Source organism: Carassius auratus, chromosome 10 (genome assembly GCF_003368295.1).
Source record: "Carassius auratus strain Wakin chromosome 10, ASM336829v1, whole genome shotgun sequence".
In the NCBI taxonomy this organism is placed as follows: domain Eukaryota; kingdom Metazoa; phylum Chordata; class Actinopteri; order Cypriniformes; family Cyprinidae; genus Carassius; species Carassius auratus.
In genome coordinates, this window is record NC_039252.1 from 1,401,548 (window position 1) to 1,473,636 (window position 72,089).

Here is a 72,089-nt window from a genome sequence, read left to right on the forward strand (position 1 = left end):
TTTCCCAGGGCCAAGCTACAGTTGAACATGGATTCTCTATCAACAAAGAGGTGGAGTCAGACAATATTCAAGAGGACACTGTGGTCACACGGAGGCTGGTGTGTGATTTATATCACACAACACGGAGGTGTTACCCAGGTAAGAATGGGTAACTATTACAATGCTTTTGACTTAAAAGTTGACAGAATCAACATATTAGGCTTCTTGAGTTTGTCACTGACTCTAGTTCTCTTTTCCCAATCCTATACCTAAGTTCCACTTAGTAAAGTGCTACTTGAGAGTGTAGCAAGAGCTAGGACCAGATATCGTGCCCATCTTTGAGGCAGAGAGAAAGAAAAGGGAGGCAAAATCCCAGGCTCTTAAGAGGAAGAGGTTATGTCTTGGCTGTCCTTGATCAAGAGATGGATGCCCTGAGTGAAGAGCTAAGCAGTTGACTGTGTTTCTTAATTAAATTAATTGTTGAGTTCTGATTTTCGATGTTAATTATGGTTGGGCAATGTCCCTTAAATTGGCAGTTGACTATGTTTACAGTAAAACATCGGGATGGACGATGATAACGTCCGGGGGGGGGGTTATTATATGATTATTATTCTTTATTTTACTTTATTACTTCATTAATTTTATTTCCCAACTAATGACCACGATTTCCAATAGGTTGCACGTAAGGGGCAAAAAAGTAACGTCCTTACACTTAAGAAGAGTTGTGCACTTTTTTATATATTTTTAATATATATTTTTACATAAATATTTTTTTTTCTTCTTAAAAACTATAATTTCGTCATCCGGGTTTTCCAATAGGTTGCACGTGAGGGAAAAAAAAGTAGCATCCTTTCACTTAAAGAGTTGATACAATGGCGTTGGTATTGGTTGCTAAAACGGGTACTACTTCGCCTATATGGCAATTTTTTTAGACCTGATGAGAGTGGGCAGCCAATGGACCTGACTGAAGCTGTGTGCAAGATCTGCTCATGTGTGATCCGCGCAAAAGATGGGCAGACGACCAATCTTCATGACCACTTGCATATTCGCCATCCAGCAGAATATGCCACCTTGCCTGCATGGGCTGGACCTAGCAAAAAAGCTAGCCAGGGTCAGCAGACGATAACTGGGACTTTTGCAAAAGGCACTAAATATAAAACCGACAGTGACAGATGGAGGCAGTTGACAGATGTGGTAACTCACTTCCTGGCCAAAGAAATGGTTTCGTTCAATACAGTGGAGAAGCCGTCGTTCAAGGCCATGCTGCATACCTTTGATAAACAGTATGAGCTGCCAGGTCGGAAATATTTCTCAAAGACGGCTATCCCAAACCTTTTCAATGAGGTTAGAAGTAACATCATGAAAGAGCTGGGTGATGCAGAATATTTGGCAATGACAACGGACATGTGGTCCAGCTGCAATACGATGCCCTACATGTCAGTGACAGTGCATTATGTAAATAAAGAGTGGACACTGCAGTCCAAATGCTTACAAACTTGTTTCATGCCCGAAAGCCATACAGCAGATAATTTGGAAGAAGCACTGTGCAAGGCATTTAATGACTGGAAACTACCGGAGAAACAAATTGCCTGTATAACTACCGACAATGGGGCGAATATTGTTGCAGCCATCCGGCAGTTGAAATGGCCATGGTTAAGTTGCTTTGGGCACAACTTGAACCTGGCCATAAACAACTTGCTTGCGCAACAGAGGGCCAGCACAGACCGAGCTTTCGGGGTTTGCCGGGCAGTCAACACTGCATTTTCGCACAGCTGGCTAAGGTGACGTGAACTGCAGAAAGCACAAGCACTCCCTGAGCACTCACTGATCACGGTAATTTTTTAAACAGTTTTCTAACAACGAATAAATTATTTAAAAACTATTTAATTTTTTTTTTTTTTAGGACTTTATTGTTTAAATTATTTAATATGTATTTTATTATTTACTGCGTATATACTGACAGGACTGTGCAACAAGATGGGGCTCAAAACAGCAAATGGTGGAGAGAATGCTGGAGCAGGAGCAAGCCATCAAACGTGTGTTTGCCCAAGACAAAAGTCACCCCCACTCCCCCAGCTGACATGGCATGACATAAGTGTTCTGGAATCTGTGAACAATGTGCTGAAGTCAGTAGCGGACTTCACAGACATTCTCTCTGGAGAAAATTATGTAACGGTGTCCTCACTGCTGCCCATGTTGGCCCATTTAGAAGGTGTTCTGGAGGAGTCAGGTGATAATTCCAAACTGACAGCCGACCTGAAGCGTGTCATCCTGGAGCAGATGGAAGGCAGATATGGTGATGACACCATCCAGAGGATGATCCGTAAAGCAACACTGCTTGACCCAAGGTACCGAGGGGACCATATGAAACCTCCCGAACTTCATTCTACAAAATCTGAAATAATGGAAGAGATTGTGAGAGATATTGATCTGTCGCTGCCAAAGCCAACACAAGGTCCCTCACATGCTGGAGAAGATGGAGAGGAACCAGATGCCGGCGTCACCACCGTGCCTAAGAAAAAAAAGTGGTCTTTAGACAGCCTTCTTGCGAAGAGAGCAGCCACAGCAGCTGCAGCCACGCTCACTGATGAGCAAAAGGTCGAGTCAGAAATGACCATTTACCTGCAGGAAATGGCCATCAATGGGGAATAAGACCCACTGACTTGGTGGAAAACAAACGAAAAAAGGCCAGATTAGCACGGAAATATCTGTGCATATGTGCTACCAATACTCCATCAGAGCGGGTCTTCAGCACAGCAGGGAGTGTAGTTACTCCAATTCGCAGCTTATTTAAACCAGACAAAGTGAACATGTTGGTATCTCTGGCCAGAAACATCGAAATTTAAACATGGTCTATGTATGTAAATCCCGCATTTCGGTCTGAGTGTTGTTCCCGTTTTGTTGTTCTTCTGTGTTTTAATAAATGTGTGTTATCTGAATTACCTTCATTCTTTCATTTGATTTGACATCATGGCCAAGGAAAATTGTCTTTTAAAGGTATTTATTAACCAGACAAAAGTGAATTGACGTTTCGCTGAATTCTGGGTTTAAACTGCCGCTTCAGTGCAGTAAAGCAACACATCTATGTAACAATGAGCACGATCTCCCGAGACACTACAATAGGATACTAATAATTCATTAATAAGGCCTGTTTTCTTGTACAAAATTTAAAATTTAAAATAAATGTACAGTGTTTAACATGTAAAAAAAGACAAGATTCTAACAATATCAAGATCAAATGCCTCACACGGTATTTTCACATACTAACACGTCACGTCTCTGGCATAGACTACAGTGAGTATTTAGAATAGCATATATGTATTAGTAATATTCTCAATTTAATTTACAGCGCAATTCCTGCAAAGATTTTAGATTAAATAAATTCTATAGAAGAGACTAGGATTAGTGTGTGTATTTTTTACAGTCTATGGTGTCGACTCGCAGCAGTGTCTCTCCATCGTGATGTCAGTCAGCCATCACGGTGGACGATGATATCCCTAATGTTTATTGTTCAGGGGTCTCTCAGTTCCCCATATTCCCAGCATGGAATAAGTAGCTAGCAAATGTTAAATGAAAGTTTGCATTGTTTGGCTAACTTTCTTGTGGCCTACTGAAATGTTTTTATTTTTCACACCTGCTTGGCTTATCTTTTACCCATTCCACATTTGAAAAATTAATTAACACAAGTTAAAGGATTTTGTTTTTCTTTGCTGGTAGGGACATGAAATAGATATAATTTTTAATATAAATGGTCTCCAAAAGGTCTTAAAAAGACTTGAATTTAACTTGAAGAAACCTGCATGAACCCTGGACGAGACACAAGACTGGGTTCACGAGACGAGATGTAACATTTTTTTTTTAAAGAAATCCTCAATGATAAAATATATATGGAAAATGTGTCTTTTATTCAATTGAAAAACACAAAATGCAAAACATGTGGGTACATTTTGAAATCAAATTCTACTTTATTAAATTAAACATCTATTTTAATAAATTTTATGCAGGTATAAACAACATAAATATTGCAAATGTTTTTGCCACAAACTCATCTGACATGGAAGTAAAAAACTATATATTATGCATACAAATAAACAACACAAATAATATCCCTTTAAAGTAGCAGTCAGTCAAGTTTTATTTTATTTACTAAACTGGTTTCCACTTTAAAAAAAAAAAAAAATCCCCATTTACATTTTCTCAACTCCTTTTAAATAGTATATACATTTTCACATCAATGTATTAAAAGTTTAAGAAAATAAAAGAAAAAATATATGTATAGGGCCCTGAATTTGTGATGGCAGTGTGAACTGGCCATAATGCTGTATGATAGTTGTGAGATTCATTAAACTTGATTTGCTATAATACAACTGTTCATAATACTTTGCATATGATTTTCAATTAATTATTTGGAGTGGTTTGGTTAAGGGTGTGATTAGCTGATGTATTATTGTGGGAGCATGTGATTAGTTGATGAATTGTTTGCATGGTTAAAGACGGCTCTTAAATATTTAAATGCAATGTACTGAGTGCCTATAAGAATTGCATATTTGTGCATAATGTTTTGACCCTGGATGCTTACAGAATGATATAGATATTTAAATATATGGAAATGTATTTATTATTAATATATTTCAATCTATGTGCTTCTGTATGGGATGAATGCTTTCATTTGCTATGTTTCATTTTATATTTCGCTATGTCCTATGTTTTGATTAATAATTTGGGTGTATTACTGTTCATATTTGTTTGTTAATTAATTAACTGAATTCATTTTGAGTCTTTATTCATCATTCACAGCTGCTGAAACAGCCTTTAAATTAGTTTGGGCATATGAGGACATAAATTAGGTTTAACTACTGCATGTCCGCTCATAAAATAATAAATAATAAAAAAAAAAAAAAACTTACTTACTGTTACTTACTGGCAACGTCACAAAGTATACGCACCATAGACAGTAAAAGAAATGGACACAGCGACCCCATTGGAACTCAATTGAGACAAGTGAAGCCCATTTTTAGCTATTTTTAGCACTTCTGTTTCTGACGCGCAGACTCAAACTAAGCTTGATGACGTCAGCAACCTGTCTGACAGATGTAAATCTTCTAGTAGCTGTGCGTGCAAACTGCCATCGTTAATCTTGCGGAGACAGCGAGCTTGAGCGGGGATTCTTTGGCGTGAGTGAGCAAGAATAAGTATTCTGATTAATTATTTTGTATAGTATTTTAAAATGTAACGCCAGTACGCCATATTAAGTTAATTGCCTTCGAGCTTCTCCTCCTGTCTGTATGGTAATTTCTCTACTGTGCGACAGAGAGTCAAGTGGTTATGATTCAATCGTTAGCCTATTTTTACAAAAACTGTTTCTACGGGGCCATAATGTAACATAGAAGGTAATGGAGCCCTTTATACATTGTCGTGTGTCCTTAGAAATAAATAATGGACAAATGGAGTCTTTAAACGCCTCAGATGTAAAGTTATTCGCTGTCAAAGTGACACCAGAATGAATGGGAGTCAGTGGGAATGGTAACGCAAGTGAAGTTCTGCTACAAGATGGCGGCATGCAGCCGACTTCAACTTCCGGTCGACTTTCCTTCCCGCCTGATACGCACCTTTCACTTTTCCGGTTGCCTCCATAGATTGCCACGACAAAATTTTGGTCACCAGATTACGTAGCAGTTACGTAACAGTTACGCAATGTTGTTAGCGGGGGCAGCTCTCCAATTATTCCAAAACTTTGAGAAGCTCCGCTTGCCGGAGTCATTGGACACCATCATGCAAGGATAGATGTGCAACCTAATTTCGACCGTTGGAAAAATCTGAGAAAGATTCAGTGATTACAAAAGCTCTACAAGCGCCGATTCTCACACACACACACACACATATATATATATATATATATATATATATATATATATATATATATATATATATATATATATGTGTGTGTGTGTGTGTGTGTGTGTTAGTGATGTGTCGTTCGTGAACGAATCGTTCTTTTTGAACGAATCTTTTAGGTGAACGAATCGTTCTCGTTCACGTAATCAACTGACTCATATTTCTCGTTCAGTGAAGTTCCTCCCTCCACAGCAGCGCGGCGCTATAAGCAGCGCATGCGCAGCTCGGTGAACCGGGTCACAACCATTTCATCCTGTCAAAGAGTTACTCAACCTCGAGCCGATAGCCTTAGACTATGATATGTGACAGAGTATGTGATTTGTTGAATGTAGTGAACGAATACGCCCTTCAATGAACGAGTTTCATATGAGTCTGAACTAGATCTAAAGATCGTTCGTGAATGAAATGACTGAACTGGTACACATGTCGTTCGTGAATGAACATAGCTTATCTCGTTAGTGAACTAAATGAATGAGAATAAACCGGGTTAGTCTGCCATTTAAGCATGTCAATCTCGCAAAATGCAAAGCAGTGCTCATACGCTTGTTTTGATATTTAGCAACTCCACGTTTAATCCCCGATTTATGAAAGTGAATATATAATATACAAACTGTCTGACCAAACAATTAAAATGCTAATTAGGCAAGAAAACCTCGTGCTTTGTTCATCTGAACAACTTTTAGACTTTATATATTGAATGCGATTATACACACATTTTAATAAAGCCAGATCAGTTTTTGTAACAAGTGAATACGTTCATTGACTTAAGACATAACACATAATACATTCTTGTTTGCCACCTGTTGGCTTATTTTGTGTAATACGAAGAAATGGTCACTGAACGAATCAGTGAACGATTCTGAACGAATCATTTTGGTGAACGAACTGAAAATGAACGAATCTCTAGAAAGAATCATAATTTCCACCACTAGTGTGTGTGTATAGAGAGAGAGAGAGAGAGAGAAAGAGAAACTTGTCTAAGTTTTTTAGAGAAAAAAAATTATTTAATTAAGAAAAACACTAGACTATTTTTCTATCGCGAATACGGAAACTTAGATTTTGTGTCAAATGAGAGACCCAGTGTTGGTTTCAGTTTCGTTTTAGCCTAAATTAATTAGGTTTATTGCTTCTTATGTTTTTAATTCTTGTTCTTTTCTAAATACAATGTTAATTGAAAATTATTTTGTTGTGGAGTGAGAGGAGCTAAAACAGCCTAGTGGAGCTTCTCAAATTTACCGGAAGCTAAACAGTTTTCATTTGCTATATAACCTCAAAAGAATTCTTAGAATGAAACTTGGGAGTCCGATTTTTTGACGCATATACAGCGTTACTTATTATACATTTACTATTATTCTATATTCTTAATATAAAATAACATTTTAGCATCCACATACATCGGGAACATAAAAACATTTGGATTTGTGCCGAATGAGAGCGGTAGGAATCAGCTTCAGCTTAAATTAATTTGTTTTGGAGAGAAACGAATAACTGTTTTTATAATGTTAGCATTTTGCTGTAGACTACAGGCATTTTAGTCTTCGTTATTTCGGAAGTAACACGGCTAATAAAATGCAATGTGAGCTGCGCCCTAAGTTTTTTTTTTTTTTTTTTTTAACAATGCACCAAACATTTTTTGATATCTTAAAAATACTTTGCCTTTAAAGCGTTGATAGATTCATTTATTTTTTAATTGGCTTACGTTTGCCCAAAATCTAGAGAAGATGATGCTGTATTCGCTGTGACTAACCGTTAGATCTCTATTTGTTCCTTTTCTTTTTGAGTAAAGAAAAGAGTTTTTTTTTTTTTTTTTTTTTTAAATGACGTTATTAACCGGTATTTCTTCCACCCCAAACAGTTTCGGAATGGTAATAATATCAGGGGAACGCAGGAAAAGGAAACGTTAAAATATCGATTCTGCTCTGAGTGAACCGATTTATTTATTTTATTTTATTTTTTCGTTTTCAAGCCCTGGTGGCACTTTAGGTAATTTTTATTGTCATCTTTATTACTATTATAACCACTGCAGTGTGAACTTGTGATATGTTCACATGTGACAGAATATGCTCCTAAGTGTATGAGAAGAAAGCAAGATGGAAAACAAAGCTCAGAATAAGCTCATAGCATACATTCCAAAGTGACTTCTTTTTAGACCTGTTCAATAAATACCCTTCTGAAGATACTGCAACATACTGAGAAGGCATAAAAAAACATTTCAAGGTTACACTAAAGGATCTGAAAAGTGCTTATTTGATAGGATGTACATACATCCAGATACCAGTATCACACATACGGTGAATGAATTGCTTTGCACTTTTGCAATCTGAGGTAAACTCCAGGGATTGCTGGGTATTGTTTGCAACATCAGGAGGAAGTCCTGTTATAATCAATGCCTAAATGTTTGGACAACCACAATTCTGCCAGCTGCATTGTGGATGCATAAGTGCTCACTTTAGACCCGACACACATTTTGTATTGCTTAGGGTCTAAATGTGTGTCACACAAGACAGGATGATAAATATGTACAATACCTGCTTCTTGAGAGCGAAACACTTTCAACCCAGAATTAATGACTTTTGTGAACAAATCAACATCTTCTAAACCCCAGCCTTGTATTGAGGTGTCAAAACCCCCAGCTTTAAGCAAGTCACTTTTGTATATGCAGGTGATACCAAATCCATAGTCTCGCCAAAATCCACTCTTCTTTGTGAAAACAAAGGTGCTCTCTTCAGAAAGGCCCCCAGCATAGACAATTTTTGGATCATACTGACTGAAGACTATAGGGAAATATACCTGCCTTCCTTCCACAGTGTTGTCTCGACACCTTTGGATAAAGTCAATGTTGAAGACCAGGTCCACATCACAGAAAAACAGCAGTGAGTTGTTAGCCAGCTGAGAAGAGCCCATCTCAAGGGCCAGGCCTCGAGAAAAGTTTCCCATCATGGGTATGATAGATAGGTCTGCTTTAGGATATCTGTCATGATATTCCTTAATCAGCTCTAGGTGTCTCTCCTTATCCTGGTTTGTATCACTGTCAACCAGGATCATGGTCAGTTTCATGTTCTGGTTCGGGATCAGGCAGATTCTCTCAAAGCTTTTCATGAAACGTACTAAAACTTCATAGCGGCCCATGAGCGGTACAAGGAAGTGGATTTTTGTTTGAATTGGCTTTTGCACCTCTTTTGTGGATTCTGAGATCTGGAAGGAAGAGAAGATCTTAAGCGAGCTGGAGAGGAATGAGAGCAAATGAGAGTCACCGTTGATGGCGTTTACCATGTCGCCAACATTCAGTTCCTCTGCTTCACTGAAGAATGGTTTACTGAAGGACTGCTGAAGGTAAGCATGTCTCCGGACTGGCACCATCACTTTCCTACCCTTGTGCTTCTTGTAAAGCAGCATAAGGTCCAAGATGTATTCGGCACCATGAAGTGGATCCACCCTTCTATAGCCATACTGGATCTTTTTGAAGTCTATGATGCGGCCTCGAGTTTTGGAGTTCTCATTGATCATCTCCATCACTTGAAGCACTGTATCTTCAAGCGCTGAGCGGTACATGTTTCCAAGGCCTTGATAGGGCATCTGCCTCTCGCTGGTGGAGTACAGGTGCCTGCTTGTCAGAAAATCCCACTCTATGACGCCTCCCCGCTCTGTGGGGCTATAGCGGGTATAGGACAGTGGTGCCCCCAATAGCTGGTCCTCCCACTGGACTGCAGCATTGCCGAGTCGGCTCATGGTGACACCTTCACGGTGCAGCAGAATCGTGCGATACCGGAGCTGAGAGATCTTGCGGCTGAGCAGGTAGCTGTGCAGCCTGTATTGATAAGTTTGACGCTTGTTGGGGTGTAGCGTGATGGCATTTTGGATCTTGCTACTGTGAAGGTCCTGGATAAAACCTTTCTTGTTGTGCTCATAGTTTTCATAGAACAACTGCTGCATCTGCAGAAAGAAAGATGACAACAACAAACAATTTGAGTAACAGTTCAGTTTTTCAACTAGTGGTGTAATGGCACACGTATTCGTATTTAAACTTTTTTGGGAAAAGGAAATTCTGACAATAAATGCTGTTTTGATGCTCTTTGATGTGGCGTGACAAGCTTGCAGTGTAAATGCCTCAGTTCTGACAGCAGCGTGAATGAGTGCAATCATCCATTAATTTTTACTACTAATTTTAATGTGAAACAAACATAAATTGACATCACATGCCTCATGTAATCGCTACTTGCAGAAAGACATGTTTAAAATGTCATGTAGCATTTCACTTATCTCAGGCAAATCATCAGTATCTACAGCTCATTTTTTGCTAGATAAATTAAGCCTAGAGAAGAGCATCTCACAAAATATTAGACTATAGAGTCGGCAGCCATATCACCCTGGAGCCCAAGACCTGATGCCCACCGAAGCTAAGCAGGGCTGAGCCTGGTCAGTACCTGGATGGGAGACCTTCTGTGAAAACTAAGTTGCTGCTGGAAGAAATGCTAGTGAGGTCAGCAGGGGGTGCTCACCCTGTGGTCTGTGTGGATCCTAGTGCCCCAGTGTAGTGATGGGGGCACTATACTGTCAACAAGCACCGTTAAATCGAGGTCCTGACTCTCTGTGGTCAGTAAAAATCCCAGGATGTCTTTCGAAAAGAGTAGAGGTGTGATCTCGGCATCCTGGCTAAATTTGCCCATTGGCCTCTGACCATCATGGCCTCCTAATAATTCCCATATCCGTTGATTGCTTTATCACTCTGTCTCCTCTCCACCAGTAAGCTGGTGTGTGGTGGGCATTCTGGCGCAATTTGGCTGCCATTGCATCATCCAAGTGGATGTTGCACACTGGTGGTGGATGAGGAGATACCCCCTGACTATGTAAAGCGCTTTGAGTGCCTAGAAAAGCGCTATATAAATGTAAGGAATTATTATATACTTATATATACTATATAGTTTAAAGCAGAGGGAGACGTTTATAGATTTTTAAAAATTCTTTTTTGAGGTAGATTTAAAGAAAGTAAACCAAACTGTCATATCTGTGTACAATCACACCCCTAGTTTCAAAACATCCGGTCAATATGGAATTTAAATATCTGGTTGAAAAGAGCATGGAAACCCATCCACCAGCACCTGTAAGTGCTTATTGACTAGAAATACTGTTTTAAGTTGTGTTTTTTTTTACTGTATTAATGTAATTACTATATTATTTTTATTACAGCTACTATAAAATCACAGACAATTATTAGTTACACTAATACAGTTACACCGAATGCAAATCTGAATGAAGGGTAAAATCACAATCACCTGTTGCCGAGATCTGAGCAATACTGTCTGAAAGTTTTTAGGATGTGTCTCTTTCAAGGGATACCCAAACTGCATCCTCTAGGGGTTGCTATGGGGAACGCCTCATCATGACCCATGTCTGAAGCATACATTCAAAAAACACCAACAACTTGTCGACTGGTGACAGCCCAACTTCTCGTCTTCATTAACTGTTTTGTTTGAAGCGTGCATTCCATGGTAAGAGCAATATTTTCTTCCTTCATTATGGTGAGCGCTAGCAAGACGTTTAGAAGGTGTGTGCATCCGTGTTGACATGTTTTGACACCTGATGATACACGAGATCTGTGCGTCTTTTGTTTAAGTGAAGAGCAGGTACACAGTGTCCTCAAGGGGGCAATCTGTGTCAACTGTGATCCAAAAGAGGGGCAGCCGTCTGCTGGGTTCGGAGACCAGGAAGAGCAGGAGATGTCTGAGGATGATCTCGATGAGCGTTATATTTCTGACCATAATCCTCCAGCTCAAGTGAGCCTTCCTTTGCCTTCTCTAGGCACTCAAAGGAACGTAGGTCGCGACTCACATCGCATTTTATTAGCCGTATTACTTCAGAGATAATGAAGGCTAAAATGCCTGTAGTTTAAAGCAAAATGTTTACAAACATTATAAAAACAGTTATTAGTTTCTCTCCAAAACAAATCCTTTTTGACTTTTGGTTTAGGCTATAAAAACGTCAATCCAAAAACAAATGGAACTATAAAATCATGTTATTAAATGGTTAATGGCCATTTCAAATTTTGAATTCTGTTAAGAACTATAAAATTAGATTTTGTATCTGTTTCTGTTCCTTTCACAATTTCTTTCGTTTCCGGTTTTCGTTTTCATTCCTTGAACCAGTTCAGAGCCATGCTTTTTGGTACCTCTGTTGAGTGGTTGAGAAGTTCAGAGAGGAAAAGGCGTGCACATCAGCCTTCAAATCCTTCATTCCATGAAGGTTCATGTTCAGGATCAGGTTAATACTTGAGTATATACTCATTTTGCACTGGGGGTTTAAAATCTGCCCCTTATCTTCCCCTTCCTAATTCCCTTTTAAACCACCATCTTTTCACCTGGATAGGAACCTAGGTAGGAACTTCCTGCATTAAAGTCTCCTATGCTGGACCTACAGTGTTTTTGTTGGTTCTATGGCTTCATAGTAACCACCTTACTGATGGTCTGGACTAGAAGCTTCTTTGGTTCGCTTCGTGAATGGGGCTCCTGCATGGGAATCCATTGTGGGTGAGTACGATACATAAAAAAAAATAAAAAAATTATATATATAACAGACCAAAAGTTTGGACACACCTTCTCATTCAAAGAGATTTCTTTGTTTTCATGACTATGAAAATTGTAGATTCACACTGAAGGCATCAAAACTATGAATTAACACATGTGTAATTATCTATGGAATTATATACATAACAAAAAAGTGTGAAACAACTGAAAATATGTCATATTCTGGGTTCTTCAAAGTAGCCACCTTGTGCTTTGATTACTGCTTTGCACACTCTTGGCTTTCTCTTGATGAGCTTCATGAGGTAGTCTCCTGAAATGGTCTTCCAACAGTCTTGAAGGAGTTCCCCGAGAGATGCTTAGCACTTGTTGGCCCTTTTGCCTTCTGTCTGCTGTCCAGCTCACCCCTAAACCATCTCGATTGGGTTCAGGTCCGGTGACTGTGGAGGCCAGGTCATTAGCAGCACCCCATCACTCTCCTTCTTGATCAAATAGCCCTTGATGCCTTAAGTGTGACTCTACAATTTTCATAGTCATGAAAATAAAGAAAACTCTTTGAATGAGATGATGTGTCCAAACTTTTTATATATGATATTATATAATGATTACATATATAGCAGGCAGCCTTGCTTGGCCTAATACATTTTTCACACTTCATCTACAGGCTCATACACAGGCAGGAGGCTTCCAGAATGGAGCTACGTTTTTGCACTATAGGCCTACGTTTTATAATAGGCTTTACAAATATTTATTTTGTTTAAAAAATATTATATGTTCTAAAACATTGTTTAATTATATTAGTAGTACTAGGCCTATAGTCTTAGGCCATCATTTTCTGTGTTCATCATTGTTGACGGTTTATTTTTTTATTGTTTTACGTTTCTTCATTCTGAATTTCAGATCCATTTAGGATCCATTCAATTATTTCTGAATAAAAAAACAACGCAGTTAACATGCTTCTTTCTTGTCGTATTATTCATTAAGATAATAATTAATAAATGCACACAATTCTAAACTTGATAAAAGTTACAGATATGTTTAACTATGCACAAACAAATGCCTTTCAACTTACATGTGCACAATTCAGAATTAAATGAATGTGCTGCAATTTGTACAAAAGAAAGTCTGTAGTAGCCTGTGTGTTTTAGCCATTAAATAAGCACATTTAGTTTCAAGTTTGTTAATTTTCGTTTTGAAGAAAGATTTTCCTTAAAGTGAATTTCGTTTATTATAAATTGAATCTTAATTTTAATACATTTTTCATCAACCAATTGCCTGGGTTTAATACATAAAAAGCAATATAACAGACAATATAATAATGACCATGGAGGCGCCAGCGCGCCGCGGTCACACTTGAACCATTTGAAACTCATAACACACGCTGTCACCGAATTTACAAATGCACATCTTGCTTGTTGCTCACACACCACACACATATTATGCTGAATGTTGTGCTTGTTCAATTTAATAAAATTAAAACTTTAATTATGATAATTAAAATAATAGAATATTTAATATTGAGTGGCCAATTTTTGCTCTTTTATTAATAGGATTTATATAATATCTGAGCAGCTCCCCCGTAGCCTAAATGATCTAGTACAGCAGCACCTGTGGTAAAAATCTGGTGCCACCCCCGGTTATAACGGCCCACATATTAAAAATGGTCGGGTTTAAATCGGGCTCAGGCTCATAATTACAGTGAACGCGTCAGGCCGGGCTCAAACTCAATGTGCTTGTGCTTGGGTAGGGTCGGGCTTGATTTGTTGGGCCCGATCTAAGCTCTAGACCCCGGTACCTTGGGCTCCTCTCAAACAATGTGTCTCGGTTGACAAACTTAGAAGCATTGTGCTCCTCACCAATGAAGGTTATTGTGAGCAAGGTGCTTCCATGGAGTTGTATTCCTCACCCTGTGGGCTTTTCTTGTGGTAGTATTTAGCAGTGTTCCCTCTTATCAAAGGGTTGCCTATGAGCATGCTACTCATTTTCTTAATTCTGAGTTCTCCTTTCACATGAGAATTGAGTTCTCTGTTTTCCCAGAGCACCTGGAACCGGCAGCATCAGGTGAACTAGGCTCGTCTTCTGCGTCCCTGATGTGTTTTTGACTAAGCTTGTCATATGCTTACCTTATGATTTCTACAATCATACTGTTCATCGAGCCCCCCTCTCCCAAGCTCATGTAGAGCAAGTGTTAGCCCCATGTGTGACAGACCAAGACTTAGACTTAGTCTACTAGGTTTTTCTGCCATGCTTCAGACGCAAGCATCAGAAGTGGATGTTGTGTTCTCCCAGTGCCTATTTATACTATTGTCGCACTGGTAGTGATGTCATGGGCTGTCACAGGCCAACAAGTTGTTGGTGTTTTTTTTAATGTATGCTTCAGATACGGGTTATGACGAGGCATTCCCCATAGCAAGCCCTAGAGGATACAGCATCTTGTTCCCTATTCAGGGAGCCATGGTTACATAAGTAACCTGAGATGTTCTGTTGTCTTCCAAGAGTTGTCTTTGCAATAGTGAGCAAACTCCTGATTACAAAAAAATAGATAGATCTGAAAAACGGATGAAGCCATAATCCCTCAAGATGTATTCCATCTTGTGCAATTATTAGAAATTATTCTTATCCCCGTTGGATTATTAGTTTTAACCCATGTGTTAGACTTAATGACTCAAATTGTATGACACCTTGAACAGCACCAGCACTGTAATTGCAAGTGTGCTGCTTTGATGTTGTGCTTTGATGTGCTTTCTGACATTCAAGACAAACATTTACACTTTTATTCTGACCTGCACTGTACTCATCAAATGTAACACTGGACATATTTCTTGGCTGAGGTGTTTTTTCACAGTTTTCACACCAGAACTCCAGACATGACCAGTCACAATTCTTGTCAGTCTTCCAATTAAATGAGGCAAGTTATCTGGAGCCATTAGAACTGTCCAGACACATCTACTTCCATGGAAAATCAGAATGCCGCGTAACAACCTTTAAGCTTTTTTTTAACCTGAGTGAATTACAAAAAAAAAAAAAAAAAAACACTCCAATTGTGACTTTAATAATGAAGTAAAACTAAACATGCTCTCTAATGACTCATTTAGTTATTAACGGCAGTTTCCTAATGTGATAAATGCTGATGTCTGCAACTTAACCCTGATCATTTGTCTCCTGTCTACTACAGGATGTAAATGGAAAGTTGGCACTTGGCTCTAGCACTCAGTTTATAAATGCTGCAGTCATGCAGTCGTCAGTGTTCAGGAGGTCCAGGATGTTTTGCATTAAGCATAAAGCAGCTAGTGTCTCCAGAGCAAAACTGTGATTCATACTCCACTCTGAAAAGCATGACTTTACACTATACATTGTATTTTGTGTAAATGTAAATATGTGAACACATAACAAGCAAATGTGACCCTAGATCAGATATGCTACAAGGAGTGAAATTATTTCCTTATGCAATGTTTTCCTCATGAATCCAAAATTTCAGGCTCTCGCACAAAACAGATGCCATGCAGCAAAATAGTAAAACTAATCTGGAGAAGACATCTCCAATGAGAGCAAACACCATCACCCCCCTTGCTCTTTTATGACCCCCATCCTCCCATTTTCTCTGACATTTTCTCTTTCTCTTTTAAACCAAAAGTTTTATACCACATATAATTTATCTTGTGAACCTTTTTCGCCAGCACTTGATCAGCTTATACTAGCACACACCTTTTATTGTGTATTCTATTCTGTTCTTGAGAAAAAAAAAAGAAGAAAAAAAAAAGAATATATATATCTATGAGTTCTGTGCTAGACTAACTGAGACTTGTCAAGTCAAGTCACCTTTATTTATATAGCGCTTTAAGGCGAGACACAGCAGGTGAATAGGGCAAAAAAAAAAAAAAACTAATAGTTATCACCTAACCCAGTTGATTGTTTACATTGATTATTGCAAACATTTTTTGTATTACGAGTTTTCAAAAATGTAATGTTTAAATATGCAAATGATGCATTATTTAATGAAATATGCGCTAATTTGCATAAAGGTCTAGTACAAAAATCTGAACACTAGATGAAGTCAGTTTCAAACATTTTTTTAATTATTTTTTTGACATATTAGAGTCAAATGTTTTTACAGAGGGAATTCTGGTTATCTTTTTTTGTCACTCCATAATTCAGAAAATACTTTGACCAGCCTGAAAACAATATATTTTCACAATTTTGGGGGGAATTAAATGTTGTATATAATCAAGGAAAATATGTATGAACAAATCCCTCTGTAAAAACCTTCAGAATATAGACAGGAATAAAAATGTCAAGTTTGGTGCAAGTGCTACTGAAGTGGAGATTTATGGGTCAGTGTTAAAGAAAAAACTCATTTTGAGAAAACGGCCTTTAAAAATATGTATTGTAATTGAAATCTATTGACAAAATGCTATAAAGATAAAGATAAAGTGCTATAAAAGAAACACTAACAGTGTCTTTTGGATGTTTTCCTTCCACTAGTTTGAAAAAGCACTTTATGAAAAACCAAAAAGCCCAAAATCTCAAAATTGACAGGTGCTTGAAAAAATAGTGTTTTTGCCTGCAGTGTCTCACCTTATACAAAATACACTGCGTCAAAGCAACTGAACAACATTCATTAGGAAAACAGTGTGTCAATAATGCAAAATGACAGTTAAAGGCAGTTCATCACTGAATTCAGTGATGTCATCTCTGTTCAGTTTAAATAGTGTCTGTGCATTTATTTGCAATCAAGTCAATGATATCGCTGTAAATTAAGTGACCCCAACTAAGCAAGCCAGAGGCGACAGCGGCAAGGAACCAAAACTCCATCGGTGACAGAATGGAAAAAAAACCTTCGGCGAAACCAGGCCCAGTTGGGGGGCCAGTTCTCCTCTGACCAGACAAAACCAGCAGTTAAATTCCAGACTGCAGCAAAGTCAGATTGTGCAGAAGAATCATCTGTTTCCTGTGGTCTTATCCCGATCTGTGTTCGTCTGAGACAATGTCTTTACAGGGGATCTGTATCTGGGGCTCTAGTTGTCCTGGTCTCAGTTGTCTTTCAGGGCTGTAGGGGGCCTTTCTAGGTGACAATCCACCATCTGGTCTGGATGCGTACTGGACCTGGGTGACTGCAGTGACCCTCTGATCTGGATACAGACTGGATCTGGTGGCTACGTTGACCCCGGAATAAGAGAAAAACAGACCAATATTAGCGTAGATGCTATTCTTCTAATGAAGCAAGTACACTGGGTGTTATGGGAAGTTATCCCAGTTCCGGTTGACCTAATTAATGCAGCCTAAAAATACTTTAACAGATTTGGATATTAAAAACATATTAGTATGTTATGTGAAATCTAGATTTAAACTGCAAAAGTGTTTCTGCCTCCCAAACAATGTTAGGTAGGTTATTCCAGAGTTTAGGCGCCAAAAAGGAAAAGGATCTGCTGCCCGCAGTTGATTTTGATATTATTTGATATTATCAAATTGCCTGAGTTTTGAGAATGCAGCGAATGTGGAGGAATATAATGTAACAAGAGCTCATTAAAATACTGAGGTGCTAAACCATTGAGGGCTTAATAAGTAATAAGCAATATTTTAAAATCTATACGATGTTTGATAGGGAGCAAGTGCAGTGTGGAAAGGACCGGGCTAATATGGTCATACTTCCTGGTTCTAGTAAGAACTCTTGCTGCTGCATTTTGGACTAGCTGTAGTTTGTTTACTAAGCGTGCAGAACAACCACCCAATAAAGCATTACAACAAATTATGTTTTTATTAACAAGATTCGGGAGGAGCGCGTCAGATACTTAGCCTAATCGACACAGGTGGACCATAATCAAGTAATCAATCCCATAGTTTAAACATCGCTGACTTACCTCTATCCATTGACGGTTTATCAGCATCCCTCCTCCACCCCATCTCCACACTTTCAGTTCACTTTATAAATAGACGGAGAAGGGGGGGGCACTCTAGATTTGGGCCATTCCCGAGCTCAGAGCCCTTCCCCGGACAGCACGCCAAATACGCATACCATACCTGAGCTAATTATATGTAAGCGTGAACTAGTGAATCAACCTTGAGGTCATAAATGCATGGATTAACATTTCTCCATTTGACATTGAGACCATAGGCCGTAATTGAGATATATTTTTGAGATGGAAAAATGCAGTTTTACAAATGCTAGAAACGTGGCTTTCTAAGGAAAGATTGCTATAATTATTATTATTTTTTTTTTATTAATATATTTTTTACATAACACAACATAACATAAAGCAGTACAATGAAAATGCATTAACTAATTCCATATCTACTGTGACAATATATATATATATATATATATATATATATATATATATATATATATATATAAATAATAATAAAAAAACAGCCCTAGTGGATGTTAGAAAAAATATGGAAACATGTTTTGCATAGGTGTGGATACTGTATGCCTATGTGTATGTATGAAGTGATAGCTGCAAGGGCAAAAGCAAAAGTGAAAAGAAAGAATATATAAACTTACATAACGAAAGTAGTGAGGTATATATCTGCTAATGTACATTTGGCTTGTAATTATGTTTGTGTGGTATTAAGAAATGTATTAAGAAATGTCAAAAATGGGGACCAGGTTTCTTCAAAGGCTGATGATTGCTTCCTTCTGTGTGCATTGTGTTTTTCCATTGAAATGTATTCTGAGATTAAATTTGTCCAGTGTTTGATGTGGCAAGATTTTTTTGATTTCCAGTTTTGGAGAACTACTTTCTTAGCGACAGCTAGAGAGATGAGCAATGGATTCCTGTATTTTTGTGGGATATGGATTTCGGAAAAGTCGCATATGAGACAAAGTGTTGGTGATGATGGGATTCTGTGGCTCAGGATAGTGGACAGTGTCATCCAAAAAGAGTGAACTGGTTGGCAATGCCACATGGCGTGCAAATAGCCGTCTGTGCTACCTAAAGTGCATTGTGAACAGATATCGGTGTTGTGTAGGCCCATTTTGTACATTTTACTTTGGGTGATGTGAGTTCTATGAATAACTTTATATTGTATAAGCTGCAGGTTTGTGTTATCGGTCATGGAAAATGTATTCTTACAGATTTGTTCCCAGTACTCAGGGTTGGAAGAGATGGCCAGGTCAGTTTCCCACTTGGTTATTGGGAGTGTTATTGTTGTGTTTTGGTTGGAAAGCAATGTATATAGTTGGGAGATTAATTTTTTGAAATTATTAATTTTCAAAATTTCTTCTAAAGGCTGGGAAGGTTGTAATGTATTGTTGGTAGTGTGGTTTTATCTTTAATTTGAAGTCTAAGTTGTTGATATTGAAGGAATTGTTCTCTTCCAACCCCATATTTCTGTGTGAGTGTGTTAAATGACATGAAATGTTGGTTCTCAAATAAGTGGTGAAGATGTGTGATTCCTTTTTGTGCCCATGTGGGGAAATAAAGAGGTTTATTCTGTATCATGAATTATGGGTTGTGCCAGAGTGTAGTGAACCTGTTTAATTCTAGTGATGATTTTGTGATTTGGTTCGTTTTCCACCAGGCTGTCAGAGTTGAATGGATGGTAATGTGTTGGCAGAGTTTGGATTTCTTTATTGATTGTGAGAGGAAGGGGAGGTCTGCAACTGAGATATTTGTGCATTGGTTTTGTTCCAGTTCTAGCCAAGGGTAATTATGCTTGTATATTTTGGTCCATTTAACTATGTACTTTAATTGATTTGCCAGAAAGTAGTGATGGAAGTTTGGTGCCTCAAGCCCCCCATGTGATTTTTTATTTTGTAGTGTTGAGAGTGATATCCTGGGTTTTTTGTTTTTCCAATAAAATTGTGTTTTTAATGAATTAAGAGTTTTGAACCATTTATCTGTAGGAGTGATGGGGATCATAGAAAAAATGTAGTTTATTTGGGGTAGGGTTTTCATTTTGACATTAGTTATTCTTCCGATGAGTGTGAGTGGGTGTTTAGACCAGCGTTTATATTCATCTTCAATTTTCTTTAGGAGTGGAATATAGTTAAAGGGTGAAAAGCTCTGACAGCCTGGGGGAAATCTGAATCCCTAGGTACTTGATGTTACCTGTGTGGAGGTGGAGGGATGTGTCCTGAGCTCCAGAATCCCATGCATCATCTGAAAATGGCAATAAAATTGACTTCCTGTTCCTGTTGATAGTGTAATGTGAAACAAGGGAGAATCTGCTGATAATGTTGAAAGTTTCTTGAATTGATACTCGTGGGTTCTGTAAATAAAGTAAAAGATCATCTGCATATAAACTGATTTTGTGCTGTGCGTTGTCTGCCTGAATTCCTTTGATTATGTTGTGTTGTCTTATTGCTGCTGCGAGTGGTTCAATGAAAATTGCGAAGAGAGAAGGCGAGAGTGGGCATCCCTGTCTGGTGCCCTGATGAAGTGTGAAACTCTGTGAAGTGATTCGGTTAGTGGTGATGGTGGCCCTGGGTGATGTGTACAGTATTTTAATCCAGTGTATGAACGACTCTCCAAAACCAAACTTGTGAAGTGTATTGAATAAAAAAGACTAGTTTACCTTATCAAAAGCTTTTTCTGCATCAAGTGAAGTGATAATGGTTTTCTGTTTTCTTTCTTGTGATATATTAAATAGATTAAAAAGTCTGCGGACATTGTCTGTGGCATATCTATTTTTTATGAAGCCTGTCTGATCTGGATGAATGAGTGTGGGGGTGACTGTTTCTATTCGGGTTGCTAGTGCTTTGGTGATAATTTTCAAGTCAGTATTCAATAGTGAGAGAGGTCGGTAGCTAGAAGGGTGAGATGGATCTTTGTTGGGTTTTGGCAGTAATGTCATGGCTGCTGTATTCATGTGTATGGGTATGGTAGATGACGTTTTAATTTCTATAATTACTCTGTTGAATAGTGGTGATAATATGTCCCAGGAGTGTCTGTAAAATTCAGCTGGTAATCCATCTGGCCCGGGAGATTTATTACTAGGAATTTTATTGAGTGCTTTAGTAAGTTCATTAAGGGTAAGAGGTGCGTCTAAGATGCTGGTTTGTTCTGCAGTTAATTTTGGCAATGTCAGACTGTTCAAGAAGGTGTCGATTTCTGATTGAGTAGGTTGGTGAGTGGGGGAATAGAGGTTACTGTAGAAATTCCGAAATATATTATTTATATCCTGTGGGTTTTGATTAATGTTTCCTGCATAGTCTAGGATGGCTGGGATGATTGATTTCTCTTTCTTGTATTGGAGTAGATTTGCTAAATATTTACTGTTTGCTTTATTACTATACTGAAGAACATTTTGCTGATTTTGAAATTGTGTTTTTTTTCTGTATGATGTTATCAATTTGTGTTTTAAGTTCCTTTAATTCCTTCTGTTTTGGTTCACTGGGATGGCGAGATATTTCATTTGTGAGGAATTTGATTTTTGTTGCTGTTTTTTCCTATATGAAGAGTATGATATAATTTTTCCTCTGATTACGCCCAGTTTCCCATAGCAGTGAAGGTCAGGGTGTCTGGAGAGTCGTTCATCTCCAAAAAGAATGCCCACTCTTGCCTTATAAGGGTTGTAAAGTTGGAGTCTTCTAATAGTGAGTTATTGAAGCGCTATGTAGTTGAAGTTTTAGCATATGTTTGAGTATTTATAGACAGAGAAATAGGGGCATGATCACTGATTACAATTGGGTGAATTGTGTTATCTGATATCTTGCTTATTAGTGAGTTGCTGATGATAAATAAGTCAATTCTAGATGAACATTGGTGGACTGTGGAAAAATATGAATATTCTCTTAAAAAAGGTTCCTCATTTCTGTGTCTGTTAAGTGTGTTTCTTGAAGGAAGCAAACATCAGCCCCCAATTTATTAGATGATTAATTACTCTGAGTCTTTTGATTTGGTTATGGAAGCCGAATGTAATATGGTGTGAGTGTTTTTATCATCAGCATTGGGTGAATGTGTGTCATGTCTCGTATAACATGTTTTCCAACATCTTTGTTTATGGTTGAGCTGAGAGGGAGTAGTGGTGTTGGACATGAATACAAAACTAACAAACAGATACTGGACCAGATAACTTTACACATGTAGACAAAGACAAACAGAAAGTCAAGACATAAATACTCAATATACAAGCAAAGGCACATGTATGCTTTATCAGAGATTGAAAGAAAGGGAGAGACAGTGTGAGAGAGAGATTGCTAAACAAGACAAACACAAAAAAGGAAAAAAGGGAGAGACTACTAAACAAGAAAAATAGCAAAGAAAACAAACAAACAAATCAAAAATAAATCGAAGATAATCAAAAATAAGAGAAAAAAAATGTAGAAAGAGCAGATATGCAAATAAGTAGAGAGAGTGTGAGCACAGAATTAAATGCTGGGCTAACAGATTTTGTAGATTTACAGAGGTGTAGGAGAGAAAAAAAAAAAAGTAATACTAATAATAATCATACATATTGCATATTTGTATATTTATTCAGAAAAGCCATGGTGTTTTTTTGTGGCTTTGGAATAATTGTCCATTTATATACAGTTTATCAACGGCTAGTACTGCACGTATGTCGTTTCTTCGGTTTTCTTTTAATATGGGATAGATAACTTTTCTTTGTTCGTTTATTTCTCGTGGGTATTGATCATTCATTCCAAAGTGATTGTCCTTGAGTAGTTTCCCTTTGCTTTTAACCAGTTCCTTTTGTTGATAGTGTTCAAACTTTGCAATGATGGGACAAGTTTTGTCCTGCTGTTGTTTGCCGAGACGATGAACTCGGTGGAAGGTAATATTTTGAATGACGTCAGCGGTTAATTTGAGTTGAGATTGCATGAAGTTTTGAATCTGTAGCTCTGAATTATCGGGTGATATTTCTGGGATGCCTGAGAAGATGAGATTATTGTGCATCAACCGTGTTTGGATGTTTAGAATTGTTTCTTTCATCTGTTTGTTTTCTGCGGACTTTTTGCATTTGCTGGGTGAGTGTTGTTATTGAGGTTTAAAGCGCTTGATTTGATTGTTGTAGTGTTTCGATTTGATTGTGAGGAAATTCAAGGCTTTCCCGCATATCCTTTAACTCCTTGTAACTTGTGACCAGTATATCAAGTTTTTTATTGATGCTAGCCAGCACACTAACCTCAACTTCGGTGGTGTGCAAGTCATCTGTGTCCGTTGCGGAATCTCTCTTTCTTCTTTTGAAATCTGGTTTGAGTGCATCGGTATGTGCGTCGGTATTATCCATGGTTGAATGAAGGTGGTGATAGTAGTCATCAATAAAGATCTCAAGGTCCGTTAAATCCTCCAGTGTACAGTTGAATTGTAGAATGTGTAGAGTATATGGTAATCGATTCAATGTTAATTTGTTTTAGTCCGAAGAAAAGTTTTAAATCTCAAAGTGTTAAACTCATCCTGTTGAGTTTGTCAACAACTGTGCGTCGATCTCACCTCTCCCCTCTCTGCTCAAGTCACGCGATACTCACACCGCCATCCAGTGTCAGAGATCAGCTGTTTGAGTTGATGAAAGATTGATGAAAGATTGCTATCAAATAGCACACCTAGGTTCTTAACTGATGACAAAGAATTGACAGAGCAGCCATCAAGTCTTAGACAGTGTTCTATGTTAATACATGCATACATGAGTTTTTAGAGTAGCGGTCCTAATACTGACCCTTGAGGTACTCCATACTGCACTTGTGATCGATATGATACCTCTTCATTCACTGCTACGAATTGATGTCAGTCATATAAGTATGATTTAAACCATACTAATGCACTTCCATTAATGCCAACAAAGTGTTCAAGTCTATGCAAAAGACTGTTGTGATCAATAGTGTCAAAGAGAGATACAACCATGATCAGATGATAAGAGCAGGTCATTTGTAACTCTAAAGAAAGCAGTCTCAGTACTACGATACAGTCTAAAACCTGACTGGAAATCCTCACAGATACCATTTTTCTCTAAGAAGGAATATAATTTTGAGGATACTACATTTTCTAATATCTTGGACAGAAAAGGGAGATTTGAGATCAGTCTATAATTAACTAGTTCTTTGGGGTCAAGTTGTGGTTTTTTGATGAGAGGCTTAATAACAGCCAGTTTGAAGGTTTTGGGGACATATCCTAATGACAATGAGGAATCAATAATAGTCAGAAGAGGATCTATGACTTCTGGAAGCACCTCTTTTAGGAGCTTAGATGGTATAGGGTCTAACATACATGTTGTTGGTTTAGATGATTTAACAAGTTTATGCAATTCTTCCACTCCTATAGTAGAGAATGAGTGGAACTGTTCCTCAAGGGGTCTATAGTACACTGTCTGATGCGATACTGTAGCTGACGGCTGAATGGTTAAAATGTTATCTCTAATAGTATCGATTTTAGAAGTAAAGTATTTCATAAAGTCATTACTGCTGTGATGTTGGGAAATGTCAACACTTGTTGAGGCTTTATTTTTCTTTAATTTAGCCACTGCATTGAATAAATACCTGGGGTAATGATTGTTTTCTTCTAAAAGAGAAGAAAAGTAATTGGATCTAGCCGTTTTTTATGCTTTTCTGTAGGATAGGTTACTTTCCCACCAAGCAATAGGAAATTCCTCCAGTTTTGTTTTCCTCCAGCTGCACTCCATTTTTTGGGCTGCTCTCTTTAGGGTGCGAGTATGCTCATTATACCATTGTGTCAGACTGGTTTCCTTAACCTTCCTTAAGCATAAAGGAGCAACTGTATTTAAAATGCTAGAAAAGAGATAGTCCATAGAGATAGAGTCCATAGTTTTTGTTACATCATCAAGTTGTTCTGAGGTTTTGGATATGCTAAGGAATTTGGATACATCAGGAAGATAACTTACAAAGCAGTCTTTTGTGGTAGAAGAGATGGTTCTACCATACTAGTAACAAGAAGTAGAATTTACAATTTTGGCTATATGAAGTGTAGGAGCCTATTTTGATTAGATTCAGTTTTTGAATATTTTTGTTTGAATTTGCTTTATTTGTAATCTTACTTTATTTATGTTACCATTTAGATAAATATTCTGTAAAAATATGTAATATGTTAAAATTGTTTACTGGCTCTTTAAGAATCACGACTGTGAAGTTTTGCGGCAGTGCGCTCTTTGGAAGACAGTGGAGTTGCACAATTTTCTTTATCGCATCCGTGATATTGAAGATTTAAGATCACATTTTGCTTTTTTATTTATTTTTATTTATTTATTGGTTTTATTGAACTGACAGTCAAGATTAAAGGAAGATATTGTAATCAGAAAACGGAGTATGTGGATTGTTTTATTGGACACGGAGCGAGTGAAACCAAAACTGAAACTAAATGCGCACTCATCATTAGTAAAGAAAACTTACTCCTGAAGGATAAGGAGGTGTTTAACACAAAGATATGTGGATGTTTTACGGATCAGTGGATCGTGCAGTACATGTTATGTGGAGTTTCGTTGGAAAAGGACGTTCTAGGATTACCCCGTAAGTGCGGCCTTATCTACCTGCAATCTAATGGCGCAGTTTCTGCGGAGAAGATTTCTGAGGTAAAAAAAAAAATTTAAACGTGATACTGAACAGTTCGGCAAATGATATAAGAACAATTAATAATTCGTTTTGATGCTTTAAACTAAGAATGGATGAAAATACGAAGATTAATGAGGATGGCATTAGCGTTAAAAGGCCAATAAAAATGACGGAGAAAGCAAAGGAAGAAAGATTGCAAAGGCTTTTGCAGTCAAGGAAAGCTAAACTTGCTCAGCTCACAAGTAAATCTAAGGAAATTGAACAACTTATGGATGATTCTGCACATATTGACATTGTTCGAACTAAACTGGAAACTGAGTACAAACATCTGTATAAAGACTTCTGTCAGCTGAATCACGCTGTTGAGGAGTACATATCTGATGAAGATTATGCAAAGGACCAGCATACATGGTTTGAACCAAGAGTCAGCTCATGTGAAAGATTTATTAATGCAGTCAACAAGTGGATGAAACAGGTTGCAGAAAATGCTGAGCAAGCAATACAGTGTGATCTAGAAGTGAATCCTGATGATAGCATTTCCTCTGTGTCAGTGACTTCCAGTAAGAAACATAAAAAACATAGGTCAGTAGATGGCAGATCTACAGCTTCTTCAACTTCTTCTGCACGGATATCTGCTGAAGCAGAAAGAGCTGCACTGCTTGTTAAACATGCTGCATTGAAGAAGAAACAAGCTATTGAAAGACAAGAGGCTGAACTCAAAGCTAAAAGGGAAGAATTTGAGCTAGAAGTCGCTCTTGCAGTGTCAGATGCTAAGATTAAAGTTATTAAGCAGTATGAAAGTTGTCGGTCTTCAGCAGTAAGTCACAAGGGAATGGATCTGGAAACAGGTAGCATAACACCTCGTGAAGATGTACTGAAACAGGAAAGTCTGCTTGATAATGTTTTTCAACCTCTTAGGCCACAGTCAACTAATAACTCCATCCCAAATGAGCCTTCTACAGGTAGAGAGGGAAACGTAGTTGGTACATTATGTAATGCTATGGAGCGACAAGCCAGCATCACTGAGTGCTTAGTGAAGCATCAAAAAATGTCCATGCTTCCTTCAGTTGACATACCTATTTTCAAAGGAGATCCTCTCGATTATAAGCTGTTCATACGGGCCTTCGAACATGGCGTTGAAGATCGTACCGATAATGATAAAGACCATTTGTACTTCATGGAACAGTACACGACAGGAAAGCCTAAGGAACTGGTTCGTAGCTGTCTACATATGAATCCAGCAGAAGGCTATCTTAAGGCGAAGCAGCTTCTGAGAGAGCATTTTGGAAATGAGTATCAGATTGCAGACGCATACATGAGCAAAGCTCTACACTGGCCTTCCATCAAACCTGAAGATGGAGAAGCACTTCACTCCTTTTCATCGTTTCTGTCAGGATGCTGCAATGCAATGTCAGATATAAGTTACATGGAAGAGATGGATAATGCAGCAAATCTGAGAGCCATCGTGGTGAAACTTCCATTCAAATTAAGAGAAAAATGGCGATCGGTGGCATGTGATATTCAAGAGAAGCGAAATGCTAGAGTGAAGTTCAAAGATTTAGTTGATTTCACTAATAAGCAGGCAAGGATTTCTCTCCATCCAGTGTTTGGAGACATAAAAGATAGTTCTACAGCTAAAGGACATGCTAAGTCACAAGCAGAAGCAAGCGCTTATAAAAAGGCTGTAACAAAATGGTCTTCACGACTAGTGCTGTACCAGTTGACAAAAAGGTTGAAGATGATGACAAACTTGCAGTTCAAAGATCGCAAAATAAACATGCCAGCAACCAGAAGAAACCATGTCTTTTTTGTAAAGTACTGCAACACAATCTGGAATCCTGTAAAAAGATTGAGAAGCAAGACACATCAAGAGAAAATTGATTTTTTGCGAACCAAAGGATTGTACTTTGGCTGTTTAAAGCATGGTCACATGAGCAAAAAATGCAAAGATAGAATGAGCTGCAGTGAATGTTCTTTGCCACATCCAACCATACTGCATATGAAGTCAAAGGAAACTGCTTGTCTTCAGTAAGACAAAATGGATAGCTGTGAAAGACAGTCTGTTACAAGTGCACTAGTATGTGCAAAAAAGGACACAAGTGGAGAGGAAGATACCTGTGAGACTGAATTTACTTTGTCAATTGTTCCTGTACAAGTTAAGGCTACTAAAGGTACACATCTGGTCAAAACCTATGCCTTTCTCGATCCAGGAAGTTCAGATACTTTTTGTACAGAAGCATTGATGTCTGAGCTGAAAGTGAATGGAAGAAAGACTGATATACTTCTAAAAACCATGGGAGATGAAAAACAAGTCAAAACTCACATAGTGTCTGGGTTGGAGATTAGTAGTCTAGATGGTGACGAGTTTGTTCCACTTCCTGACGTCTTCACAGAGAAAACAATTCCAGTTCACAAGAGTAACATTCCACAGCAAAAGGATTTGGAGAGATGGCCGTATCTTAAAGAGGTTTGTCTTACTAGCATTGAAGCAAAAATTGGACTACGAATAGGAGCTAATGTGCCTGAAGTCATGGAGCCTTGGCAAGTTATTAGTAGTAAAGACAATGGACCTTTTGCTGTTAGAACCAAGTTGGGCTGGACAGTCAATGGGCCTCTCAGGAATAGTAATGATGTCACAAGAAAAGGAAGGTGTGCTCCAGTATCAGTGAATCGCATATCAGTGGCCAGATTAGAAGACTTGTGGCAACAGCAATTCAAGCAGGATTTCCCTGAAGCAGAAAAGGATGATCAAGTGGAAATGTCTAAGGAAGACCTCCAATTTATGAAAATTATGTCTGAGTCAGCTAAGCTTGTAGATGGTCATTACAGCTTGTGCCTGCCTTTGAAGAACAAGGCTATTCAGATGCCAAATAATCATGTGGTGGCTGAACAACGGGCTCTGAATTTGAAAAGAAAATTCATCAGAAATCCTGATTTCCACACAGAGTATACATCTTTCATGAACAGTCTCATCCAAAATTATTATGCTGTTGAGCTCACAGAAGACAACCACAAGAAAACAGATGGCAAAATATGGTACATACCTCACCATGGGGTGTACCATCCCGTCAAGCACAAACTGAGGGTTGTTTTTGACTGTGGGGCATCTTATCAAGGGACATCATTGAACCAACAACTTTTACAAGGTCCCAACCTCACAAGTAATCTTGTTGGTGTCATTACAAGATTCAGACAAGAAAGAATCGCATTTATGGCAGATGTGGAAGCTATGTTCCACCAGGTTCGCGTCTATGAAGAGGATTCAAATCTTCTTAGGTTCCTGTGGTGGCCTCACGGAGATTATAATGGAGACTTGGTGGACCATTAAATGGTTGTCCACTTATTTGGTGCTACTTCTTCGCCCAGCTGCGCCAGCTTTGCTTTGAGGAAGTGTGCTGAAGATCATGGCACACTGTTCAAACCTGATGTTGCTGATGCTGTTCTGCGAAATTTTTATGTAGATGACTGTTTAAAATCCACAGCCACTGAGACACAAGCCATAGAGTTATATCATGGTCTGCGAGCAATATGTTCCAAAGGAAGTTTTCGCCTGGTCAAGTGGACAAGCAAAAGTCATGCTGTGTTGGCAGCCATCCCTGGGAATGAATGGGCTGATGGAGTGAAAAACTTGGATCTTGATCAGGAAACACTGCCAATGAAAAGAGCATTGGGCATCCACTGGAATGTCAAGTCAGACACATTTCAATTCAAAATAGTCATTAAAGATCGTCCATTCACTCGACAAGGGCTGCTCTCGATCGTCAGCTCTATCTATGACCCATTGGGGTTTCTTGCACCTGTAGTTTTACCAGCAAATATGATCCTGCAGGATTTATGAAGACTGTAAATAGGATGGGATGATGATATTCCAGAGCAAGCAAAACAAAGGTGGACAGACTGGTTCAGTGGACTTCATCAGCTTGAAGAGTTCAAGGTGAGCAGATGCATTAAACCAGCAGATTTCGGAGAAACTGTTGTGGCACAGCTCCATCACTTCGCAGATGCGAGTGAAGATGCGTATGGTACAGCAAGCTACCCTCTTCTACGTAATCAACAGGACCAGGTGCACTGTGCACTGATTATGGGGAAGTCCAGAGTTGCCCCTTTAAAAAGGCCTACAATTCCACGATTGGAATTGACAGCTGCGACAGTTGCCACAGAAATGGATCTGATGTTAAAAGGAGAGTTACAGCTGAAACTTAAACCTTCAGTCTTCTGGACGGACAGCACAGCTGTACTTAAATCTCAGAAATGAAAGCACAAGATTCAGAACATTTGTGGCAAACAGAGTCACAACAATTCTGAAGGCCTCAAAGGTCGAACAGTGGAACCATGTTGTAACTGGTTCAAATCCAGCAGATTGCGCCTCGAGAGGGCAAAAGGTCAACAGTTTCATGCAAAATGAAAAATGGATCTCAGGCCCAAATTTTCTTTACCAATCCACAGATGAGTGACCAAAGAGCATGGAAGAAATTAAAATATCTGCAGATGATCCAGAGATCAAGAAGTCTGTGTTGGTCAATTCAATACAGACCCAACATAATAACAGTTCTGTTAGACAACTGATGGATCATTTCTCCTCTTGGATACAGCTTCGGTGCATTGTAGCATGGATTCTAAAATTTAAGACCATGCTGTTGGATCTTGTACAAAAGAGAAAGACACTTACTGCTGCAGAGACTCTAGTCAATTCAAGTAAAGGCAAACAGATAGTGAACAAAAGGATGGAAGACATCAAAGCTAAATGGAAAGGAAGTAACATTTCACTTGATGATTTAGAGGAGGCTGAGCTTGAAATAGTGAAGTACTGTCAAAGAGAGAAGTTTGCTGAGGAGATATCAGCTCTGCAACGTGGGCAAACCATAAAGAGAAACAGTTCGATTTACAGGTTAAACCCCCAGTTGCACAGTGAAGTTTTACGCGTTGGTGGAAGACTTAGCAATGCTGCTATGCCGGAAGAAAGCAAGCATCCTATGATTATTCCAAAGGATCTTCATGTCACCAACTTAATCCTCCAGAATATTCATGAGAAAACAGGACACAGTGGCAGAAATCACATGACTTCTGCACTGCAACAGAAATACTGGATACCAGGTGCCAAATCTGCAATCAGAAAAATACTCACACAATGTGTTATTTGTCGTCGTTTACATTCCTCAACAGGAAAGCAAATAATGGCAGACTTACCATCAGACAGGGTGTTACCAGATGATCCACCTTTTACAAGAGTAGGTGTAGATTACTTTGGACCATTCATGGTTAAATGTGGAAGAAGCATTGTCAAGAAATATGGTGTTATCTTCACTTGCTTAGCAATTCGTGCAGTGCACATTGAGGTGGCTTCTTCATTGGATACTGATTCCTGTATAAATGCTATACGTCGATTTGTAGCCAGAAGAGGACAAGTGAAAGTTATCAGGTCAGACAATGGGACCAATTTTGTAGCTGCCGAGCGTGAATTAAGACAATCCATTGAAAAATGGAACAACGAAAAGATTCAGGACCATCTCAGCCAGCAAGGAATTAAGTGGGTTTTCAATCCTCCCACTGGGTCTCACCATGGCGGGGCATGGGAGAAATTGATACGCTCAATAAGAAAAATCCTTAATGCTACAATCAGAGAACAAGTTCTTGATGAGGAATGCCTTCAAACTGTTTTCTGTGAGGCAGAAGCTATAATTAACAGTCGTCCAATAACAGCAACATCAAGCAACGTAAACGATCTGGAAGCTTTGACTCCAAATCACTTGTTGTTACTTAAGACAAAACCATTGTTGCCTCCAGGACTGTTTGACAAAGACAACCTGTATTCTAGACACAAATGGAAACAGGTGCAGTATGTTTCTGATTTGTTTTGGAAACGTTGGAGTCGTGAATATTTGCCACAACTGCAACAGAGACAAAAGTGGAATAACACAAGAAGAAACTTCTCTGTTGGAGACATTGTTCTGGTAGTTGATGACTCCGCCCCTAGAAATTCCTGGATGTTAGCAAGAGTTATTGAAACTATTCCTGACAAGAAGGGTCTCGTTCGAGAAGTCCGCATCAAGACAAAAACCAACATTTTGGAAAGACCCATAACAAAACTTTGCCTGTTGCAGGAGGCAGAATGAGTAGGGAAGGCAATATGTCTATAGGAACCTATATTTCTGTTGCTTTGGACTTTAAAAATTTACTTAGGATATTAAAATAATATGGCTCCTTCTGTATACATTTAAGTAATTGTTTCAAAGAGTTTGAGAACAATTAGGGGCCGCTAATGTAGGAGCCTATTTTGATTAGATTCAGTTTTTGAATATTTTTGTTTGAATTTGTTTTGAATTTTGTTTGAATTTGTAATCTTACTTTATTTATGTTACCATTTAGATAAATATTCTGTAAAAATATGTAATATGTTAAAATTGTTTACTGGCTCTTTAAGAATCATGACTGTGAAATTTTGCGGCAGTGCGCTCTTTGGAAGACAGTGGAGTTGCACAGTTTTCTTTACCAGATCCGTGATATTGAAGATTTAAGATCACATTTTGCTTTTTTTGGTTTCACTCGCTCCGTGTCCAATAAAACAATCCACGTACTCCGTTTAGCATTAAGCTGGTCAGCAAAAGGAAGCATTAGGTGCTCCTAGATTTCTTGGTAAATGGGTGTAGCAACTTTGGTTTTCAAAAAACACAATGGACCAACATCAGCAGATGACATTACACCCCAAATCATCACAGACTGTGGAAACTTAAGACTTGGACTTCAAGCAACTTGGGCTATGAGCTTCTCCACCCTTCCTCCAGACTCTAGGACCTTGGTTTCCAAATGAAATACAAAAATTACTATCATCTGAATAAACGACTTTCGACCAATGGCAACAGTCCATTTCTTCTTTTCCTTAGCCCAGGTAAGACGACACTGACATTGTCTGTGGTACAGGAGTTGCTTAACAAAAGGAATACGACAACTGTAGCCAAATTCCTTGAGACTTCTGTGTGTGGTGGCCCTTGACCCCAATCTCAATGCATTCCTTGTGATGCTCTCTAAAATTCTTGAATCCAGGTTGCTTGATAAATCCTCATAAGGCTGAGGTTCTCTCGGTTGGTCATTTACACTTTTTTTGTTCCACTCAACTTTCTGTTAACATGCTTGGATACAGCACTCTGTGAACAGCCAGCTTATTGGCAATTCCTTTTTATGACTTACACTCCCTTTGAAGGGTTTTAATGATTGTCAGAGACCATTTGAATGCTCTGGAAACCTTTGCAGGTGTTTTGAGTTGATTAGCTAATTGGCATCATCATATTCTAATTTGTTGAGATTGTGATTTGGTGGATTTTTGTTAAATGTGAGCCGAATCACTACCATTAAAAGAACCAAAGATTTATACTACTTCAGTATTTGTGCATTCAAATTATTTAATACATGAGTTTCACAATTTGAGTTGAATTGCTGAAATAAATTAATTTTTCCTCGACATTCTGACATTCCTCTGACATCTACTGTCAGGCATGCATTTCATTTTTATTCAAAAATGTTTTTGTGTTAGATAAATTAATTTGTGTATGCTACTAGTTAAGCTAGGCTAGTTAAGTTTATTCTACACAATTGCTTTGCTATATTATAAGTGTTCTTTGACATGCTTAGATAAAAGGTTGTAGAGGCTATGCATTCTAGACCATGTGTCTTGGGTTACATTAGGATAACTGTTACATGGGTGTCTATGTCAAATTTCTTTGTCTCCTAAGTGGAACACTTGGCTATTCCCCATATAGCTACAGTGCCTATGTATAGGAGCAGGGTTGCAACACGGCTACAGTATGATTCACTTCAATCAGGACCACTTCTGTCAAGTATATTTATGACAATTATATTGCATACAGTTATTGTTGGTGGTATGGTTATGTTCTGAGCAATACTCCACATGCCTGTCCACGCAGCCATGCTTGCAGCAAGACAAACCCCACTGGGATACAGAACAGAACCATTATAAACATACATAATTACAATTCAAGAGTTGTACACAAAATGTGACAGAGACTGCTTCCAATGAAGAGACTGTCAACAAAGAACAAAGTTAAATCAGATTACAGGTTCAGTTGGTGGAGTTTGGGTTGGAGGAGGGAGTTAATTGCAAGCAGCGATGCGATGGAAGAGACACTGAAGAATGGGAATTTAAATAGACCGCATGTGATAGGTGTCAAGACTGGATTGGTACACGTCAGAACAGCTGACTGTCGGCAGATGAAAGCATGACTAATGTGGCCTGACTGAACTAATGCAATGCTCAATAATTGCATTATCCTTTCTAAATATTTTTTTAAGTGTTTCATTTTGTAATTCTCATGATACAATTTTACCTGACTAATAATAAATTGTTATAATTGATTTATTCTGATCACCTCTGAAATCATGATTATTTCTAGTACAAAGTAGATTAAAATCATGGTCTGGTGTTTCAACAAATCTGTGTCCTGTATAGATCATACCGAAGGACCAGTGATTGAAGGGGTTATTTATCATTAGGGATCTTCTGATTTCTGACTTAACAAGTTACAGTTTTCGGGATTATAGAGAAAAAGTAATTTTTTTGTTATGTGCTAGCAGGGTGCAGCCTATACTTAAAGGTATTACAATCACCCTGTATCCTCTGAGTAAGTACAGAACTGGTGAGTCTGTGCCAAAATAAACTCACAAACCAATATGTGGAAGAGTAAGAGGAAAAAAGTGTCAAGTCACTTTTATTTACATAGAATTTAATACAGATAGGTTCTAAGCACTATCAATACAGATAGTGTTATCTTAGACAGTTTTTTCTGTCAATTTAACACTTACGTCTTCCAAACAAAAACACAGTTATCTAAACACAAACTTATCTTAACCAGATTTTACATTTTTAGTCAAAGCAATTATAATAAATGTGTAAACAATAAGGAAAACTTTCTCAGTTATTACTCAGTAACCTTGGTTCCCTGAGATATGGGAACGAGTACTGCATTTGCTAAGATGCTATGAGAAAAAGTCATATTTCTCCAATGACTGAAGCCTTTTCTATAACTCAGTATAACTGCACGACCATTGGTTCGTGCAGTGATTTAAAAAACAAAACAATGGTGAAAAAAGCCTGCCACAGCCTGTCAGAATGGCCAGCAATGCAGTACTTGTTCTTGTATCTCAGGGAACGTCTAGGTTACGTATATTTAACCCTCATTTCCTGAAGGAGGGAACGGAGACGTTACGTCAGAAAGAGACTGACGAATGGGGTCTCGCCCTCAAGTCTTATCTGAGCCAAGCCCAGTGACCCGGCCATTCAGCGGAACAGTGATGTGGCAAAGGGACGTAACGTCTCCTTCCCCTCCATCAGGCAACGAGGGTTACATATGTAACCTAGACGTTTCCTTTCAGTCAGTCACATTCTATGTTACGACAAAAAGAGACTGACGAATGGGGTCCCTTACAAAAACGCCACATGGCTGTCTTCCAGTTGTGTCACTCCACCTTGTGAGTGATAGCACCCTGTCATGAGGCCAGCACGTGTGAGGGCCTATAGCTGACAGAGAATACACAGGGTAGTATATTCCAGTTAGACGTTTGCTAGCAGGCTGCCTGCTCGTAGGAGGACTTACAAAGGCAGAAATCAACCAAAAGCTGGTGATACACATGAACTCTGAGGTACCAAGCCCGCAGGGTGGAATTTTCAATGACAGAGCTGGCAAGGTGCTTGCCAAGGGAAAGACACATGCTACAAAGAGACTTACTGTGGAAATAGCCCAAAAAGGGGAATCACAACACATGGAGGTACCTAGTCCCACACAGAGTTTAACGATAGGGCATGCAAGCAAGTGCTGTCCAGAGTTCTGTCCATGTAAGTGTGGAGCGCAGGTACTGGACACAGTGCCAGGGCTTGGTCTGGCTCTGCCAGGGGCAGTGTTGGCAAGTTCACTACCTGATATCTAAAGGGAGTTGTGGGAACTTTGGGCATGTACCCAGGCCGTGGTCTCAATATAATGTGAGTGTTGGCCGGCCCAAATTCCAGGCACACTTCGTCAGATGAAAATGCCTGCAGGTCCCGGACCCTCTTCACCAAAGCCAAAGCCATCAGGAGCGCAGTTTTCAGTGATAGAAACTTTAGCTCTACTGAGAGCAAGGGTTTGAAGGGAGCCCTCTGCAGTGCTGATAGAACCACTGCGAGGTCCCAAGAGGGAATTTGCTGAGGGCAAGGCAGATTGAGCCTTCTAGCCCCTCTCAGGAACCTGATGATCAGATCATGCTTCCCAAGAGACTTACCATCAACAGGGTCATGTTGAACACACGGGCGAAATGATATCTTTAAAAAGACGCAAACTCAATCTGTTTACTCTTTTAGAGATGGAAAAAGCTCTTTCAGTGGTGCTGAAGCGCTCAGGAGAACGCGGGAGCTGAATGCAAGAAGCCCAGACAAACCGCTAAATCGGGCTGTCACACCAACACATGCTGACTCGCTTGTAAACACTCCAGTGAAAGCAGTAAGCGATGTATTCAGCTCCAGGAAGCACCGCGGGAGGTAATAGGGGCCAAGCTCACAGAGGTCAGCCCAGCCTTGAGTAATTGTCCCAAGAGAATTATGTATAGCCTCGGAACTCAGTGAGGGCCAAGAGCATACAAACACTAAACACTGGTCTGCCTTATCCAGACGTGCCCATTTATTGAGAAAGGACATGAGCCTGTAAACCAGGACATTCAGATGATAAAATCTTGTAAATGTGCACAGCGAGGCCCAGCTGGCTGCTGCATAAATCTTTCCAATGGACACACCGCAAGACCAAGATCCAACAGCTCTTTCAGGGAGGACAATATCAAAGATATGTCTCAGGAAGTTGGATCTGTGCCAGGGGCTGTACACCAGGAGGAGAAGTCAGACCATTTCAGGGCATAGAGTCATCCTGTAGACGGTGCTCTAGTCTGATAGTTTGTATTTAGTATGCTCTCTGGAAGGTCGGCAGGCTCCCATCGAGAGCCAAATGTGCCGAGCCATATCATTCTGTTCGTCTGAGAGAGGAGGTACTGCTAATATTTCTAGGTAGTTGATGTGAAGCTGACCTTCCTCTTTAGACCAGTGACCAATGGCCGGTTTGCCATTGCATAGCACTCCCCAACCTGTTGGAAGCATCTGTGGAGACCACCTTCTTCAGACCATTTCCAGGTGAACACCCCTTTCCATTCACTGATGGTTTTTCCAATCTAATTTGTCGAACCAGACAAATTAAAGAGTCTATTAGAGCTGTGTGCATTGAAACACGAGCAGAATTCCTCAGGAAGTCATAAATCAGTTCTAGTGCCACAAGAACCAAGCAAGATGACCAACCAACTTGTTCACACAACAGCTTTCAACATTGACAGCACTGGAACAATTATTTAAAATTTCAATTCGAAGAAGAGAAATTTAGTGACAAATTTGTTGTTCGTAATTGAAATGCAACGCTGGACATCACATGGAAACCCATGAGTTAAACACTTACATTGACTTCCCCCCCACCTAGCAGAACCAGACTGAAATTCCTAAGGGAGGGAGAGGGGGGGGGGGGGGGTTAAACCTCTGTCTTCACAGAAAAGTCCTTTGCCAGAGAATGGCAAAGAAACTTCTTTTGTACATATATATGGACCAGAATGAACTCAAAAAGACTTATAAATGAATCATTCCATTGCTTAATGCCATATTCATTTATGTGTAACCCACACATTTGTCTATAATGTATAATCACTTATTGTGTATGTCTTTTGATAACTATAGGATACATAGTCATGTCTAGTATTGATATAATCGAATTTTCTTGCTTGATATTGTCCTGACAATCATTTATTTGTAAAATATATCATAATCGTGTTATAGGAATCATGTCCAAAATTAGACCCTGCCAGAGCAGGAACATTCGGACCACATGCTTGGTAAGATAAACATATGATTTATGATACCCCCCGAGCCAAGACAATATCTGATTGGTCAAGACAACATTTGAGGTGTGGCCAACAAGCCAGTTTAAATACATAGGACATCGTAAAATCTTTGCTTTTAGTCCCTAGCTGCTGCTATTAGCCATGTCGGCTTTTAGTTCTAGCATTGCTTGTGCTATCAGTCATGCCTTGCTTTTAGTCGGCTTTTAGTCTGCTTTTTAGTCTCTGCTATTAGCCATGTCTGTTTCTAGTCTCTAGCTATGCTTCTGCTAGCTTGTAGCTTCTAGCTATGCTGTGTAGTCATCACTGTTCTTTGAGCGCGGTTCCAGCGTGCCTGCCTGCTGCTACTATGCCACGATGAGAAGGAACACAACCTAGTCTCGTCAAACTTTATTTCTTTTCTTTTCCGTTTGAGAGTTTCGTGTTCTGAGTTAAGTTTTGTAACGTCGACCTCGTCTGCGCGTTTCAACTCCAACCAGCCACACAACTCCAGCTTCAGCCAACGCCCAACCACGGGCTTCCCAAAACGTCACTTCAGCGACTGCACTTCCAGCCAATCAACGACCTCGAGTAACTTTACCTCCAGACTGTGACCTTTACTGGTGTATCTAATATAATTTTAACCTCATTGAGGAACTCAATGCGAGCGTTAATTACGTGATTGATGGTTGTTCATGTCTATGCAATTTAACGTATTGCTGTGAACTTGGGATTCCATATTTCCATTCTCTTAAACTCATCTTTCCCTAACTTTTGATCTTCCTGCAACTTGTGTGAATGTGTGTGTGCGTGCGTTTATGTGTTAGATTAGTTTATATGTCTTAGATTTATCTAATAAAGCCTTATTCATATTGAAAAGAAAAGTATCTTGTGTTTTGTGCTTACAAGTTAATGTCTTAAACTGCCGATCTTGTTACTGTACTAATTAATAGTGTTTTCACTATAGTTTGGATATTAGTATCCAGCGCAGATTTGATGTTAAATGGCTAGTTCACTGAATCGCAGGGCGTCTCCGTGAACAGCCGTGAAACAGTGATTCTGTTCAAATTCCCTTTAAAATCTTAAATGATTCCCTTTGAGCTAAATTGACCTGTTTCCCTTACAGATATTTTAATGACAAAATAATGACAAAAAAACGCATCAGCCCCTCATGGACAACTGACGCGTACAAATAAAAACCAAACACAACTAAAACCCAGGCCTGGTCCTCTCTCGTCCGTCACTGTCGTCGCTCCTGTTTTATATCCTTCCATCTCCTCCATGGGACCTCGCTCCTGTTCCCATGGCTCTCGGCCCCGACCCACTCGTCACAGGGTGCAATCTGCTGAATGGCCAGTGCACGTTACTGCACGACTACTGCCCTCATTTGGGTCAGGTCGGGAACTGTTCCCAGGAATGATATCCATTGGTAGGGGGACAGAACGCTCTTGGCAAAATTGACCCTGAGTCCCAGTCATTCTAGGTTCTGAGGAGGAAGGATCTGTGAGACAGGAGCTAGTCCTCCAACTGGGCCAGGATGAGCCAGTCAGTTTTCAATTTCATAAAACACTTTCTGCAAAACACAATGCACAAGTCTCTATGTAACATACAAACATCTAAAAGGAAGTACCTTGATTTCCTTTTTCAGACACAACCAATAAAAATGCCATAAATTCACCAGTGCCTGATACTCACTACTCATATGAGCAAACACTCCTTGCTTTACTTAACATGAACCAATTATGGCTTTAGAATAGGCTTATAAATACAAATCTAAACAACTACACATGGTTAATGTATTTATTTTCTTATATTCTTATAAATACTGTATTCACAACCACAAAAGCTTACGGTAAAAAAAAAGAAAAAAAAAGTTTAGTTTGAATCTTGCTTTCGTGTTTAACATGAATTTTTCAGCATCTCTCTGCCAATTGCTTTTAGTCTTGTACATAAATATACATAGGAGCTCATGAAAGAAGAGCTTTAGGTTTTGAATAACTGTGTATACACAAGTATAACATTATGGCAAAGGTTTTTGTAGCGTAGGGAAACAAATGTTTGATTTTGAGAAGGTGTTTACATGAGTTACTTTAGAATATTACTTTCATGTTCCCGCTTTACATGTTATAGTACATAGATTAATTATAATGGCACACGTCATTCCGTCCCCATGCGACAGCATCCAACGTCCACTCCAGAATTTCAGGTATAAACATACATACTGTCTTGGTGCCATATATACAGTTTTGGGTGCCGGATTTTTTATTTTACGAAAGCTTTAAATGCAGTTAATTATTTGTCATGCTATACATGTAAACAAACGATGCCATTGTTGAAGCCATGCTCTTTTCATTGCTCTCAAAAGGTTAATCACTGCCGTGTGTTTCTTGTCACAAAATGCAGTGAAAACTCCCACAGAATTGTAATAGTGTAATTAAGATGTGTAAATATCTATACTGCACTTCTATAATGTGACTAAAATAGGAATACTTCGCCTTTCTTCTTTCTTTCATTCATCTTTTTTTCTTCAACTGCTTAAACACAAAAATGTTCATTCTTGTTTCACACCAGACACCAGGAACACCAGATCACACACCAAATCTGCAAAACCATACAGTAATTCTCTGTCTTTGACAGTCAGTCAGTGTTCAGTTACATAAAACACTTTTTGCAAAACAATATGTAACAGCTCTAAACAAGCCATTCGTGTCATTATACAGCTCAAGTCAGTTCAGTTCAGTGTTGATTCAGTGCTTGGGACACTTCATCTACAGCGATATTGTTGACTTGATTGCAAATAAATGCACAGACACTAATTAAACTGAACATAGATGACATCACTGAATTCAATGATGAACTGCCTTTAACTGTCTTTAACACTGTTTTCCTAATGAATGTTGTTCAGTTGCTTTGACACAATGTATTTTGTTTAAAGCGCTATATAAATAAAGGTGACTTGACTTGACTTGATTCAGTAAAAGATGAAAGCATATTAACTTTAACCTGTCTGTTGATACTATATGACAGCACAGCATTCATCACTCAAATGGTGTTGGCCTGCTGTTGTGAAGACATTATCTTACAGTTTTTTTCTGTCAATTGGTTTTTGTACTATTTTCATAAGTCAGGTGTACATTATCAAAACTCTTTGTACAAAACTTTAAACTGATCACTACTGAAAATTATATTTTGTGATATTCTATTTACTAACACAATTGAAAATTTCCTGGAATGTTTGAAAAAGCACACTATTGGTGATCTGCTGTGATATTAGTACTAAGAGTACTTATATCATATTTATATTTGCCAATTGCTTATGAAAATTGCACCAAAGCAATATATTTTTTTTTTATTCAATTAAAAAAATTAAATAAAAAACTGTAAAGGATGATCTTGTTTTATTATGGTGCATTTGAAAAATGAGACAATGACTGAAAAATAGTCAGATATGAATGTTCATTTGTGTCTTTATGATTAAGTCTTCAGTATTTAGTAATATTGAGTGCATTTATCATTGTAATTTGAGCAATGTGAATGTAAGAGCATCAAATGTGGTTCATAGGTCCAAAAAGCGACTGTGTCTTAACAGACTGAACACAGCTAATAGCACAGACTGAAAACAGCTATGCAACTGATACAGAGAAGAAAAGGACTGCAGTGAGTGGGCGTCACTCCTCAGAGAATGCAGTGAAAAGATCTCCAGCAGAGATGCTGCTGTGTGTGATGTTAAATTTATTTATACACTTATAATTTGATCTTCAAATTCTTGTTATAGAAATACTGAATAACATGTTGACCTCTTTCATTTACTGATAAGCAATACATCTTCTTATTAGACTGAAGATGTACTGATGTCTTTAGGATACAACAACAAATCACTCTGTAATTTCATTAATACCTACACAAAAGACAGATCTAATTGTCCAAACAACACATGGCCTGGACTTTGCAGCTTATTTGTCAAATTTACAGGTATTAAAATTAACTTCATTAATCAATGTTCAATGTTCAAAATTTTTTCAAATTACAATGGATTATGCATTTATAAATGGTTTAATCACTTCTTAAAGGGATAGTTCACTTTCAAATGAAATTTCGGTATGTTTTAGCTTACCTCAAGGGCATCCAAGATGTAGGTGTCTTTGTTTCCGCAGTAGTATCCATTTTGATATTTTTAGGTCAAACCAATCTTGTCTGTGACTCCTATAATGCAGGTCTATGGTCGCCACCTCAAAGAGCATGCACAGAGAAATCCAAATGAAACATCGTTGTAAGTACACATTGATGGCCTAAGGCACAAAACGAGTGGTTTGTGTGAGAACACGAACAGTATTTATATAGTTTTTACCTCAATACACAACTATTGACAGCGTGCCATTAGGTCACTCTGGCCTTGAACATTGCCTCCAGTTTATACGTGGCAAACTAAACACAACGTGAAAAACACTGCAGCTCAACAGCAGAAAAAACTCAGGATCTTCAGTCAGGCAGGTGTGTGATGCGATACTGTAAATGTCCTTGTCATCTTCTTGTAGCTGTGGCATTGTTATGTTCCATTCGTGACAACATATGCTCTCTACTTCTGTTGGCATCTCACAACACGCTACTAAAACACCACAAATTTTGAAGAGATCTCTGTCTCCCTGAGGCTAGAAGATGTGCTGCTGCAGCTGATGCTTCCTCCATCGCTCTGAGTTCTTGATCTGTGTATTCTGGTTCAAATAAATATGGTTGTGAAAAAATTCAACGTTGTCTGTTGATATATCGAAATCATCTTCCATTGCGATTTCCTGTACATCTAAATGTGTTTAGATCTTCACAGTAAAAGGTGACACTTCCGAAATCTGTGTAAACAATGAGTGACATACACGCACGAGAGATCACTTCCGGCACTTTCTGCGCTTGCGCAGACAAAGCCAGAACGCGCGGACACGTCACACACCATGAAGCACGCACGCCCTCAGATCACTTGGACAGGGTTGTGTACAAGAGGTAAAAACTATATAAATACTGTTCGTTTTCTCACACAAACCACTCATTTTATGTCTTAGGTCATCAATGTGTACTTACGATGGGGAATTGTTTCATTTGGACTTCTCTGTGCATGCTCTTTGAGGTGGTGACCATAGACCTGTAGTATATGATTGACAGACAAGAACGGTTTGACCTAAAAATATCAAAATGGAAACTACTGAGGAAACAAAGACAACTACATCTTGGATGCCCTTGAGGTAAACTAAAACATACCAAAATTTCATTTGAAAGTGAACTATCCCTTTAATTTCAGAGGTGGCACTCTAAACATTTGCTGGCAGACAATAACTAGAATTAAAAAGATAACAAGATGATAATTCAAAGAGAGACATGCGTAGATGTGGTAGTGGTAGATGGAGGGAGTGTTCAGAAAGCCTCTTTGAAAATCATTATTTTTGCAGATTGTCTGGTGATGCCAGTGAAGCTACAATGACAAATGTCAGCTTTCATGTTTAGATCAGCAAATGCTTTTATCTTCATCTCAGTCATGTTTCATTCTTCATGACGTGTATGTGTCATGAAGGTGTCATTCAACAGTAGGGTTGCCACCCGTCCCTCAAAATATGGAAACGTCCCATGTTTAAAGGTAAAATAATGCGTTAAATGCATTAAATGCTTTATCAAATCAATACAGGACACGATTTGCCCATAATTTGCAAAGACCAACAAATATTGGAATAAACAAATAAGTATTTTGCACTTTTTATAATAGTAATATCAGTATAAGTATAAGAGAAGCTTCATTGTGTGTGATTAAATTTTGGCATCTTTGATTCCATAGCGACATGGTCTCCAGCACTTAAGCCCCGTTTACACTGCGTTTTCGTTTTAAAACGGTGTTTTAGATATAAAACTAATCGTGTTTACACTGGCATTGCAGAAACTATCTTTCCCTTTCAGTCGGTCACGTTCGACATTACGAATGAGATCTCGCCCGAGAGACCAATCACCTTCGAGTCGTACAAAATCACCACAATCACTGGAGTGTTACAAGCAAAAGCTAGTGTTATTGTGATGGTGCGATTCAGCGTTTCGTCTGGGTTTCCTGCAACAGCTCCCGCGTTCTCCTGAGTTCTTCAACACCTCTGAAAGAGCAAATTTCTTTCACAATAGAGATATGGGCCAATTTGCATCTTTTTAAAGATGTCATTTCGCCCGTGTGTTTCTGGGTGCGGTCGATACATCGCTCCTCGTGACGGTCACGATCGCTGTGTCGTGTCTGGGCTTCCAGCATGCTGAGACTGCATTCGTGGATGGCTCATGTTCTCATTGCGGGGACATGACCATCTCGAGGTTGAGATTGAGACTTGATTACCTTAAAAGGTATAGAGGTAAAGGTATATAGCCACACCCCGTTCTAACTCTTCTTCTCGTAAGAGGGCTACTTCGGCTGGTGGCCAGGGTGATCTGAGGGTTACTGTGTGGGGTTCCCCGACGAGCCAACTTCCTCGGGCCACACCCCCCTCACATACGCCGCAGCTGGTTGACTTTCCAGATGAGTTTGCTGGACCCTCTCAGGCACCTGACACCGATCCCGAGCTGACGGCCCTGCTTTCCCGGGCAGCGGAGAGCATCGGGCTTGAGTGGAATCCTCCGCCCTGCCCCGAGCGCTCGAGGCTGGATGATTGGTTCATGGGGGCTGGTCATGCGGATCGCCAGCACCCCCTTCTGGTTCCTTTCTTCCCGGAAGTGCACCAGGAAGTAACCAGTTCATGGAAAGCACCTTTAACTGTCCAAAACCGTTCTGGTACTTCCTCCGCCTTCACTGCCCTTGATGGTGGGTCGGCCAAGGGGTATACCGGGATTCCCCCGGTGGAGTGTTTTGTTGCGATGCAACTGTGTCCACAGTGCGCATCCGCTTGGCGTGGTGGTCCCAAGTTGCCCTCCAAGGCCTGTAAGTTCTCATCCACGCTTGTGACCAAGGCTTACAGAGCTGCGGGCCAGGCCGCTTCTGCCCTGCATGCCATGGCCTCACTTCAGGTCTATCAGGCCAAGCTGCTCCGGCAGCTGCACGAGGGCAGTGCTGACCCAGGGGTTTTGCAGGAGGCGCGCACTGCTACCGACCTCGCTCTCCGGGTGACAAAGGTCACTGCGTGCTCCTTGGGTCAGGTGATGTTTACTTTGGTGGTCCAGGAGCACCACCTATGGCTGAACCTGGCAGACATGAGGGAGTCTGATCGGGCTCAGCTCCTCAACTCCCCGGTGTCCCAGGATGGCCTCTTCGGCGACGCAGTAGAGAGCTTTGCCCAGCAGTTCTCTGTCGCCCAGAATCAGTCCATCAGAAATATCCTGTCCTGGCGACCCACTGCTACTTCAACCCCGCCGCCGGCACAGCTGCCTCAGCCTGCTCGTCGCCGAGGGCGCCCCCCTGCGGCCTCCTCCACTCCCGCTCAACCACAACAGCAGCCTTCACCCCGGCGCAGCGAGGAGATGGCTGCAGAAGGGTGGCGCAACCAGGCCAGGCCAAGCGGCGTTCCTGAGACGGGCGACCCGGAGTTGGAGACGTCAGCTCATCAGGAGATGGTAGCAGGACCACTCCTTCCCCCGGAGGGTTGTTCCGCCACTGGCCCTGCGGCCGGTGGTACCCAAACCTTCACAAAAAGAGCTGTTTACTCTACCTCCGGGTCCCAAGAGGCCACGAACGACAGTTGGCGATGTGCTTCCTCGTCGCTCTCGTTCTCCTCTCCCCTTGCCAGTTTCCATGCAAAGCCGGCTCAAGAACGCTTCGCCTCCTCATGCCCTCTTTGCTAGGAGTCAGACGAGTGCCCGCACTCCGCCCCCGCTGAGGAACGCTATGCCTCCCTTGCCGGGGCTGTCTGCTCCACCACGCTGCCCCACTGTGGGTACGCCTGTAGTCCCCTTGACCCCACTGTTTCGGTTTCAGGGAGCCTGGCTAGAGCTCCCCGGGCCTTCCCGCTGGCTCATCCGGATGCTCAGGCTCGGCTACGCGATTCAGTTCGCCCGGCGTCCCCCCAGTTTTTGGGGTGTCCACGCGACGATGGTGGGCAAAGATGCCCGTGTCATGCGCGTGGAGGTCGCGACCCTGCTGGCAAAGGGCCCGATAGAGCCAGTCCCTCCAGCCGACATGAAGTCCGGCTTTTACAGCCCTTACTTCATAGTACCCTAGAAGACAGGTGGGTTACAGCCAATCCTGGACTTGTGTGCCTTGAACCGAGCTCTGCACAGACTCCCATTTTCAAACACATTCGTCCGATGGATTGGTTTGCAGTGATCGACCTGAAGGACGTGTACTTTTTATGTCTCCATTCTTCCTCGACACAGACCGTTTCATCGGTTTGCTTTCGAGGGGCAGGCATATCAGTACAAGGTTCTCCCATTCGGGTTGGCCTTGTCTCCCCGCATCTTTATTAAGGTCACGGAGGGAGCCCTGGCTCCTCTCAGGAAACAAGGGGGTCCGTATCCTCAACTACCTCGACGACTGGCTGATCCTAGCTCACTCTTGGGAGTGGTTGTGCGAGCACAGGGATCTGGTGCTCAGACACCTCGCCCGACTGGGTCTTCAGGTCAACTGGGAAAAGAGCAAGCTCTCCCCTGTGGTATGGAAATAGACTCGGTTGCCATGTTCGCACAGCTTACGAACGAGCGCGCGCAATCAATGCTGAATTGCCTGAGACAATTCGAGGGCAAGAGAGCGGTTCCACTGAAACTGTTTCAGAGGCTCCTGGGGCATATGGCGTCCGCGGCGGCGGTCATACCTCTCAGTCTACTCCAAATAAGACTGCTTCAGCACTGGCTTCACGAGCGTGCCGCCGATACTTCACCCCGTGGAACCGGTGTCCAGACATGTTGTTGTGTCAACAGATGCCTCTGCCATGGGCTGGGGTGCCATGTGCAACGGGCATGCTGCGTCGGGCTCCTGGACAGGACCCCGACTTCAGTGGCATGTCAATTGCCTGGAGTTGCTAGCAGTACATCTTGCTCTGCACCGCTTCAGGGCCCTGCTGAAGGACAAGCACGTTCTGGTCCGTACAGACAACACTGTGACCGTAGAGTACATCAACTGTCAGGGTGGTCTACACTCCCGCCGCATGTCGCAACTCACTCGCCATCTCCTCTTGTGGTGTCACAAGCATCTGAGGTCGTTTCATGCCGTTCACATTCCGGGCAGGCTCAATCGTGCAGCCGACGAGCTCTCACGGCAGCAGTCTCGTCGCCCCCAGTCGGTTCAGCTGATTTGGGAACACTTCGGAGACGCTCAGGTAGACCTGTTTGCCTCTCCAGAAAATTCCCACTGCCAGTTGTTTTACTCCCTGACCGAGGGCACCCTCGGCACGGACGCCCTGGCACACAGCTGGCTACTGGGCCTGCGCAAGTATGCGTTTCCCCAGTGAGCCTTCTTGCACAGACGTTGTGCAAGATCAGGGAGGACGAGGAACAGGTCCTCGTGGTTGCACCTTTTTGGCCCGGCCGGACCTGGTTTCCCCGAACTTGTACACCTCGCTACAGCCCCTCCCTGGCCAATTCCTCTGAGGAAGGACCTTCTTTCTCAGAGACGGGGCACCCTCTGGCACCCACGGCCCGACCTGTGGAACATACATGTGTGGGTTCTGGACGGGTCACGGAAGGTTTAGGTACCTTGCCACCACAGGTGTTAGCTACCATCACTTCAGCTAGAGCCATGTCCACCAGACATGCCTATGCTTTGCAGTGGAACCTCTTCGACACTTGGTGTTCTTCACGGTGTGAGGACCCCTGGAAATGTCCGATTGGGTCAGTGCTTTCCTTTCTTCAGGAGGGGTTGGAATGAAGGCTGTCTCCTTCCACCCTCAAGGTCTATGTGGCCGCCATTTCGGCTCACCATGACCCTGTTGAAGGTAATTCTCTTGGGTCTTGGATCTGATCATCAGGTTCCTGAGAGGAGCAAGGAGGCTCAATCTGCCTCGCCCTCAGCAAGTCCCCTCTTGGGACCTCACAGTGGTTCTATCAGCACTGCAGAGAGCTCCCTTTGAACCCTAGCTCTCAGTAGAGCTAAAATTTTTATCTTTATCTTTTATCTGACAGCTTTGGCTTCGGTGAAAAGGGTCGGGGACCTGCAGGCATTTTCAGTTGACGAAGTGTGCCTGGAATTTGGGCCGGCTAACTCTCATGTTATCTTGAGACCCCGGCCTGGGTACATGCCCAAAGTTCCCACCACTCCTTTTAGGGATCAGGTGGTGATCTTGCAAGCGCTGCCCCTGGAGGAGGCAGACCCAGCCCTGGCGCTGCTCTGTCCAGTACATGCGCTCTGCACCTACGTGGCCAGAACTCGGTGCCTTAGGACCTCAGACCAGCTCTTTGTCTGTTACGGAGGCCAGCAGAAGGGAAAAGCTGTCTCCAAGCAGAGATTATCCCACTGGATAGTGGATGCTATTGTCCTGGCTTATCAGGCTCAAGACCTGCCATGCCCCCTAGGGGTGAGAGCTCACTCAACTAGGAGCTAGCTTCCTCCTGGGCGCTGACACATGGCGCCTCGCTAGCAGACATCTGTAGAGATGCGGGCTGGGCGACACCTAACACATTCGCAAGATTTTATAATCTCCGTGTAGAGCTGTGTCCTCCCGGGTACTCGCCCCTTCAGGCCAGTAAGGACCTGCTCGGTGGCAATCTGCTTGCTGCACCATTCCACTCCGCGGACTGGATGCGTGTGCTATTCCCCTCAGGTGAGTTCCTCAGTCAGCTATCCAGTGTATTCTGTGTGAGCTATAGGCCCTCACTCATGCTGGCCTCACGACAGGGTGCTATCACTCACACGGGTTGCTGGAAGACAGCCATGTGGCATTTTGTGAGGGACCCCATGCGTAACTTTGAACGTGAACGACTGAAAGGGTGTCTTGGTTATGTATGTAACCCTCGTTCCCTGAAGGAGGGAACGGAGACTTTACGTCCCCTTGCCACATCGCTGTTCCGCTGAACAGCCGGGTCAGAAGACTTGAATGCGAAGACTTGAATGCGAGTTGCTTGCGTTGCTCCTTATATACCCGCTCTGCGGGGCGGAGTTTGCGATGCAAATCCCGCAGACCAAGGTACTTTGTGTACCATTGGCTCGTTTTGTACCACTCGAAGGTGATTGGGCTCTCGGGCGAGATCCCATTTGTAACGTCTCCGTTCCCTCCTTCAGGGAACGAGGGTTACATACGTAACCAAGACGTTATCTACACTACATAACCGAAAATGCATGTCTCATGACCATTCATGGACACTGGGCATGTGCGTAAAAGTGTAAACAAGATGTAGGTTGCTAGTCACTGGCAGGTTCAACAATGATACATTATATATTGATATATAACTCAAAGTAACAAATGATTACAAGACGTCCATGGTGGCCGAAAATGTCATGCCAAAACAAATACAGTGACATACTCAAAAGAGACATGATACGGTTAAATGGTCAAAAAAGGAAAAGAGATCACGTGGGCAGCCACACCATTGTTTTTTAAATTCTCCCTTTTGGTCAGTTTACACTGAAATGCAACCCCAGAGTTTTCAAACTAAAACAGGGTCAGCAGAGCCGGCCCTAGACCTTTGGGGGCCCTAAGCAAAATTGGTTGGAGGCCCCTTTGACCATTTTAAGTAAGGCCTACAGAAATTAATGACTACCTTGTAACTATACTGTACATATTATATCTACTATGTTATTTTTTAATTTTTTTGTCTATTAAATTATGTTTTAATTATTCTATGTATGCTGTATGTTAATTATCTTTTTTTATGCTGCTGGCCCTGAGTAAGTATTTCGTTCTTATGTGGCAACATGTACAGAATGACAATAAAAGACCTTGAGTTCCTGAGTTGAGTTCCATGTTTGATGTCTAACAGGAAAATTATGATACCACTGAGCTGCAACGAACACACACTGATGAACTGGCAGAATAAAAAGACTGATAAAGTGATTTTCACTGACCATAAAATAAACATTTTTAATTGACACCAGAGTTTAAGAGGCACAAACAACAGCCTTTATATAGAATTTAAATGAAATAGAGCAAATAGAACTGAATACTGTGTTGTGAACCAGGAAAAGTATTATGTTATTAGCATTTATTACATGGCTTGGTTGAATCCCAATGTAGAATGCGGTTTGTTATTTCTTAATAACAGACCGCTGCGAAGTAGAACACACCATTGCCATAAACAGAGCGTTGCTATGGACGCGGAGCGGACTGTTTTCTTTAACATGGAGTCACAGTGTGCAGCGCTGCGCTGCTCAAGTGCGCATTTAAAAGTTCACGGCACAAAGCGAAGAAATGTCGAGCGCACAAATCCTAATGTATATCTGTCCAACAGTTTATTGATCATTTGTTTCTTCACAGTTTTAAATTCCAGTTAGTGTGTGTTTGATGCCTTTTCAAAGTCCTTGTGATGTGTCCGTGATCTATCACTACACACGGTAGCGAGTCGTTTAAAAACAGCAACAAACATAAAATACAAATACACAAAATAAAGTCATCTTATGCAAATCCACAGCCTTTTATCTTCAGATCAAGCATTATAATGTGAATATATCATATACTGAAGAGAGTTTTACCATGCACGAGTCGCGCGCGCTGTTTGAATAACGTTACTGAATGGAGAATGATTGACGAGGAAAAACGAGTTTCCGTAAACTTTAATTTAATGATGTAAATAGTCTTCTGTCCCTCACATTAAGCTATGGAATGGCTTCAGATGACTTCGTGAAATTATAATCAGACATTTTCGTTCCTTGTCTAAATAAAGAACTAAATAAAAAACAACTGTGCTTATCATGATGCCTGATAAAGAGCCCTGTAGGCCCATTTATTTTTATTTATTTATTTTATGTTACTTTTGTTGTATGGTTTTTTTCACCCACTATATAGCAGTGACTCAAGGGGGCCCTCTGCTGGCCACGGGGCCCTTTGCAATTGCAAGGGTCGCTTAGTGGCTTGGCCGGCTCTGAGGGTCAGCAAAACAGATGTTGTCACAGAAGAAAGCATTTGTGTATGGGACCTTTGAGATGGTTCACACCTCTTAGGAAGGGCTTGTCCAATGAGGAAGGTGGTAGTTTTCCAAGCAGGATTTTGGAAATACTGTGGAGTTATACAATCCTTTGTGTGAAATCCTGGTAATTTGCATATGTAACTGGATCAGAAGTTGATATACAAACTAGTAAGGATTCTTAGAACACTAATATGTTGCATAAGTATCAACATATAATATACACTCTCGTTTAGATAATCAGAAGACAAATTCATAGATACTAATCATGGTAAGATTACATACAGGTAAAATTACGTGAATGAGTAGTTCTATCACAAGAAAGCATAAAACAATTTATAAGACAAAAAGACAATATACAAGAACAATAACAACATACAGAATGACCTGAAGTATATGTGTGTTCATTTAAAGAAAGTTTTTTCTATGAATTAATTAGAGAAGAGTCCATTTCTATAGCAGCATGTTTCAGAGAGAACTTAGCAGGAGGAAGATAATCTCCACATACTTTTAGGTCGTATCTAATGTATCTAATCTAATGAATAATTGATATGTTAAATCAAATGAAAAATGGTGTGTCTGATTGGGCGAAATCCCAAAATCCAGGATGGAGGAGAGCACTGTTCATTACCCCCCCCCCCCAGGCCACAGCTGCCCCATTACATAAAGGCACAGCAGCACAGAACTAAGTGTACATACTGTGTCAACTAAAATGACCGATGGAAGACATTAATTTGACAACTGATTTAGAAAAGATATCTAGTCACATGAAATTTAAACACTGAACAACAAACATGATCCTGACCAGCACATATTTGTGCCTAAAATGTAATGGTGCAAGAAATATAATGTAATAATGTTTTTTTATTATTATTATTTGAAGCAAAACAGCTGAATATAATAAGAGGTAAAAAAAAAACCTGAACCTCTGAGAGTGTGCACTTCAACCCATTCAACCAAAATGCCACAGGGGGACATTAACCGGCATTACCTCATATGACCAGACGCACTGGGTCCCTCCAAAACGCCTGACGCACCGTCCTATCTCCACATCTTCATGAGTAGTGTACATCTCTTTCAGACAGGAGCCGATGTGTGGCACCATCCTGCGGAGAACTTCTCGGCTAAAAATCATCCCTGGACCACCCATACAGAAGTTCTCTCCAGGCTCCAGGGCCAATTTACCCAGCTCCTCTCTAGTACCAAGACCTGTCTGACCCAGATACAGCGGTTTACTGCTGTTGAGTGAGCGAAGAAACAATTCCAACTTCTCACCTACAGGAGGCAGAGCGATTCGAGAAAATTAAATTAAGACAATGAGAACATCAAACAATTCTTTTCCATTTATATCAGTTCTGAATGGTGACTAATTTTTGACTAATGTGCTTACACATACTAGTACTGACATTTAATAATGTAATTTTAATGTACAAAATTAAAGAAAGTACAGAGTTTTGGAAGCCTGTTGTAGGATCAAGTTTTTTTGCTTTGTGATTTTGCATTGTGCACATTTTTTTTTTTTAAGTTGAGCCTTCACAAATGACTTATTAGTGTAATGCATTGAGACATTTCACAATCTATTTTTTTTTTTTTTTTGTGATTCAGTAACAATAAACTTTACGACTCTAAACACTTAATTTAAATAAATATTTTATATGTTTATATAATGACTTTTTTCGAACAGGTGGGGTTCAAGTGATTTCAAAACGTTTCATCTGGTTTATATATATCGTGGATATATTATTTACCTGATATAAGATGCATTTGATTTTGAGTCAAGCGCTTCATTGTAGTACTACGGTGATATATCTTCAGTGCAAAGTGCGAGCAGCAGGTCAAACTACAATGCAGAATATCAATAATTATAACTTTACTGTCACACCCATACCATTATAATGAAAACACCATTATAATAACGTGATTTTTTTTAGTTTAGCTGCCGTGTTTTTGCACATTGTTTCGTAAAGAACGCGTCCACCAAAGGAGTTTGCATTCAGAGCCGCGCAGATATTTTCATGTGCATTCAGGCTTTTTTTGCAGATAGCCTATGAATCCTTATATTAACTTTATGTTGTATAAATAATGAAGCGTATTCTACATGAAATTATGAGTTTAATCCCATTGATTAAAAACTTGCTATCAAATGCTCACTCTGGTGGTCATCTTCAGCGCACGCAGCTCTAAACAGACATGCAGAACATTACTATTGTAAAAATTGTGAATTGTTAGGGTTTCGCTGACGTGTTTCGTGTTAACTATCTTTTAAGCAAAACATAAAAACATTATTTACCCTGTTTGTATCTGTGAGGCATTTGTTACACATTTTCCCTGACTGTCGAATGTCTGACTTGACTCAATGTATTTTGTCCTGCCCCCAAACATATTATTTGACTATTAGTCGAATATCAGCAAGATTCGATAATTCCGATTCGACTATGAAAATCCTTAGTCGGGGACACCCCTAGTAATGACCCTAATAAAAAAACATAAAAAAAATAAAATAAAAAAAAACATGCCATAATTGTTTCAAAATACATTTATTTCATACTAAGTATACTTCAAATATATTAACATATCTATTGATATGTAAAATTGATGATATAAATGTAAAAAAAAAATTAATTAATTTACATTTTTTTATTTTGGAGTATTTCTTCATTCCATAATGTACATTTCTTAATATTAAGCTCAAACTGTGTATAAGCATTACACTAGCTTACTGTACCTCACCTGCTCCATGAAAATAATTTGCTATACTGATTTGTGCTGTATTTTTTGCATTAAATGTATTCTTTAAAAGTACTATTCATATAAGGCATCGAACCCCCAACTGCTCCCCGGGCGCCGCAGCATAAATGGCTGCCCACTGCTCCGGGTGTGTGCTCACAATGTGTGTGTGTGTGTGTGTGTGTTCACTGCTCTGTGTGTGTGCATTTCGGATGGGTTAAATGCAGAGCACAAATTCTGAGTATGGGTCACCATACTTGGCTGAATGTCACTTCACTTCACTTCACTTCACTTCACATATCTGTGTAAAACTGTTTGGATTTAAAATTTACTTAAATATACTACAAATACATTTACATATTAATGTGCTTAAAGCAACACTATGTAACTTTTTCTGTGTTTAAAATTTGCTCAATTATTGATGAGCAAAATCATGAATTCATCTTCCAAACCTCTATTTTGTCTTATCCCAAATCACTATTGTACTCTTATAATAAATGCTTATATTCAGACTATTGTAGCCTGTTCGGGTCATCACCGCTCCGGAGTAACACAAGAATTTAGAGAAGTAGCTGAGGTTAGAATGTTCTTCCGCGGGATGCGTGCATTTCTGTCTATTCTAGAGTGCCAAAACATACTGATTCTGTGATTCTGTAATAGGATTACCTATTATATTTACCAGAATCTGCTAAATATAACTCAAGTACACTGAAATCAGTACAGAAGTTGTGTTCGGAATGGTATTCTACCACACAAATTCTACTATATTGCAGTATGCAGCGTGTATACTGTAAATAGTAAGATAAGGTTCTGTATGCATGGAATGCCTGGATTATCTTGCTACATTTGCTGAAATTTGATGTATGCATCTGAAGACACTGTACACACCCCATGTAATGTTTCATCTTCAAACACGTGAGTAAACTGGAGGCAGGGAATGGTAATTATAAAACACTTTTATACATACATGTTACTGTAAACTACAAACTATCGCTGTGTATCTAAAAACAATATCGTAAGTAGGACATAAATGGTTCTTTGATCTCTACAGCACATTTCCGATCAAGTCAAATGAAGTCACCTTGATCTCTATAGCTATTTATACAGTACAGATTATTTTAAAGATATTGAATGATAAAAATATAATTAAAAGTAATATAATATATAAATAATTTGTTGGCAGAGACTATTTACAATAACTCTGATCACCAATGCATGGCTATTATAAAAAGCACTGCAAAAGATGCCCCCTGATCTGTTATATCAGTAGTGCAGTGGATAAAAGATGGATAATGAATGATTTTTACACAATTGACCCGAGTTCGAGGCTGCCCTTTACCAAAACTTGTTCTAGGCTACTCAATTTCCCACCACATATCAGACCAGAAAGTCACTTATTTTCTATATAAATAAAATAAATATTAGAAAATTGGAATAAAACATCTAATTAATAATACAGTGTTATTAGGTGGTTAGCAGTATGGGTATAGGGAGATTAAATTGTCCCAATAATTTTGCATTCATTTAATGATATTTTAAAGTATGATAATTTAAACACACTATGTTATTGCATACTGTTTTATAATGTACTACAGTACTGAAATATAAATATTGACCACCTACCTACTATTTACACAATTATTATTAGTTCTGCTCAGTATTTAAAGTCCATTAATTATGTAATGAGTTCAATTGGAAAATATAGCATTGTTTACTATTATGTAATAATTAAATATTTATTTAATAATTATGTAGTATTTAATTAAATGCTTAATTAAAGTATTTGTAAAAAAAAAATGGTTAGTACATTTACTTGTGAGGTAACAAACTCATGTCATGTGACAACACATTAGCACACAACTCTGAAACATTTGTTGCTTAGTGTATACTGTTTCACAGACTATTCTTTAAAAATTTTAGCCAGTATACACTGTGTACTGGGCAGTAAGCCATTTCGAACACAGCCATAGTGTTGCTTTAATAAAAATAGCCTGCAATTGTACTTTTTTGTACAGTAATTTGATATACTTAAAGTCTGCTAAATTGGAACAAATAAATGATTAAATTTAATAGTGCTAAAGTAGTACTAAAATCCAACTATATAACTGCTGGTATATTTGATTGTGGACTATATAACTATATTTACATTACATTTATGCATTTGGCAGACACTTAAAAGCAACTTACAGGGCATTCAGGCTATGCATTTTTTTTAACCATGTGTGTTCCCCGGGAATTGAACCCACAACCTTTTGCACTGCTAATGCAATGCTCTACCACTGAGCCACTATGTGCACTATGCGATGACAAAATACTCCAAATAAAATATGTCAATAAATATGTTAATAGATTTGAAGTATACTTAGTATGAAATAAATGTATTTTGAATCAATTATGTTTTTTACTAGGGTCATTACACATATATAAAATATTTACCGGTATTTAAATTAAGTGTTTAGAGTCATAAAGTTTACTGTTAGGCTACTGAATCAAACGAGAATAACCAAAAAAAAAACTATTGTAAAATGTTTGGATGCTTGCTGTCATTGGCTTGCTTAGTTGGGGACACACATTTTAATTGACCTGATTGCACAGATACTATTTAAACTGAACTGAGCTGGTGATGATATAATTGAATTCAATGATGAACTGCCTTTTTGCTTTATTGACACATTTTATATTACTACTTAATACTGTTCAGTTGCATTGTTACCGATGGAGTTTCGGTTCCTTGCTGCTGTCGCCTCTGGCTTGCTTAGTTGGGGTCACTTCATCTACAGCGATATCTTTGACTTGATTGCAAATAAATGCACAGACACTATTTAACTGAACAGAGATGACATCACTGAATTCAATGATGAACTGCCTTTAACAATCATTTTGCATTATTGACACACTGTTCTTCTAATGAATGTTGTTCAATTGCTTTGACACAGTGTATTTTGTTTTATGCGCTATATAAATAAAGGTGACTTAACTTGACTTGACTAATAAGTAAATTGTGGAAGCTCAACTTTCATTAAAATAACATGCACAATTCAAACGCATTCATAAAATTCATAAAGCAAAAAAAAAAAAAAAAAATCAAAACATTTTTATGGTCCTTCAACAGGCTTCCAAAACTTTGTACTTTCTCAAATTTTGAAGGAAAAGGCAGTTTAACTTATTGCCAATATTTCAAAAGCTGCTGGTCATATAATTATTTTTCAAGGTCTACTATTCATCAGAATATTTCAACAATGTCCCCTTTTAAATCATACCCCTATTATTCACCTCTAATGTAGACATCATCATCAGCCCGCATAAACCACTCGTATTTATCCAAATAATGGTCATGCATGTACTTCAGCATCATGAAAGATTTCTTCTGCGGAGGGTATGAATCATCGACACCTGCCAGAGGAATGACAGGCATTGGAATTGGCAGGGAGACCTTCTCAGAGCCCTCACTGGAGAAGAACTCAACCCGCCCAGGGATGTTGGAGGCCCATGTCCTGTAGGCAGCCACAGCCCTGGAGGCCAGATACTTCTGAGCTGTCATGACCCCCACATACAAGAATCTAGCAGGAGGTACAGGACCACTACTGTTCCCTGTCCCATAAGGCTCCTGTTCACCTTCATCACTGCCTTCCTGGCTGGAGAAGAGTGGCTGCAGATGCTTCTGTCTGCCAATGGTAGATGAGGTACTGTGGGCGGTGCCTGAAACTTTAGCCTGAGCCCTGTCGCTACTGTAGTATGTACACACTGAAGACCTTCTGTTCTTCACACTGATCTTCACAACTCTGGGCACAACCAGCCACGATGCGGCTGTGAAGCCAAGAAAAACCCCAACGATGACGCTCACCAAAGGTCTTCTGGACCTGAGGGCCATCGCGCAGTCAGAACAACAAATCACTCATACACATCAATCCCTCAAACAGTTGTGCATGCTGGATTCAAATGGTCTCTGTCTCTCTCTCTCTCTATACAAATATATATATATAAAGATTACCGTTATTATCTAACATCTGCAAAGTACTTTCGCGTACACGTTGCGCGACCTGAAGACGAGTGTTGTCCCGGTCCTTGCTGGTCACTTCTGTCTTGCTTTTTCGCTAGCAAGGGCGCGTCCAATCCACATTAACGAAGTGAAAACGCTTCACGCTGAAACGTATATAAAGTTGACGCTTCCTTTCCATGCAAAGAAGGCTCGCGTTGTGCCATACTCCACTGAGGACAATGCTTTCCTCTCCTCGCTACAAAGATATACTCCATCCACAAAACCCTCCCTTCTTATTCAGTCGCTTTAGTCTCTAAAGACTCGCTAATTTCCACACAATTTTACGGGAGGAAATGGAACTTTATCCCCTTGTCTTTCAAGCATTCTCGCTTCTCTGGTTTTAAGCCTCTGAGAGTGCTGATGCAAAGGGACAAACGCTCTTTGCTTCGCCCCAGTCACGGGGCGGAGCGAAGCAGCTGCGCTTTCACTTTTCAAACTGACAAGGCAAGAATTCTATTGCTCTGGCGGCTTCATTGGTGTATTGACTCTGGATATTTAACACATCAGACAGCTGGCCAAGAGTACCCAGGAAATCATTGACAAATTAAAGCATTGTGAGTGATGTTTAAAAAAAATATGAACACCATCTGCTCTTTGACAGATATCACCAACAAATCACATTTGACTCATTGCACCGCATGACTAGGTTAGAACATTTAGGCAATGACAGTTGCCAGCCCTGCTGAAAAGAGAATTTCCAATTATCAGTGAAAACCCACAGGGACCATTTTAGTTTCCATTTAAACCGATACAAGTCCCATTATAACCATTAAAACCATTACAAATTCTGTGATATCTGTTATAAATTGCTGTAGTTTTTACAGGATATATTTACAATAGACTACTGTGTTTTTAATTTTACAGCATTACTGTATTTTGCCATGTGGGAGCATACATAATTGCTGTGAATTTTAGAGGTCCAATAAGATACTGTTTTTTTTTTTTTTTTTTTTAGGTAGATCACTGTTATTGCATGTTCCTGCAGTAAATGATTTTTTAAGAAGAACAAAAAACAGTTGCAAAAGTTTTCGTCATCTTCAGTGGACATCTTGGGAGTTGGGACTTTCCATTGTTTGGTTTTTATGTTTATTTAAATTTGTATAAATTATAAAAGCAAACAATTTGATCCATATTCAATTCCAGTTGGTGGCGATAATGCACCAATAAACTAGGTTGCCAACCGCCAATAAACACCAAAAAAGGAGAAGCTGGGACTTTCCACCTGCTTGCCTCATCATCACCAGCACTCAATTTTCGCGCTCACCTCGTGCTCTAAAGTTACCGGACTCTGGAGGAGGAGGATCTCTAATGAAAGCGAGTCGAGGTGTGTTACATCTACAATTTTCTTGATGAGTCGTCACAGATTAACGATTAGCTGTCTATCTTCACCATTAAAGTGTGGCCTGGCTGTTATTTTACTATAACATTTTTGATAACTGCTCGGTATAAAATTATTTTACATTGTTGTTGGTAGTAGACATGTAAAAGCTTTTAACTTGATTGTGTTGGTTTTATGCAGTTAAATAGTGTTTAACTTGACTGCCAAGCCGTTAACGTTAGTTTGCAGTGCACATGCTTTATTGCTGTCCATTTGTTAGCTTGTGAAGTTTATATTTTTTAAAGTTGAAAATGTTTGTCACTTTTGTAATATTGAGAACAGTACAATCCTGAGTTTTGTGCAGCATGTGAAATTGCATAGAAATGTGCCTAAATCAGGTTTTAGATGTGCTGTACCTGATTGCCCACATATTTTCACTAAGTTTTCTTCATTGAAGTCCCACATATACAGAAATCACAGGGAACATCACCAATCTGCTGCTAAAGAGCATCAGGCACAGCACAGATGTGTGATTTAAACATTTAAATGCCATGTAAACTTTTGTGAAGTTCAATGTGGGTCCCTAACACAGCTTTTCTCTCATTTAAAGAGCCATATTCAGTCAGGTCTGGAGATCCGGTGCCCATTTGGTTGCAACAGGACATTTAAGGTGAGATCTACATTTGCATCACATGTATCACGGACACATAAAATGTTGTGATAGATCCTGTTATGACAGGGGTTTTCAAACTGTGGGTTGCACAAAGTCACTTGACTGCAGCTGAATTTGCGTTTCAGTGACGCAAACACTCACACAGTTCAGTCTAGGGCTGCACGATATAGCCTACCAACATTAAATAATATCCTAATATTAAGCAATATCCTAAGTGTGATTTTCGAATTGCAATTAAGTCCTCATGTGTTGCGTGTTTTGAAGCGTCTCAGAGCAATGTCATTAAAATGTTCAATCAGTCCTCATTATTAAAGAGAAAAAAACATGCTCATGTCAATACACTTTATTTTGCATGAGATTGCATACACCAGAAAATTCAAATGTTACGAAAACTGTTTCAGTTAGGCCATTTTCATTCTTTTCTATTGTCTGTTTGAACTCCGCACTGTTTTCGTTCAGGAAACGGTTTGTAAAAAGCATTTCTCGTGTACAGGGTGAGCAGGGCACAAATGCAGGGTTAATTGTAATACTACAAGATTTAAACAATTCCACATAACAAAATGTACAACATTTTGCAATATTTCCTTGAAGTATCATCTCTATTTAGAAAAAAATTTCCATCGCAAAAATACATTTCTGCCTGAACTTAATGTCATCCAGTTTTTTTTGTTGTTGTTTTATTTAAAACATCTGTTTATTCTTTTTGATCTATTTCACAATTATTTTAATCTCCAAACTGTTTTAGATAGTTCTGCATTGCTGCTTATGCTTTTCTAAAAAAAAGTGTTGGATTGTGCTCGGTTCTCGCCGACACACACAGAAGGAACATGACTGCATTTTCTGCAACCAAACAGCAGCGCAGATTACCGTTCACTGGAGTGAACCAGTTTCATGTTTTTATGGACATTTAATATTTTAACTAGGGCCGGGACTTTAACGCGTTAATTGAGATTATTTTTGCACCGCGGAACGTTTCTCACTGGATGCGTTTCGGCGGACCGATTATACTGAAGCACCAACTAGCGTTCGCATATCACCGCAGCACATCGAACCTCAAGTATCACCTCAACGCAAAACATATAGCAGCTAGCGTGGACTTTACACTTTATGTTGAACTATGTATTATTTTGTTTGTGCAACTGGCAGTTTATGTTGAACTATTTATTGTTTTGGCCAAGGTTATTGAGAGTTTGACTTAGTATGTTATTTCCTCTGAAGCAACAGAGAGATGTTTTCTAACAGTCAGGGTTTCCAATGTTCTGAATGTAATTGACAGTATTGTGTATTACTTATAAAACACTTTACAGAAGGTTCCAGCACCTATAAGCTACCTGAATTTCTGAAATGTACTATTTCTAAATTGTTTCTAAATATGCTATTGCTACACTTCATGGCAAAAATTGCACTGGTCTGCTAGACTTGGTTGAACAAAAATAAACTAATTTGTTGCTTTAGCTTATGTATTCGGTCATTATTCAATGGTATACAATAAATCCATGTGAAAAAAAAAATTACTTCTCACTGTTCTCAGGTCAAATATTTATATGCGATTAAAATGTGATTAATTTCGATTAATTAATTACAAAGCCTCTAATTAATTCAATTTTTTTAATCGAGTCCCGGCCCTAATTTTAACGTCTGTAAACAAAAATGAAACTTAAATACTAGTAGTGATTTTATTTATTTATTTATTTTTTTACAAACTTTTAAGTAAGATTAGGCTTAAAGTAATGTCAACCATTTTTTTTTTTTTTTCTTTTTTTTTTTTTTCTCAAATATTTTGGTGGGTCGTGAAATAGATTACACTTGTCTATGTTGGTGATTCTCATGAAATCCAGATATAGCAGGTGTCTAGCATCAGAATTTTTAAAATGCCCATTTCAAAAACCAATTTTCTTTTTGCACATATAAGATTGAGGTCTGAACTTACTATAACCATTATTTTTAGAAGATTTAAAATAATATTTGCTATATAATTTTAAATTTTTTTAGATGAAGTCCATAAAAAATTATCAACATTACATTAAATATATGGTTAAAAATTTGTATTTTTGGCTAATGTTAAAGTAGAACCTTATTACTCATGCTCAAAGCTATGTAAAACTCTGGAGAGATTACTTTTTCATATTTATTATTTTTGTAATTTTCTTATTTTCTCTCATTACCGAAACATGCGTGATGATTTACAATTTCTTTTATTTAATTGTTTTACTAAAAGATACCATACACATTTGTCATGTAGCAGACTTTAAATAAGCAGTGTTGTATAATATGTATATACATTTTAAAATGAAATATGATTATCTAATTATTGCTTAATTTGTAAAAAATATATATGTTGCAGTAATGAAAATGCCATTTTGTTAATGAGGATCAATGTTTCGGAAATTATATTTAGCTCACACATTCACTGTTGACAAAGGGGTTTGATGCCTAACCCTATATTACATATTTAAAACTCATACAATTTTTAAAAGAACTTTGATTTAATAAACGGTGTTTCATTTTCTCATTTATTGTAATCATCACCGTACCATGACTTGTGTTAACAATTTACAATCTTATGCTCTTCTTAAGAATCATGTCATGTACCCTACACTGTAGTACTAATAATTATACAACCATTAGTATACATTTTATCATTCTAGTTACATACAACCATGTGATGAGAACTTTTTCAATGTAACATATCATCATGTGGTCCTGAGAAACATTTAAATGTAACAGCATCATGTGCTCTTGTAAAAAGAATTTAGTTTAGCTAAAACACTTTGGTCCTGACATTGAACCACACAACCTTTTTCTGAGAATAATTTCATGTGAAGAACTTGAATAGCAGAACTCAATTTATGAGTTGGTCAAACAACTAAGACAAACAACTGGAACGACTGCTCTGTACCAATCATGTTTTCCCTCAACTGTAACTCATTCATGAGCATTTCTTGTGTTTGGCCCATATGTCAGGTAAAATGCAGAAATGTCTAGCAGAGGAGGTGACAGGAAGTGGTTCTGGGATTATGTCCCGTATGTCCTGACGATAGTACCAGACCCTTTCTCCTGGAAATCTGATGCTTGGTACGTAGAAGCGGTTCTCCCCTGCACAATTCATGGTGTCGACTTCATACTGCCCTTCAGCAATCGGTTTAAAAACATTTGTATAGCCTCTACACATTTTGGCTGGACCGCATGTACTATAATATAATGTAACTGAGAAATATTCACACATTAACAGAAATCTTGAAATTAAATTCACCTGTGTGACTGTACCAGGGAACAAGTCACCATCGTATTCAACCAGGACCCACTCTCCAACCTCTATGATGACCTCTGTTCTGTCAGGGTCCTCATCTTTTCCCTCAGAGAACATGTGGCAATTTGTAGAAAAGCACTGGCAATTTTTTCCACAGAAGCATGACCCCTCCCGTGTAGGGCTGGGTATTGTTAAAAAATTTTCGATCCGGTGCCAATTTCGATACCTCAGTTTCGATACCGGTTCCTAACGATACTTTTTTCGATACCATATGTTTTAAAATCCATTTCAACATCAACACAAATACATTAAACAAAAAACTTTTATTTTTCACCTTAATTAAAACAAATTCTGGTAACACTTCACGCTCAGGATAACATTATTAATACAACTGGTTGTGCTTTTTGGATAGGGGTGTGCCATTCAGGGGCGGACTGGGACCAAAAAGTGGCCCTGGACTTTCTGGCCCACAGCAGCCCACCACATCATAACGCAAACGCCCGTTTTGATGTCATTTATTAATTTAATATTTAAGTAAACAGTTTGGGGCTTTTAACCAATAGGGCAACTGATCCATCGTTGAAAAAAAAAAGAACTGCAGCTGTTCATTTAGCGACTCCTAGTGAGCAATACATGCTCATCAAGACACAAACATTCTTCTAGAACTAACACTGCATTCAGTTAGCAGATCCATACGAATCATGCATGAAATAGAAGTTTATAAACTCAAACGACAGCTTTATGTGCTTTACAGTTCAAGTCACACAACATTTGCAACGTTTCTGAAATGCTGCTCGCACTTGTTTCTAAATATTGCTGATTCAAGCGTTTTAAACAATTCGCAAGCGTTCGGAGCTTTCGCTCACTCATTGAAAGCACGCACTGCAAGCAGCATTTCAGACAATGCGCGTACAGAGAATGAATTCATCTTTCGCGTATCGTAACTTCTGAATGAACACATACACACACAATTATATCAAAATAATTGTCTCTGCAAGTATTCTCGTAAACACAGTCGGTTATGTTTTAAGTGAACGTATACAGTGGCCTGCTGCTCAGAGAAATTCGCTGTAGCGGATAAATCTGTCTCTCTCTTTCTGTTTTTTTAGACGACGTGAAAGGTGGCGTGTTTCAAGATACACAACGGAGTAGACCAAACTAAACCGGGAGGGAGGGCAAAACACTCATCCAAACAAATGCTTCATTACCACCAGCTTTGGTTGCAATACTCTTATCGCATATGTTGCACTTTGCTGACTCTGCATCCACTTTTATAAAAAGTATAGACCTCTTTGTCATTTTAAAACGGAAACGTTTTGAGAAAACACAACTACACTTGTGTTGTGTGACTGCGAGTATCTTCAGAAATGCTCCCCGTCATGTGGTGGTGGACAGCCAATCACGGCGAATGTAGGTCCTTACATGCACATATGCTACAAACTCACACAGACACAGCCGCTTGGCAAAAAAAAAAAAAACTTTTGGAATCGAACTTTGGCACCGAAAGATAAATAATTTTTCGATACTCATAGTATCGAAGTTTTTCGTTCGATACCATAAAGGCATCGAAGTTCGGTACCCAGCCCTACTCCCGTGTATTTTTGACTCCTGGTTTTGTGGATGTCAGCTGTTAGGGTGGATTTCAAAAAGACACATTGACTCTATATTTTATGAGATTATTTCAGATGTGGTCTGCTTTCCATGTTAATTACATGGAGGATTTAACTTATTTAACTTCTGTAACTACTGTACATACTAAACTACATTTACTTAAACTATATTTCTTCATATTTAATCATATAATTAACATAAATGTTGACTCACTTGGTGTATTTTCAGTGTCCCAGGAACTGCTTTCAGGTTGGGGGGAACCAATTCGCGGCTGGCCTTTATTTTCTCCTCTGATACTTTGTACAGAGTCACTGATGAATTGTTCTTCAGCTGCTCATACAGAGAGTCTGCATCAGGAATACTGGTCCCATAAGAAACGATTCTGTCCGCAAGATTCTTCAAGGCCCCACCAACTCCATCTGGTGTACCTTTGCCATGTGATGCCTCAGTATAGTTCCAGGTCACCCATTCAAATCCATGCATAAAGGGCACAGTGGAGGCTAGATAGAAAGATGTTTTGTTTCTATACTGGGAAGTTGGGCCATCTGAAATGAAATGTAGGTTGTGGACTTCAGGATACTTTCCTCGTATGTATCTCAGCACTGGGTCAAGATGAGCCCTGGTTGCCACTGCATCGTGCTGTAGAGATGATGAGAGGGATGCAAAGGCTTCCACTCTGCCCCTACTGAGATAGAGTACCCTGGTGTGGAGGGTTACCTGATCATTCCCAGTTCCAAAATGGGTATCCTTGATTTCTTTGGCATATTTGCAGCTGTAATTTTCGCTGTAATCTACATGCACAGCAACAGCATCATCTGTCAGGGTATCTTTCATTGCTTTTAATGACAAATATTGGTTCTTGACATTAAACATGTGAATGGCAAAATCTGGAAGGTGTTCTGTTGTTAGGCCCAGCAACCGCTCAATGGATGAGGTACGTTTTTCAAGGACCATTTTCTTTGTCTGCCTTTCCTCTGTTAGATCCATCCTTGAGGGTCTTTGTTACAGTGACAGACCTTGTGACCCACTCTTGCCAGATGACAGTGTTCCCCTGAGTAAGAGGATCTAAGGATGTGGGAAAGGTCTTTTCAATGCATTTTTGACATCTGCCGTACATGCAGGACATGTTGCCAGTGTCACACACACTGGACTGCACAAGATCCTCTGGGCTTGATGTTTCAATGATACCCAGTTATTGCATTCTTTTTAATTTAAAGCCAATGTTCTCGTGCATTTTACATGCACATGTCTCTCTGTCTTTAACTTTAGGCCTAATAATCCAAAATGGCCTCAATCGAATGAACTGAGCTTTGGACACTGTTTGCTCAGGATGTTCAACAAGGAAGCGTTGATGGAGTTTTGCCAAGGTGTCTGTGAGTACTCTTTTTCTATAAATTTGTCCCTTGCGACGAATCTCTGCAAACTTGCCATTTATGATAGTTGAGACATCATCCCGATGTAGGAACATGCTCACAAACTTGTGAAGTTGTTTGCGCCTGCTATTGATCATCAGTCCCTTTTTAGCCTCTCTGATACTGACCCTCTGTGAAATATTTGCTGGTAGCATTGCACTTTTTGTTTCTATTAGCCGCCAGCCTTCTAATTTTTCTGTTTAGTGTCAGCAGTTGTTTTCTTTGCCCCTTTTCTCTTCAACATACCTTAGTTTTGCTCTTAATTTGGCCATAGTCCTTGATGCAGTCACTCTATTTTTTTAATGACTGGCCGTGTTCTCTGGGGGGTGGATGCCTCAATTGGCCCTTTCAGGTCTAAACTTTCTTTTTCTGGAGTTCTGTTCAGACTTTCGCTATTTGTCTAGTCAGTGTTGGGGAGTAACTAGTTACATGTAACGGTGTTATGTAATTTAATTACAAAATTATTGTAACTGTAATTAGTTACAGTTACTATGAAAAAATGAGTAATTAAATTACAGTTACTTATGAATTTTTTTATGATTACAAAGGGGATTAAATTTGAATATTTACACACATCCACATACAGATTTAACTGATTTCTTTCCCAAACTATTCTGAGACATAACGCTCTAATAATTTCCAGGATGCGGAAATACAGTCTGGTTCGTAGAATCCAGTCATAAAAACGGAATGCCTAACGCGGACGGAATATGCCACATTTTGGATGACTAAATCAAAAGTAGGTCAGTACACTTAAATCAAAACATGACATGGACTAGTGTCAGTGAATATTAAGCCCCAATAATGCAATAAGACTTGCGCATTCTGCGTGTTGGAAATCAGGCGCGGACTGGACACCGGGAGAACCGGGACAATTCCCGGTGGCCTGGCAGCCGATTTTGCCCCACTATTTAATATCATTATTGTATAATTGCCTGCAGAAAGTACTAAAGCAATCATTTTCGAATCCGCCATTTGATAATTAAATCTCTAATAAATCATGAAGTGTTAGTCATGACTCGCGCGCTCTCCACCAAATGGTTTGGAATCAGACTCCGAGTAATCAATGAGAGAGAGAGAGAGAGAGAGAGAGAGAGAGAGAGAATAGAGTGGACTGTGGAAACGCACAGCTGGAGCAGAGAAGCAGAACTACTGTTTAGGGTTTCAGGTCAGTTTCATCTGTAAAGATCCTTTTTGTCTTTGTTTTTTTATTTAATCAAGCAGCAGCATGCACTCAAAAAAATAAAACTTTGGTTGAACATGATTTAATCGTGGACAGTGGTTCCACGTGGTTACACCACATTATCTTAACAACACTAGATGATGTTAAACCAGCTTGAAATATTTGTGTTCATTTTACATGAACAGATGACATTGATTAAACGTGATTTACATACTTATTTTTAACATGATACAATGTTTTTTATTGAACTATAATTAATCATGCTATCTTAAATTTAATCCTTTATGTTAAGCCTATAGGTTTGAATCACTTTTAATGAATCCCATTTAGTCAAGTTACTACTATGTTATAAAATAATATCACATCACCATTTTTCCCCATACTTCAATGATGACTACAGACACAGCAAATATGCAATAAATCCTTTTTACTAGGGAACAGCTTACAGCATGTGTCACACTTTCAACAACACTTCAAATACTTAAAACATTAAGCCTGAATTTTTTTACCTAATTTATATAAAACACATGTGTACAGAAATGTTTTCCTTTACACAGGAACTGCTTCCTATTTCTCCATGAACATGTTCACATGACATGACTGCATGTGCTCTTAAGGAAATGTTTAAAATACTTGACTACAAATTAAGAACATTCAAAGCAGTGCAGCATGAGCATACTTAATTCTACAATGCAAAATGAAAATGAAAAACAGGTTCACATTCCTACATGTACAACAAATGCAGGTTAAACCTATATATATATATATATATATATATATATATATATATATTAGGGGTGTAACGATACGCGTATTCGTATTGAACCGTAGCTTACAGGGAATCCAACCCAAACACCAGACCTGTTGGTTATTTTAGGATCTTATATTTCTGGTCTGTTAAATGCATTAGACATTTTGCAACGAGCCTTCAGCGCGTGCTGAGTGAGCGAGCGCCTTAGGGGCCGTTCACATATCGTGCCTAAAAACGCATGGAAAACGCTAAGCGCGTCTTTCTCCTGAGGCGTCTGTCTTTGCTAAGCAACAATGACGAGCTCTCTCCATGAGACGCGGAAATTTCAGCGAAGGATAAATGGATTTGCAGCTCTAAAAATCGCTTGCAGTAGCTCTGCTACTGAATTTATTTCAAAATTGCAATCCATATACAACTATGATCAGCTGTTCCTTCATCTTGGCTGAGCTCTCAACGTTGTTACGGGAAAGGATGAAGCTGATTGGTTGGTTCTTGTCACATGACCCGCGGTGCGCTTGCGGCATTCTGAAAAGTTGAGATGTTTTTACATTTTGCTGTATCTAAAACGTATCGAACCGAACCGAACCGTGACATCAGTGTATCGTATCGAACCGAACCGTGAATTTTGTGAACCGTTACACCCCTAATATATATATATATATAAAAAATTAGCAAAGTGTGTTTGCTTTTAATGCACTTCACAAAAAAATAAAAAATCTGCATCTGCATCAAGCTGTCTGTAATTCTATTCTAATTCCAAAATGTGCCTGCATAATTTTTGTGAAGGACAAACAAATACATGTGCTATGTAGAACATCTTTGAAAACTATTTAAAATACATTTTCATTAAAACGTCTTTCCTTCAAGAACACTCAGAAGCCATTAAAACCATCAGTTAAACAAAAATTGTTTAAAAGAAAAAAAAAAAAATTAAATTGTCAACATTAACTAACCCCTGTGTCGTTGAAACCCCTAAACCCCTGATGGTTTTCCTTGACCTTCTGACTTTTTTTTAGGAAAATTTTGAATTTTTAGGAAACTATTCCTCTTTACATATGCCCTTATGTACAAAAACATAAAAAAAGGCAAAACTCAATAAAGGCATTAAAATGTGTGAACATGAAACATGAACTTGCTTTGAGTATTTGACACAAAAACAATTAGTTATAGATTCAGGGTGTAAAAAGCTTGGTCTTGAGCGCTTGAACTTTGGTGGAGAGTTTGTGTCCATCAAGCTCCAGGAACACTTTTTGCAGGAGTTCAAAGGTGTATCGAAGCTCCTTCGGATAACTTAGATTTAGGGCATATATTAGCCCAATCAGCAATGCAACACCATTAGTTACATTACCAAGCCCTTCTAGTGCTGTAACTCCTTCAAGAACTACTCCAACGTCCGCAGGTTCATCTTCACATCCTTCACATCCTTCACCTCCATCACATCTGATGACAAAAACGCCCATCACCATCTCTTTGAATGCAGTTTCAGCGTTGGAAAAGTCGACATCCTATAAACAGAACAAAGTACATTAATAATAATATAAAATTTATTGTTATACACAAAAAATATTGTCAGAAAATTCAGGCAATAATACCATGTACTCCTTGATGAGATTGTCAGGATCCTCATTTAGGTAGACAAACAGGGCTTTGAGGACACACTCCCTCTTAACATTAATGCAGGCACACTAGGGAAAATAAAGACAATTAGCATAAGAGTGAGATGCTAAAATTAACATGTACCAATAAACTAATACATTTTCAAGTCACACAAGTCATAATTGAGAAACAAATCATTAATTTATCTAGAAAAACAATTTCTGCAGTTATCATACCTTTGTAAGTGGCACAAGAAGTTTTCTTATCCTTCGTCCCTGAGCTCCACCTCTCTTGGCAAATATCCTCAGAAGACTTGGAGTGTGTTCATCCAGCTTTGAGAAGAATTTTGAAATTAAGGCGACAGTTGTTACCCGTGCAAATTCAGCACAAACCTAAAACACAAAGATAAACACCACAACTTTAATGTATGCCCAAAAAAGCTAGCTAGCCTATTTGTTTTCATATGGTAAAATTATTTTATTTGACTTACTGGCATTTTAATACATTTAATTTTATGTAAAATCCCACTTAGACATTAGGGTGAATTACCTCATTTTCTTGGAACAAAGCTGGCCATCTGCCCATAAAGTCAACAATAAGTGGAGATTCTTTGACAACCTCTTGTCTTCTCAATGCAAATGATAGGTCCATAGGTCCAGAGTTTGCTCGTTGTTCTTCTTAACCTCAGAAAGAAGGGAGACTCTTATTTGCTCCATGCTGTCAGGAGTTTCACCAGGAAGAAATGAGGGACAAAAGTTAACTTCAGCCTTGCGTGGCTTCTTGACCCCAAAAGCTGGATTGCTTACACCCATAGGTTTGTGCTTCATGGCATTTGCAGTCACTTCACTACAACCAAGATTTCGCAGCTTGGTTCTGTAATTTGACATTTTATATTTAAGGCTTCTTTTCCAGCCACTGCAGCCTGTTAAGGATCCTTGTTCCTTAAGGCAAGGATGCCGTTTTATAAGAGCTTCAGCCACTTCACTGAATTCAGCATCAGAAAGGTACACTTTGAATTTTACTATTTCTTCAGCAAGTCCATACAAAATGTCTGATTTCAGCTTTGGGTCTGGATTCAGCAGAATGCCATTTTTTTGGTATTCTGAATTGCCTTGTTCCAGCTTAATTTCTGCATCATAGGAGAAACGGGGCACAACAAAACAGGTTGGCCAAGAAGACCTTGTATTCAAAGTCAACTCTTGGGGGTCAAGGGATGAAGAATGTGATACTTCAGAGGATGATCTTGAAGACAGAATGTCTGTGTCACATGATGAGGGAGATGGAGATACTGCTAAAGAGTCACAGAGTTTGATGACCTTAAGGGTGCTTTTGTTCTGAACATCAGTTGTGGAAGTCAGGTTCACAAAATCTTGTAAGTCAGGGTCCATGATTTGAAGTCTGAATTCTCCCATTAAATTACACTGTGTCTGTATCTCATTCATTAACTCTGCCAAAGAACAAAGGACTCCATTCTGAAGTGTCACTTTCTGTGCACTGTTCTCTCCCAGAATTACACGCAGGATGATGGTGGAGGTCATTTTTACAATCCTGTTGATGAGAAAAAAAAAAGAACTGTATTGTTTGCACTGTAGGTACATAAGCTTCATTCATACAGTTAAACAAGAAATATTTAAATGGCACCTGTTATGAATGAATTTGTCTTTTCAGTGACACCAAACGAAGACCTCCTACCTTGTAGTCAGCCAATGGATATCCATCAGCTAATTCACTTAGTTCAAGAAAGAAAATCTCCCTTGATGGAGAAGAGGTCAGTTCAAAGGCCCTAAAATGCTCCCTATACCAACCACACAGACCTTTAAGTACAAAACACAGTCCCTTCTGCACTATACACATCTGAATAATCTCTGCAAATTCAGGGAGCCCGTCTAAAGAGCGACAAACAACAATCATTCCATTTCTGTAACTGAGGCCTTTACTGGTGACACTTGTGGTGATCTGGACGAATTCAGTGTCTGGGTACTTGTCTTGGATGACCTGTGTTATTTCTGTTCTCAAAACAGTCAGAGGCACTGTTGATACAGTTGATACATCTAGTGCAGATTTTTCAAGATGGTACGATTTCAAACTGTGAGAAATCATTAGCTGGTGCTTAGCTGCAAGTGTAAGGGGGATATTTTTGAAACAATTGGTAACCCGAGCAACTTGCTTGAAAAAGTGGTGTTTGGCTTCAAAGCGCATAGTCCACAGATGCACAAGTGGACCATATGACTTGATAAGTTCAGGGTAATGTTCCAAAAAGTGCTCTTTTGGAATTAACTTCACACCTGGAAAAACTTCCTGAAACCTCTGTCGGTGTTCAGAAATTTTGCCATCAAGGTATGCAATTGACTCATCAGTGTGAACTGGTGATACCACAAGCTCAACAATGTCTTTGAGATCCATAAGCACCAGCCATACAAGAAATGGAAGCAACCTTATCAGGTTCCAGTTCTCGTGAGCATTGCCTCCAATAGTATTCTGGCTGAACATTGAGCGAGGGATTGCATGAGGTCTGTTTGTCTTATCCGTCCATTTATAGGGGAAATTAACAATACGTTCATTGAGAAATTCAAAGGTGAAGTACTTCTTTGATAAAAGCATTGATAAACAATGTTTAAGCTCAAATGGTACAACACCTTCAAAAACATCATGCATGACATCCGGGGGATAGCCAGAGAGAACATGAAAATGAGCAAGGCGTGTGGAGAATACACATTCTTTTTTAACACCAAAACAACAGCTGCCAGTCTGTTGTGCAGATTTCAGGTGAGCATCATAACTCTCTCTCTTTCTAAGGCTAAAACCACCTGACCGAAC

At 39.4% G+C, this 72,089-nt stretch overlaps 4 protein-coding genes across 6 annotated transcripts in view; 1 reads left to right on the forward strand and 3 right to left on the reverse strand.

Moving 5' to 3' along the window:
* The first annotated feature begins 1,697 nt into the window (after positions 1-1,697).
* On the forward strand, positions 1,698-3,329 carry LOC113109523 (uncharacterized). The gene is made up of 2 exons (XM_026273099.1): positions 1,698-1,812; positions 1,943-3,329. Exon 2 carries the CDS (start codon positions 1,957-1,959, stop codon positions 2,629-2,631), a length of 675 nt encoding a protein of 224 aa, XP_026128884.1. The 5' UTR covers positions 1,698-1,812; positions 1,943-1,956; the 3' UTR covers positions 2,632-3,329.
* Positions 3,330-7,574: 4,245 nt separating this feature from the next.
* LOC113109522 (chondroitin sulfate synthase 3-like) lies at positions 7,575-57,907 on the reverse strand. The gene is made up of 3 exons (XM_026273098.1): positions 56,713-57,907; positions 51,704-51,987; positions 7,575-9,807 (listed from the first exon to the last, which is right to left on the reverse strand). Exons 1-3 carry the CDS (start codon positions 57,308-57,310, stop codon positions 8,236-8,238), a joined length of 2,454 nt encoding a protein of 817 aa, XP_026128883.1. The 5' UTR covers positions 57,311-57,907; the 3' UTR covers positions 7,575-8,235.
* A 6,397-nt stretch (positions 57,908-64,304) lies between these two features.
* LOC113109435 (uncharacterized) lies at positions 64,305-66,015 on the reverse strand. Its single transcript, XM_026273005.1, has 2 exons — positions 64,544-66,015; positions 64,305-64,346 (listed from the first exon to the last, which is right to left on the reverse strand). The coding sequence occupies exons 1-2, from the start codon at positions 65,315-65,317 to the stop codon at positions 64,305-64,307; spliced, it is 816 nt and encodes a 271-aa protein (XP_026128790.1). The 5' UTR covers positions 65,318-66,015.
* A 2,399-nt stretch (positions 66,016-68,414) lies between these two features.
* The window catches only part of LOC113110438 (uncharacterized), a 6,042-nt gene continuing 2,367 nt past the window's right edge, over positions 68,415-72,089 (reverse strand). For 2 of the 3 annotated variants that reach the window (XR_003293135.1, XM_026274629.1), the window contains 4 exons: positions 69,822-70,820; positions 69,509-69,664; positions 69,269-69,361; positions 68,415-69,181 (listed from right to left, as the gene is read on the reverse strand). Coding sequence is in view for 1 of the 3 variants with exons in the window: in XM_026274629.1 (XP_026130414.1) it covers positions 68,849-69,181; positions 69,269-69,361; positions 69,509-69,664; positions 69,822-69,923 (684 nt within the window). In the remaining 2 variants the exon portion in view is untranslated. Of the gene's footprint in view, positions 69,182-69,268; positions 69,362-69,508; positions 69,665-69,821; positions 71,180-72,089 lie in introns of those variants that run through there. The other variant, XR_003293134.1, reaches the window with a different exon arrangement.

Bases quoted from the DNA above. Each gene is read 5' to 3' on its own strand.
- LOC113109435 (XM_026273005.1), bottom strand. From the start codon at position 65,317: ATGGATCTAACAGAGGAAAGGCAGACAAAGAAAATGGTCCTTGAAAAA. The intron at 64,347-64,543 runs GTGAGTCAACAT...CCACCCTAACAG, and splicing joins GGACACTGAAAATACACCAA to CTGACATCCACAAAACCAGG.
- LOC113109522 (XM_026273098.1), bottom strand. From the start codon at position 57,310: ATGGCCCTCAGGTCCAGAAGACCTTTGGTGAGCGTCATCGTTGGGGTT. The intron at 51,988-56,712 runs GTGAATAATAGG...TGCCTCCTGTAG, and splicing joins TGATGATGTCTACATTAGAG to GTGAGAAGTTGGAATTGTTT. The intron at 9,808-51,703 runs GTAATGCCGGTT...TTCTTTCTGCAG, and splicing joins AGTGCGTCTGGTCATATGAG to ATGCAGCAGTTGTTCTATGA.
- LOC113109523 (XM_026273099.1), top strand. From the start codon at position 1,957: ATGGGGCTCAAAACAGCAAATGGTGGAGAGAATGCTGGAGCAGGAGCA.